Source organism: Lolium rigidum, chromosome 5 (genome assembly GCF_022539505.1).
Source record: "Lolium rigidum isolate FL_2022 chromosome 5, APGP_CSIRO_Lrig_0.1, whole genome shotgun sequence".
Lineage (NCBI taxonomy): Eukaryota > Viridiplantae > Streptophyta > Magnoliopsida > Poales > Poaceae > Lolium > Lolium rigidum.
The window spans coordinates 176,186,231-176,258,319 of NC_061512.1; the positions used below are offsets into that span (position 1 = coordinate 176,186,231).

The following is a 72,089-nucleotide window of genomic DNA, read 5'->3' on the forward strand; positions in this document are numbered from 1 at the left end:
CCGGACTTGCAGGGAATCGCTTCGCGTGACCACAAATCGGCGGCGGGAAGGATTTCCCGATCAACCGAGGGAATCTTGGCGCGAGGAGAGGCTTGAGCCGGCGGCGCGTGAAGCTCACTGTGGCAAAGTTCGCCGGAGATGAGATCTGTCGGGCGGCGCGGCGAGAGGAAGAAGACGACGTGGGTGAGAAGGTGAAAGAATGAGAATTTACCGCGGGCGAGGGTTATATATAGGCCACGCGCGGAGATTCGGGATTCGGATCCAATGGTGGAAACGGAACGGTCGCACCGTTGGATGGATGACACGTGTCTTAGGTCAAGTGCGGTAAAACGACGTGGAGGTAACCTAACCATGCACTCCCGAGATTTCCGGCTAAAGATTTGCATCTGCGAAAATTTAGCGCGGGAAAAAAGGAAGGTGTGCGCGGGAAAAGCGGAGTCTCCGTTGCAATACGTGATCTGAAAACGAAGGATTTCTGAATGAATGAACCCGGAATCAAGTAAAAAGTTTTGAAGCTCTTCAAGATTCTCTTCGTTTCCGAGCTGAATGAAGTCGGAGGAATGATGAATCTCGGAGAACTTCGGGGGCTACTGTTGTGGGTATACTTTATGGGTATATCAACGACATGGCTTGGATCCTGCAAGCCCGGGTGGCCCACCGACGGTGATGGTGGCATGTGGCCCATCGGGCGGCCCGATTGTCGTTGATCGTGAAGGATGAAGTCCAGCCCAGGAACGAGGAGCCGGATCTTAACCGACCTACGAAGGAGGCCGGATCCGTGGAAGCCCATAAAGTATCCGGATCCGAGCACGGCCTAGAAGGAAGGCGGATCCTTGACGTACACGGCAAGATATTGTACCGTAGTTAGGTAACTTGTATTCCGGCTAGGACTCTCCATGTAAACCCTAGATCCGTGCGCCTATATAAGCCGGATTCCGGGAGCCCTAGAGGCACAACCACAACTCATTGTAACAACGCGAAAGCACCCAGATAATTCCAGACAAGCAGCAGTAGGCCCTGTCATCGTGCAGGTGTTCCGAAGCTGGGTAAATCGCGTACCACCATCCCGTGTGCACTCCGCCCTATGGCCCCTACTTCTTCTCCCCCTCGTGAGGATCCCCCCTCCGAGGTACCGTCGATTAGGCAACGACAACTTCTGATAACAAATAAATCCCTTGTCACTGACTGTGCTTGGAGAATGTAGATTATTTTAAAGAGGACGAAGAGCACCAACTTTGTGTAGGTTCAGAAAGCAAACAAATATATATTGTTCTCGAACAACTTTGTAACGAGCCTCCACCGCTGCTTTCTCGGCATGATTTACCAGATTTAAGTAAGCATATATGTGCTCTCCACTCTCTGGATCATCAGACATGACCCTGTGTTCAATACAGAATCATGCTCTGTCATGTCATGTATTAAACTTCCCGTGCCCATTACGGCGAAGCTCAAGCAGTCAAGCTCGATAGCCATGCCGGGACACTGTGCATCGTTTGAGTTCAGACTAGAGTCGACATTTTGCTCACGGATTAGCCAAGGAGGTCCATTTTGAAGAGTGCAAATGTTTTTTTGTTGTATCTTCACATGCCTAAGTAAGCTTTGGCCAATTCATCAAACAAAAGAATAAAATAAGTGCATCAATATCGGGAGAGGGCAATGTTGCTGTATTTTCGATCCGAAGACAATAAAAATGGGAAGCCCCAACCGCGTCCTCAATCCGAAGGCTCAAAAAAAAAATAGAAAACGCCCACCGTGGGGCTCGAACCCACGACCACAAGGTTAAGAGCCTTGCGCTCTACCAACTGAGCTAGACGGGCCAGGATGGTAAATATAAAAACATTTCCTCTTTGTAACCTGCACTACTGTCGTGGTAAAAACTGAAGCATTTTTCCACCGTAGGATCTAAGGAGTTTGGTGTGGTTTTCTCTTGTGGCAACGTCAAGGTAACTTTTTCATGAAGATCAGAAGTGGGGAACCGTTTCATCATGTCAAGAATAGAAGAATATTGTGGCATCGGGCAAAGTACTAATAGTGCTGAAAGCCAATTCATCCTCCAATGCATCACCCGCCACCAAGAATCAGTTGACTACTTGCAAGCATAATCCTATTGGAAGATTTGGGGGAAATTTTGTGTTACAAGCCAAGATAAGACTGAGAGATGGACAAGAACATGTGAGAAATTTCTGGATAGGTCTCATCGCCCTCCTCTGTCTATTGCTTCTTTTATTTGTTGTACATCTTACACTTTAGTCCCTATACAATTGCATATTAGTATTACTACACACACCAACACTCCCCCTCAAGATGGAGCAAATATATCATAAAGCCCCATCTTGCTACAAAAAATAGAAAAGGATTTTTCGAGTCAATCCTTTTGTAAGAACATCGGCAACTTGGCTAGATGAACTGACATATGGCATGCATATTATCCCGTTGTCTAGCTTCTCTTTGATGAAATGGCGATCAATCTCCACATGCTTGGTTCGATCATGTTGTACAGGATTATTTGCAATATCTATAGCCGCCTTGTTATCGCAATACAACATCAATGGTGTACCTTGGAACAACCCAAGTTCCATGAGGAGGATCCTTAACCACAACACCTCACACACACCATGTGCCATCGATCGAAATTCGGCTTCCGCGGTGGATCTCGCCACAACAGTTTGTTTCTTGCTACGCCATGAAACTAAGTTTCCACCAACAAACGTGCAATATCCGGATGTTGATCGCCGATCATCTAGCGAGCCAGCCCAATCAGCATCTGTGTAACACTCAACTTGAATGCTTCCCTGGCGAGTATACAACAAACCTTTCCCAGGACACCCTTTCAAGTAGCGTAAGATACGTGTCACGGCATCCATATGAGATGACCGTGGATCATGCATAAATTGACTGACCATACTAACAGCAAATGCAATATCCGGTCGAGTATGTGAAAGATATATAAGCTTACCGACCATCTTTTGATAGCGTTCCCGATCTACATGTCTTCCCGTGCTAGCCATCAATCGATGATTCCGCTCAATCGGAGTGCTAGAGGGACGACATCCCAACATACCGACTTCACGAAGTAAATCTAGGACATACTTTCTTTGAGAGAGGAACATACCTTTAGGCCCCCGGATACCTCTATCCCAAGGAAATATCTCAAGTGTCCAAGATCTTTCACTTCAAACTCTTGTGCGAGATGTTTTTTCAAATAGGCAATTTCTCCATAATCGTCTCCGGTGATCACAATATCATCCACATACACTATGAGAATGGAAATTTTACGCAAATTGCGCTTGTAAAACAAGGTGTGGTCAGCATTGCTCTGACAATAACCTTTCTTGAGTATAGCTTGCCGAAATCTATCAAACCAAGCTCTAGGTGATTGTTTCAATCCATACAGAGAACGATGCAACCGAAGCACTTTTCCATTGGTTTGGTTGGTCTCAAACCCTGGTGGTATATGCATATATACTTCTTCTCGAAGGTCACCATGGAGAAATGCATTTTTTACGTCCATCCGATAAATGTCCCGATCAAAGTTGACAAGCACAAGATAGAAGTGTTCTTATGGAGTTCATCTTAGCCACGGGAGCAAAAGTCTCCTCATAGTCAATTCCATAAGTTTGGGTGTATCCCTTAGCCACAAGTCGAGCTTTATATCTATCTACTTTTCCTTACGGGGTATGTTTAATTGTGAAAACCCACTTACACCCTACAGGTTGCTTACCCGGTGGTAGATCGACAATCTCCCAAGTTTTGTTCTTCTCCAAGGCTCTCATCTCTTCCAACATTGCTGCCTTCCACTTCGGATCATCTCTAGCTTCTTTCCAGTTAGTAGGTATGGATACAGAATCAAGAGAGACGATGAAATTTTGAAAGGAGTGGCTACAATGCTTGTAAGACAAGAAGTTGGCAATATTGTTTTTATATCCAACATAGTCTTTAAGGCGTGGTGGGATATTGGTGGATCTAGTTGTTTTCCTAAGAGCAATAGGCAAGTCACTTTGAGGATCTGATGTAGATAAGGGATTATCACCTAGACTTGTGGTGCTAGTAGGAGCAACTCGGACTATGAGAGTATTGATTGGTACCTGGGTCCTCATGCATGGGAGACTCTACATCCGATGAAGATGGTGTTGAGTTCACCGTTGCATCTTGCATATCTCCATGATCGAACCATCGTTACCACCAATCCAATTATTTGTTTCCTCCCTTGACTCGGAGTATTATTATCAATTTGTGGTACACCCGAAGTGGGAACAAGGATAGGGCAAACGAGTAGTGCCTCTACTATTACTCTCCCCTCTTGTCGCACTTCGGGTGGAGATAGAGTAATTCCAGTTGTCACCGGTTGGGCTATAGTAAGGTTCATACTCACGAAATGTCACATCCATACTCACAAAGAAACGACGCTCACTTGGACACCAACACCTATAGCCCTTTTGGGAAGGAGAATAACCCATGAACACACATTTGATGGCACGAGGATCTAGTTTCCTAACCGAATTCCTATAATCATGAACAAAGCAAACACACCCGAAGATCTTTGGGGATACCACAAAGGCATTTGATTTCAAGAGACACTCAACTCGGACTCTTGTAATCAAGAACACGAAGAGGCATACGATTTATCAAATATGTCGCGGTTTTAATTGCCTCGCCCCAAAGAAATTTTGGAACATTCATTGTAAACATAAGCGAACGAGCAACCTCAAGCAAATGTCGATTTTTACGTTCTACGACACCATTCCGTTCGGAGTGTTGACGCGGGTAGTTTGATGTTCAATGCCATGGGAGGCAAGGAACTTCCCAAACTCCCGGTTCATATATTCAGTGCCATTGTCGAACGTAAAATTTTGATAGTCGATCCAAATTGGTTTTGAATCGGAGCATACAAGTCTTTGAAAACTACGAACACATCACTTTTATGTTTCAAAAGATAGAGCCAAGTATAACGACTAAAACAATCAATAAAGGTTACAAACCACCTATGTCCGAAACAGATTGAACCTCACGGGGTCCCCAAACATCGAGTGAATTACTTCAAAAGGTTTTTTACTTCTTAATCCCCTACTAGGATACGTGCCCCTTGTATGTTTCGCTAACTCGCATGCATCACATACAAGGGATTCACTAGGGCAAGATTTAAAGAGAGATGGATAAATGCGGGATAGAGTAGCAAAAGATGGGTGGCCAAGCCTCGTGGTGGTGGAGTAACAGTTCTTGAATAGGAGACATGCAAGTTGCAAAGGCGACTTCATCACTTCCTTCGTCGAGATAGTATAGTCCATTATGCATGGTCCCGGTCCCAAGTAGTCTCCCTGTCCCTAGCTCCCGAAAAACACAACGAGTAGGATCAAACCAACCAAAACAAGTGAAGAGATTTTGTAATTGAGCTGACAGACAAAAGATTGACTGGGAAATTAGGTACATGTAAAACTCGGTGACAAGGACAATAAATTAGTGCATCGGATGGATCCACACCCTATAATTGATGATGTGGATCCATCGGCTACACGCACTTTATCTTTACCGGAACATGGTTTGTAAGAGGTAAATAGGTGCGAGTCCCCTGTCATGTGGTTAGTGGCTCTCGTGTCAATAATCCAATATCTAGAGTGGGTTTTAGAAGTGTGGGCCTCGGATTCCATACCTTGAGAAGTGACAAAAAACCGGAATCTGCTTTAGATGAGCCATGGGAGGAAGACGAACATTCGGAGAGTTTGAGCTTGGATTTGAACTCCTCAAGAGGTTGAACATCTACCACCGGTACCTCCCCGAAGGTGAAGTGTGATTTGCTTGCTTCCACTTGCCACCTAGAGCTCCCCTTGTCGGGATCTTCCCTTTTGCCAATTAGGCGGAAAGCCGTGCAGCTTGAAGCACTTTTCTTTAATGTGCCCATTTTTCTTGCAGTAGTCACAAAACCACTTGTTCTTATCAAGCATACACTCCTCTACCGGAGGTATGGAGTGATTGCAACGACATGGCTGCACGAGCATCTTCACTCTTTTGGTTGTCCCCATTTTCACCATTGAGTCGTGTCTCCTCTTCCAACACACTTGAGACAATATCTTCTAGGGAAGGCCATGCTGGATTGGAGAAGATTAACTGGCGGCGAAGATTAAATTTTTCATCCAATCCATCTAAGAAAATTTTGCTCACAATAGGCTCGAACCATTTATGATGAATAGCCAGGTCCTTCTTATCAAGAGGCTCAAACGGGTGATAATAGTGTAAATCCCGATACAATCTCTTCATCTCACCAGCATACTCTGTTACGGATCTTGAGTGCTGCTTCAAATTAACCAACTCGTGCATAATACGATTAGCTTGCATCTTATTTGACTTTCCTGCGAATTGTATCTCCAGCGATGACCACACTTCTGCTACAGATGTCATGGTCTCAACTTGTGCACGGACAGATGGCTCCATACTACCCAACAACCACACAAGTACTCTGTCATTGACCTGTTTATTAGCAGACCCTTCTTCTTTCACATTTTCCTCATCAGCAGCAAGAAGGCCATCATGTCCATGTGAACTTAAAATTAGTCGAGCATGACGAGCCCAACTAATGTAGTTTCCTGGCCCCGACAGTTTAATCGGGTTAGGCTCAAGAGTATGCTTGAAGGCTTCAGGATTTGGTTGTAACTGTTGTTGCTGCTCCAACAGTTTACTAAGCATTTCACACAGCTTGTCAATACTAGAGTCTCCCATTTTGTCTCCAGTACGATTCAAGTCACAACCACCTTACAAGTTTCACCAAAAAATCAAGTTCTAGGCAAACACTTGTGTTGACAGCAAGCAGAGACTGAATCTACTATTGAAAGATTGAAGTATACTGGTACTGCACACCTGTGTCAAATCGCATGGAACAAGCACCAATGGATGATGTACTAGATACACATGTCACTAGCAATCAGTCATACAGGCCTGCCGGCCGAACAACTTGGGCAACGGCAGCTCGACGGAGGTGCAGTAGCAGGAAATAATTACTCAACAGCAGAAGCACGGGCAGCACACACACAGGAATTCAGAGATGACAACGGGCTGGACCTTACACGCGAGCGATTCACTCAGTGCACGGAAGGTACGCTCGAGCTTCCGATTGACATCGACGGCGGCAGCGCTCCTGTGCCCTGGCGCACAGCTGATTGTACGGCCGCAGTCCAGCCAGGCTCCTCCTCCAAACAAGCGGACTCCACCAAATCGCGGCGACGCAGCACCGCAACTAACTCAATCAGAGAGATCACACAAATCGGACGACTGCTTGCTCGGCGGACGACGGAACTGAGAGTCGAGGAAGATGGAGCTCCCCCTGTGTACGATTTGGCTGCAGTGACTCCACCACTCGCAGCTGACAGCGTCACAGCACCGTCCTCAATCAAATCGCGGTAGATCACACAGGATTGACCCGCTCTGATACCATATTGGAAGATTTGGGGGAAATTTTGTGTTACAAGCCAAGATAAGACTGAGAGATGGACAAGAACATGTGAGAAATTTCTGGATAGGTCTCATCGCCCTCCTCTGTCTATTGCTTCTTTTATTTGTTGTACATCTTACACTTTAGTCCCTATACAATTGCATATTAGTATTACTACACACACCAACAAATCCACATAGGGATGCCAATGATCCGTTGACTACTTGCAAGCATAATCCACATAGGGATGCCAATGATCCCACTCAAGGTACATTGAAATGACTGTGGACGATATTGGTACATGGAGGTTTGGTCCCAAAGGCAGGCTTTTGCTGAAATGGTGATAGAAGACGAGTGGTCTTTTGGAACCGGTGAGTGGTTCGGGGTGAGAAAGTTCATGTCCAAGGCTTGCCCAAGTTTCACCCATGGGATCAAGAAAACCTGCACTAGAGATAAGGAGATATCGTTCGCAAGTATGTTGAGCGCACAACAAAGCTAAAAGTGGCAGGCCCTGAGTTGCCCATTTTTGTTGTACCTAGCTAATCACACACACACACAAAAAAAAAACGGAAAGGGGGAACATCACACACGAGGGAATGTTTTCGCCATTCCTGATGTGTGTCCCGTGTTCGATAGGATGCACTTAGTCATTATGTACTAGTGAGAGGATCAGAGGATGATGGTTAGGTAGTTCGGGTTGGGTTCTTTCTTTTCGACACTGGCTTGGTAATTAAGAAGCCTAGTATTTGTGGTTGTAGTAGGCCTATAAATAACGTTAATTAGGACTGTAATTTATCATGCATATCTTATTTCTTTGATAAAAATGTATATTTCTCTTGTACGAATCGTCAAATGGTCATCTAAAAAAATCATCAAATGGTAAAAGAAAATGAATAAGCATATTTCAAGAGAGAGGCAAGTATGCATGTCATACCTTACACCGAACCAACAGCATATGAAGATCTCTATATTTGGAAGGAGTGAACATTAAATCTTTAGAAAATGGTTTTGTCTATTCTCATTCGACCGATAATTAAGTTAGAGCTCATTCAGTTCAGGAGTGTCACATTTGTATCACGATTCATAAGCCCTAAGAGTTGCAAATAGGGTTGCAACTGATTTTGCAGTTGTAAGTGAAGTTGCAACCAAGAATTTTTAGTCGCAATTGCGGTTGCAACTGAGATTTTTCCGTTATGAGCGGATTGAATTTTAAGTTGCAAGTGAGGCTGCAAATTTTTTATCCAGGCATACAAAATATTTTGGTAAAAATTATTAATGTAGTGTAAAATTGTGGAGATGACATCACTATCACTCAATTGGAATGAGAATTAACCACAACCTTAGAAGCATAGTTTTAAACAGCACGCTAATCCATTTAGTGGAAACACGCGAAAAAAGCTATAGCGCCATTAAATCACCGCTATAGTACGCTATTTAAGGGTATTTGACGCGCTAATATCCTTAGCGGCATGATGTAGAAAACGCTATAGCTCGCTATTTAAAACCTTGCTTAGAAGGGAAAAAAATTAAACTCGTTATGGCTACCATATATATGTAGACAAATTTACCCTTGCACAATCGATGGTTAGGATCTAATTATTCCCCTACCCTTGCACAATCGATGGTTAGGATCTAATTATTCCCCTACCCTTGCACAATCGATAGTTAGGATCTAGTTATTCTCCTACCCTTGGGAGGGTAGGCGAGAGCGCCTTAAAAACTCTCCCAATCTTCTAAAAACCTTTAGCAGGTCTGGACACGTACGATGAAAAAATCTCCGGCTGAGCAAACTCGAGCTCTTGCACTTTGCAATCTAGGCTCGAGGCTGTGCCGATCTGCGCATGATCGATCTGCAGGTTCAGCGTCTTGGCGAAGAATTCCGTGAGAGCAACCTCGTAACCCGGCATCTTCGCGTACCCTGGAAAGTAGTTGATGTCGATGAGGTAGTAGCGGCCGCTCTCTCCCCGGATCATGTCGAAGTTGAACAGGTGCAGCCCAAGCGCACGTCTTAGCCCGCGCGCGACCTCCTCGACAAAGCCAGCCGCGGGGGACATCGTCGTCGTATCAGCGTCGCCGGCGTCCTCAGGGGGCGGCAGGCTGGAGACGTTGGCGAAAGGAACGAGGTCGTCGGCCAGGAGGAGGTGCTCGTCGCGCACGTCCGGCAGGCTGCGCCGCCTGACGCAGGTGGCGCCGTCGCCCATCACGTAGACCTTGAACAGCACGCCGCCGTGGTTGACGAACTCCTGGAGCATGACAGGCGGCTGGAGGCCGCGGAGCCCCTCGCGGCGGTACACCAGGGACATGGCGTGGGAGGCCGCGCTGCCGTCGACGGCCAGCGGCTTCGCGATGAGCGGGAAGCGGAGCCTGGCGGCCGCAAGCATCTCCCCCGGGTCCGCCAGAGCGGCGGCGTCGCGGACGGCGACCTGGCACGGGACGCCAACGCCGGCCACGCTGAGGCCGGGGACGACGTCGAGCATGGTCGCGCGGTCGAGGAGGCGGTCGATGGCGGCGGGAGGGTCGAGGACGGGGACGGAGGGGTGCAGCGCGGAGAAGGCCTCGAGCTGCGCGCGCCACGGCCGGTCGTAGAGCTTCTGGACGATGAGGTGGAAGGGCCCCTGGTCGGCGAGCGGGCGCGATGCGTCGATGGCGACGAGGCGCATGCCACGCTCGGCCGCCAGGGCGACGAGGGGCGGCTGGATGACGCTGCCCACCTTGCTGGGCTGCAGAGCGTAGCCGATGGTGTAGGCATGATCAGGCGACTGCTCCGCGGGCGCCATGATCGACAGATTCTTAGCTTAGCTTGCCGTGGCTGAATGTGTGTGTGTGAGTGTGCGGTAGTGCCGCGCGGCCATGTATTTTTATACTAGCTCATCGGCGTGCATGGCAGTGGCAGCACACCACGATTGTTCCTACAGTACTTTTGGTCGTTGAGGAAAGACCGAGACTTGGGCTGCTTCAACCACCACACGGCACTATGTGTGTCTGGTTACTCACGTGTGTGTGTACGCATGAATGCGCGTTTGCGTTGTCCATCCTCGTCTCGTTTAAATGTCAACTTTCTAAATAAGATCAATATGCATCTGATCCCTTGAGATTTTATTCAAGCTGTGGCTATAAGGAAAGTTAAAATTGGCTGTTAGTGGAAGCAAAACAAACTGGTTTTTAGTTTGAAAAAAATGGCATAAAATTCCAAGCATCTACGCCCAAATTTCGAAAATGGACAAGGTTTAATCTTGATTTTTTTTCTAGATATGAGTATATCTATAACTAAAATATATTTAGATATGTTTGTAACTGGACAAAATTAAGATTTTTTTTACGGAGATAGCGCTCTGTGTTGCCCTTCTCTAACTGCGTTGTGATGAAACAAGGCAAGCGGTTCCACTAGCTTCCAAGCTTAATTTCAACAAGGAATGTTCTGGCTCAAACATGGGCGACTCTTTGGACCGACCATGCATTTTCGTTAATTAAGCATCAGCATCAACTTCTCATTCCATGAGCGCCTTTACTTGGATATATTCTTCTTTTAAAGATTCCTTTATACTCATATGTTATATGCGGCGGTGTTAACATATCACCCTATCTTGTCTTTCTGCTTTAATTTATCGTCGATTCGCTTTATTCAGCACGTTCTACGGAAATGAGAGAAGTATCTTTCTGGTTGTAGAAGCAAGATTACCGTTTGATATGTTTGTTGTTTGCGGACGGGGCTTGCCTGTAGCGCAGGCGTGCGACCATCCGTGCTACCCGGCGTCAAAGATCCATCGAGCGGCTATTATTCCCACCCCTTCCCGCTAGCTTTTCTCCAAAAGAAAAAGCAACCGGAAATATAGGAACCGTGCATATCCCTTCCGCTGAGTACAGATTACCTTCCGTCATCCATGCATATCCCTTCCGCTGAGTACAGATTACCTTCCGTCATCCATGCATAACATTAAAAAAACACAAGAGCAGATGACTCATCGCGCGGGAACACAACCAAGAAATACACAGCTGCGCGCCAAAATCTGTATTCTGTATTCTGTGCAAGGCCATCCGAGAAACTACATGAATTCCTATCTACAACAATAGAACCATGCTATGAATCCCTCACTGCTAGGGACTATTTGGACCTCTAGCTTGGCTACAGGACAAGACCATGCCTTTCTCCATCAAACAGAAGCCAAGATAAATGTCTTGTCTCATGTATTTTTGACTTCTAAGTTGGCATACACATTCTTGCCGTGATTAAATCCTGGGTGTCTTGTGATCAAAACAGCTATGCATTTGTAAATTCTAACTGGGCATAAGAATCAACGTTAACGTAAACCAGCTCAAGTAAAAATTTCATTTACATTACAAATGAACTGAAGCAATTCATAGATTGCAAAAGCTGGTTACCTCTGTTTCTCCTTGAGCTTGAACAGACGAGGTAAGCCACGAGGTCTTCCTGAGTCAGGGGCCTGGCCGCCTCGCTGCGGCGGGCCTGACCGCCTCCCGACGCTGCGCCTAGCCGCCGCGGCATCTCCTCCACCTCGCCGCCGTGGGGAGTGAGACCAGCGGTTACCCCGCTAGTCGCCTGCTCCAGCTCCACGCGTTGTCTTCCGTCGAGAACATCCGGGCTACCGCCAGTCTAATTCGCAAGGGATCAACATGCCGACGTGTGAGGAGTAGGGGCGCCGTCGCGCTCATCAAGGTCGAGGCACCACATCCCTTACCCTGAGGCGGCGGAGCGGTCGAGATCCAACTTCTGCCGATCGGAAGCCGGAAGAACGGGAGCACGGCGGCGAAGCGGTTGCGGCTGGAGACCGGAAGCCGGAGGAACGGGAGCACGGCGGCACAGCCAGAGGTCTCCGCCCAACTTCTGTCGCTTTTGTTCTTGTTCCAGCTTGAGCTCACTTCACAGGGGATGGATACGGAAGGGGAAGGGAAAGAGAACGAATTGGTATGCACATACCCTGTATTTTCGGTTGTTCTTTTAGAGAAAATCTAGCGCTAGGGGTACGGAAATAGCAGCCGCTCGATGGTTTTTCAACCACGCGTCGCACGGATGGTCGCATGCTCGCGGCACAGGGAAGCCCCGTCCGTTGTTTGCTCATTGTGGCGGAGCTTGGACCAACTGAAGGGGGGGGGGGGGGCAAATGGACTGAAATGACCGGCCTAAGCCTATTTTTTCCAAATCTGGGGGGCAAATGACCCAATTACATGGTCTTCCTTTGAGAAAAGCCCATGGGCTGGGGGGCGGCGGCCCCCTGACTTGGCTGTAGCTACGCCACTGGTACCCACAATGAAAGTATCATAGCTACTATCATGTATCCCATTTATGCAAAAACTGATGTGGCAGTGTAATTAAAGATGAGAGAGATGATAGTAGTATCATAGGTAGATACCATATCATAGCATGTAATGCTAGAAAATTTACTATCAAATAAATCGTGTACTACTTATATTTGCATTGAGATTCTACAAATCAATTAATATAAGAAGATTACGATACTAGTATATGATACCATGCATTATGGACATAGTAACATATAGTAGTATCATACACATGATACTTCTATATGATACTATGCATTGTGACTAGTGTGAGGCATCTTCACTACACTTCTACCTACATTAGAGCACAACCAGACACTTTATGTGTGTCGATGTATTGTTAAGACCGATGCTACAAGGTAGTTTAGATGAAATGGAGACCAATAACGACATTAGATATTTTAGACGAGATTGGCACATGACACGATGTATAAAGTTCGGCTCCTCACGGTGGAGATAAATACATACTCTTGCTTAATTATATTGATAGATGTATTTACATGTCGCCGGAGGCATAGATGAAGGCTAAGGTAGGGGTGATCCAAATATATTGTCTCCTAGCCAAGTTTTATATATATGACTTAATATAGAATGCTATATATGTACGGAGACTTCAATGGAGAAGTAAGCATTTGTAAGAAATAGTCAAATAATTTTATTTTCATCGGAAACAGAGAAGATACTTGCATTTGTAAGAAACTGAGTGAGAGCATTGAGACACATTTATAATAATACTATATGTGGATGACATATCGTTGATTGGAAAGTATACATATTTATTTTACATAATTAAAGGTTTCACTAAAAAATAATTTTCATTGAAAGGACCTAAACTAAAACCATATTGAGCATCAAGATCTATGAAGATAGATTGAAGCGCATAATAGGGTTAAGTCAAAGTACATAGAAAAAATATTAAATACGTTCAATATGCAAACGTTAAGAAAGTGTTCTTGTAATGTGGAGTTTTAGCAAAACTTGATTGTGTTTCACACTCAATGAGTAAAAATACATGAGTGATTTTAAATCATGAATGTCATGAAATGTACACAATCAGATATCCTATGCTCTGAAGTGCCATGGGAATATACTAGAGTGATTCATATGATGATTAATGGACAACAGTAAGAGTATTTCTAAGTACTTTAGAAGAACTAAGGATATATTATTGTAGGGTTTGATGCATGGGAAACAAAAAAAAATCTATCGCAAAAACTAATAAATCCAAGATCCAATCTATGGAAAAGCCAAGATCTAATCTATGAGATCGGAGCAACGAGATAGATGAGAAACTAATCTTTGTAGATCCAAAGGTTTAACGAGATCAGATCTCGTGGTTGATGTAGACGATCCTTCCAGTGTTGCAATCCGGCAGCACTTCTGTACTCGGTCACACGTACGGTGTCGATGACGTCCTTCCTCTCCCCGTTCCAGCGGGCAGCGGAGGTGGTAGATCCCCTCGAAATCCCGGAAGCACGACGGCGTGGAGGTGGAGGTGGAGGAGAAATTTCCTGCAGGGCTTCGCCAAGCCTGCGTAGGAAGAAGGAGGAGGGAGAGAGGGCGGCTAGGGTTTGAGGAATCATGTGTTGTGCCCCAACCCTCCCCTCCCTCTTATATAGGCGTGGGGGGCTGCCTTGGTCCCTCCTCCAAGCCCTAGGGTCGGCCAAAACAAGGGGGGAAACTTCCCCCCCAAGTTAAGTCCCTATTTTCAAGGGATTTGATTTTATCCACTTGATCGAGCCAAATGGGCCTTGGGGGGCTGATGTGCCTGGCCCATGTGGGCCTATGCGACCCCTCCGGTCCATGTTGGTCGTCCGGGATAGGTGGGCCCCACTATGGTACCCTTCGGAACCTTCTAGAACCTTCGGTACAATACCGAAAAATCCTGAACTTTTCCGGTAACCCTAAAAATAACTTCCCATATATGAATCTTATTCACCGGACTATTCCGGACCTCCTCGTGATGTCTTGGATCCCATCCGAGACTCCGAACAACATTCGGTCTCCATCTCATATTCCATATCTACTATACAACATCGAACCTTAAGTGTGTCACTCTACGGTTCGTGAACTATGGAGACATGATCGAGGCTCCTCTCCGATCAATAACCAATAGCGGTACCTGCAGATCCATAATGGCTCCCACATATTCAACGATAACTTAGTGATCGAATGAACCATTAACATACGATATCGATTCCCTTTGTCGTGTGATACTTTACTTATCCGAGGTTTGATCATCGGTATCTCTATACCTAGTTCAACCTCGTTATCGACAAGTACTCATTCTCGTACTGTGATATGTCACCCCTTGTGACCTAGTCACATGCTTGCAAGCTAATTGGATGACATTCCACCGAGAGGGCCCAGAGTATATCTATCCATCATCAGAATGGACAAATCCCACTCTTGATCCATGCACTTCAACTCATACTTTCAGAACACTTAATCCCATCTTTATAACCACCCATTTACGAAGTAGCGTTTGATGTAATCAAAGCATCCATCCGGTGTAAGTGATTTACAAAATATCATGGTCGAAGGAATTGGTTACTATGTATTGAAATTTTGTAGCAGAACGAACTTAATGACTTGATCTTATGCTATGCTTACTATGGGTGTGTGTCCATCACACCCTTCTCCTAATGACATGATCCTATTATTAATAACATCCAATGTTCATGATGAGGAAACTATGATCATCTATTAATCAACAAGCTAGTTAAATGAGAGCCTTACTAGGGACTCTGGTTGTTTACATAACATACATGCATCAATGTTTCCACTTAATACAATTATAGCATGAAATGTAAACATTATCATGAACACTAAGATATAACAATAAACACTTTTATTATTGCCTCTTGGGCATATCTCCAACAAGTTTTGTATATGGCAGTGAGAAATAAATCATTGTAATATGATACATCGATACTAGTTTGGTCACATGTACAAATAAATTGCAATCTCAGTTAGGCTAAGTGATTATTAAGAGGTAGGATAGTGGGCTAGAAGAATTCTATACTTGTTTTAGATTAGTTCTAAAGCTTAACATTGTGATGGATTCTACAAATTAAGGGTGGTTATATCATTATTATGACAATGACTAAAGAGGGTGTTTGAGTCAAGAATTTTCTTTTCGAACTTGGTATAGTTCTGAGAGTGTCAGAACTACGAATCTATATTGTATGTGATAATATTGGTAACATATTTCAGATCAAGGAATTAAGGTTCCACGAGAAGACCAAACATATATAAATGCCGACTCATTGGAAATGAGTAGTGCATAAAGACACAAATATATTGTAAAGTACATAGGTTCGGAGCAGAACCGTGGAATAAAACTTCTTCCATGAGAAAAAAAACTTTATCAAGGCCATATGTGTTAGATTCTTGCCAAATGTAAATTAGTTTATTTGTCTTCTAGTGCAGATGTGCCCTAGAGGAAAATAAAAAAATATTATCATATCTCTAATGTTCATAATAAGTTTTCTGTCATGCTATAATTGTATTAAGCAAAAATATTAGTACACATGTGGTATGTAAACAAATCAAGTCACTAGTCAACTGATGATCAAACTTAACTGATCATGAGCATTTATGTCAATTGATGATGGTGTCATGTCATTGGATGAATAATGTGATGGAGACACACCCAACATAAGTATTGCAATATGACTCACCCACAAAGCTCAACACTACGATATCTAAGAGAGCATAGTAACCCAATCCTTTGACCGTGAGATCATATCTAATCACTATTACCGGAAGGAGCTTTGACTGCATCAACCATCATATCGTAACAGCGTGAACATAAAGGTGTCTCTCAGGTATCCCGAAGGAACAGGTTGAGGCGTATGCATCAAGATCGGGATTTGTCCATCCGTGTGACGGATAAGTACTCTGGTCCATTCGGTGAGATTACATCACGAAGCTTGCAAGCATGTGACTAAGTCACGAGAATGTAATATCACAGAATGAGTAATTTGCTTGTCGGTAACGAGATCGAACTAGGTCTCAAGATACTAAAAATCAGATCTCGGACAAACCAAGTATCGTGAGACAAAGGGATCATGATTCGACGTATAGGTCCAAGCGATAAAGTTGTTTCGTGCAAAGCGTAAGGATCATCATGGGTTTCCAGATCCTGTTATTGGTCATTAATCGAAGATGTGTCTCGATCATGTATGCGCATTCCCGAACCGTTGGGTGGCACGCTTAAGGGTATTCGACGCTTAGAGATTGATTCAGGGTCATCGGAGAAATATGAGAGAACTCCATAATTATTATGAGGATGTATCGAAAAAGTTCCGGAGTCGGTTCATTGTTCGGACACTTAAATAATATATGTTTTAGTACTCCCTCCGTTCCTAAAAAAGCTTCTCGACTTTGTCTAGATTCGAATGTATATAGACACATTTTAGTTATAGATACATCCGTATCTCAAAAAAGTTGAGAAGCTTTTTTTGGAACGGAGGGAATATTAATTAATTTAAATAAATATAATGGAATTAAAATAGGCCGGCTAACCCCTAAGGGCCACCAATTGGCAGCCCCTAAACCCGAAAAAGGGGGCCAACAACCCATGTGGTGCCGCACCCACCAAACTATAGGTGGGGCAGCCGGCCCAAGGTGGAGGGCACACCTGGTGGAAGTGGCACCTCCCCCCTCCCCATGCCTATATAAGGAGGAGGCAGCTCCTCCCCTCATTCCATCCCCTTGACTTTCGCCTCTCTTCCTCTCTCTCCCTCACATATGGTTCCAAAATATTAGAACATACATACAGGATTTGAGATCTCCACCATACGCACACCTTCATGTTGTTGGATCCTTGGTCCGGATCTTTCTTCTTCCTCTGCTTCACTGGTCTAGTGCCCAGGGGATGTCGTCTACACCAGACGCGTGTAACTGCGGATATGCTGCCGGTTGTAGCACTCCATCGCTTGTATGTCTGCACAACCTTGAGGTTGGTGTCGTCGTACAACTACATCAACAAGGTTCATTTGAACGTAATGCATTTCGGTCTTCAAGGGTATGAGCACCGAATCTCTCTGTTATCTTACATCTGTATAGTACAGATCTTGAATATATCATTCTCGTTTGTAGGAATTATTTTATTTTCTGCTGCAAACCCTACACCAACAACATCTTCTATCGTATGGCATGTCCTATCCCGAGGTGTGACATTTTGCTTTCCTTCCAGAATCGATGGGACTAAACATATACTTTACTTCGAAGGGAGCGACATCATTCAACTCTGCCTCGACTTTTGCTTGATCAATCCGGTCTATACGGTTCCTTTCCTTGTTCCCATGCGGCACCACTCTCGCCCCCCAAATCTTCGCCACATCCCCACGATAATTATCGTTGCTGCCTTCCTTTAAAGCCATGAGTGTGGAGAAAGTTGGAGACTTCTCCATCTTACTTCATCATCTCAACTATTCCTCCTTGTCGCCAGATCCCTTGCCCAAGTTTAGATTCCTCGAGCGAAACGACACCTAGTGGTCAGTGGTGCAGGTCAACGGTCATCGTGGCGGAATTTCAGTGATACAAGAATGATAGAATTTTTGCCGACAGGATCCTGGAGGGCGTCAAGCAGCGAGATACAACTAGATGCGCGTCCCGTTGAGTTTATGATATTCACCTCCTTGCTGGATCGAGGTCTAGGGTTCCCCTCGCTAGAGTGGTTCTAGTAGTTCCCTGCCTTCTTCCACCACCAGCCACACGATGTCGGGCCAAACTCCATTACCTAATTAAGCTGCTTTATTGGATTATGTGAGGACTACCTGGGTTGCAACCCCGTATTCCCTCTTTGGCTCCATTTCTTCCATGGCAAGCTCCTGGCGATAGAGACCGGCGGCGTCGTCCTGGATATTTGCGGCGTTACGTTCCAACTGTTAAGCTTCATGCACTAGCCACTTGAACCAAAAGTCTGAACTGATGGAAAGGGCTATGCAATCCACATATACATTTCACAACACCCCCACTCGCGTGTGACGGGAGAAGAGAAAGTCAACACGTGAAAGAAGAAGAGCATAAACAGGGCATCAGCGGTGGCTAAAGAGGGGGGCAACAGCAATTTTTAGGCTTAATTGCGAAAACCATGTGAAAGCCAGGATTTGAACTCGAGACCTGGGGCTCTGATACCATGTTAAGCTTCATGCACTAGCCACTTGAACCAAAAGTTCGAACTGATGGAAAGGGCTATGCAATCCACATATACATTTCACAACACCAACTACGTCCCGGCTCCGTTTACCCAAAGATTTCCTTTCCAAAGAAAGTCACTCTATGGAGGAATGGCTTCTTCTATATTTTTGGTTGTGTGCATACTTGATGTCTAGACTTTCTTTAGTCATTATGTTGTTGCAAAGGTTGAGTGTAATTGATATTATCTTGGTATTATATATTCTATTTATCGATAATTTTTTTGAAAACTGAAATTGGTTGTGAGTGAAACAAAAAAAACTTGTTCTTACTTGTAAAAATGGTATATAATTATCAGCACTTACCCCCAAACTTCGAAATATATGATGTTTATTTTACCCATGGTACTCACAAATACAAAAATAAAGTAGAACATGGGTATAAAAATAGCTAATGTATCTGCGTGCATGAAAACTGAGGGAATGGATGAAAAACCGCCACATAAGCAATTGGAATCTATCATTTGTTCTGTCATCAGTTAATGGAAAAAAGGATGGATAAAAGAAGGTTTGAACATTTCACATTCCCAAATATTTTAGTTGTCCGGAAGGTTGCTAGCAAGTTGATGCTGGTGTGAAATTAAGAAACATGGTCAGAGATGAATATGGGCAATAAGACGAGCGCCTTAACTTATATATTCTTCTTCTGATGACTCATATGTGCATATATGCAACGTGATGAGTAATACTTAACAAGTTAACATATTATCCGGTTGCTTTAGTCGTTGATTCACTTTATTCTGCAGGTTCTATGGACGTGAGAGAACTATTTTCTGCTAGTGAAATCAATATTAGCATTGGATACACTCGTCGTCTGCTTCTTGCTTATATTTTTGCCCATGCGGTATCTTGACTACATTTTCGCCTATATTCGAGCACAGCCTGAGCTGGCACTTTATCTGTACATTAAACTACTGAAGGCGATCTTGTAGCAGCAGGCGGCAATGAACATGTGCATCGTCACCTGAGGTGAAAGTATGATTTAATTTACTCCATTTGTTCCATAAAAGATGTCTAAGACGTCCTTGTACGTCTCGCCGGGAGGATAATCCAGATGAACTCGTCGGAAGGGGGAGAGAGAAGTCTCAACCACTTGGGTTGTTTACAGGAGAATAGTTCCGAGCTGTTTTCCCCATCCTCGCTTCGCTGCCTTGATTTTACATGGCCCTGCGCCAGCATGTAGATCATCACACCAGGGTCCTTCAATCTCTGAATGTTCTAGACACCATTTATCATCACTCACTCATAGTAGTTTAGTTGTAGGTAGGGCAAGACTACTGATTCTCAGTGGTCAGAGTGTCAGTTAAATGGCATTTTCTGACAAAAGACAATCCTAAACTTCTGGCATGTAAAACCCATACCAGAATTCAACCACAGATTTGCGCTATGAGAAGAATCAAGTTTGTACATGAAGAATCTCTCGGTTTCCTGTTTCTTGAATGTTAGGGCCAGCTTCATCCAAAGTTTTCCTAAGAAGACTTTTCTGAAGTTCGTGGACAAGAACAAGATTTATGGTCTTTGTACGCAAAAGTAGCCAGCCTGCTGTGAAGGTACTCTGTTGCAGAAATGGAATGTTGTGCTCAGGCGAGAGGATTACGTGCCCTTCATTTTATTTTGGACGATGCGCGTTTTTAGTGTATGATCTTCAGTTTTCCGTGCTCATGGCGATGATCTTATATGATTTTCAAAATGCTTTTTCTCTATATGGCTTTCGCTGCTGCCAGTATGTTGTTAACCCTTTTGCAGAAATGGATCAACCGTAAGATAAACATTTCACGCAATTCAAATATGTACAACACAACAGAGAGCACGAGTTTAGCTGATGCTCGAACTAATCGATCGATCAGATAACTTCATGTATATTCAATAACGTTCAGCATACATTTTACAGAGTTTACAAGCCCTCTTTCTTTGAGACATCAAGAACAAATCAAGTTTCAGCATCGAATTCTTGCTAGCCAAGATCAGAACCGAATCTCGCCTTCCTCCAAGTCTTCTTCGAGGCTCTGACGATGCAGCTGCTCCTCCCGATCGCCGTCGTCGTCAGGCTTGAGGAAGAGCCCAAGCTGATGCAACACGTTGTCTGGCATCGCCATGTTGTACTCTTTAATGTCGAGACTCTTGAAGACCGTCCGGTGTACCCTCTCGCTGTCGGGCATCGCCGTCCTCTCCGTCTTCAGCACCTCCTGCCGGGCCTTCTCCCTTGCCCTCGATCTCGCCTCCTTCAGCTGCCTTTCCTGGGATTCCATGGCACGGGCGACCAGCATGGTTATCGGAGGCGTGGCGGCACGCTCTGCTGGAGCTGGGCCGTCGACGCTTTCATCGGAATCGGAGTCTGAATCGCTGCTGCTGCAACTGCTGCTGCTGCTGCCGCCGTCGCTTGCTGAATCTGAATCCGAGTCACCGCTGCTGCTGCTCGAGCTAGGGCTGCCGCTGACGGTTGCGTCGTCGTCGAGATTCTTGGGCATCACCACCGGTGACGCGTCCCCGCAGATGTCCATGTCGTCATCCTCGGCGAGCTGCAGCGGCGCCGGTAGGATCACCATGGGGGAGACGCCACCGCATATGTCAACTTCTTCTTCCTCCTCTTCCACGTCCTCTTCCGTCGTGTCGACGCTCTCCTCTGATTCTGAATCGGTGTCAGAATCACTGCCTGAGTCTGAGTCCGAATCGACACCGCTGCTGCTGCTGCTGCTGCTGCTCGAGGTAGGGCTGCCGCTGATGGTTGCGTCATCGCCGAGATATTTCGGCATCTTCTTCGGTGACGCCTCGCCGCAGATGTCGAAGTGCTCATCCTCGTCTTCAGCGGGCTGCAGCCGCGGCGGCGCGAGTACGATGGCTATGGGGGAGACGCCGGGAAGGACGTCCACGTCTTCCTCCTCTTCGGCCATCATCTTACGCGCGGCCACGGGAGCTGTAGATGCCTTCTTGTTCCTCTTGGCCGGAGGTTCCTCGGATCGTGGCACCGGCACCGGCACTGGCAGGGCGGCCGCCTTCTTTAAAAGGCGACGGACCGCGACGAGTTCCGACTGGAAGCGCTCCCGAACGACCTCCCGCGCGCGCTCCGGGCAGACGTTGAAGACCTCCGTCGCGGCGTCGAGTGGCTTGCGCTTCCGGTTGAGCATGCTGCCGATCTCCATGGCTTTCTCCACGTACGCGGCACAAAAACGAACAAGCCGGGGGATATGGTGTTGGATGGGAAGGAGATGGAGATGGAGCGGAATTTTTGTGCAAGAACAGAAGGAGATGGCGTCGATTTTATGCTTGAGTACCTGCAGGATGCGATGATTCCATGCTGGACTCAAAGTCGAACTCGGAATGTAGTCACCTGATCAGTTCTTCTCCGTCTCTGTAAACGCGCTTGCCTCCGAATTCCATGAGAAAAAGGAAAGAGAAAACGACAACAAATTGGAAATTGCGGTGAGCGGAAGATCGAATGGCTAATCAATGTCGAAGACGGAACGGAGCAAAAAAAATAGCAAATTGCGGTGAGCGTGGATCGAACACGCGACCTTCAGATCTTCAGTCTGACGCTCTCCCAACTGAGCTATCCCCGCCAGTTATAATTTTCTTGAACAGAAAATTTTAGAATTGAATCCACTTTTTGAACAACGTTTGAGCCAATACAATAAGTACACCATTTTAGACAATATTCTTAGGACAACAAAACTTAATTATTTGCAGATTTCACACATAGAATTACTCAAATTTGTTAACTATTTAGCAACTGTAACCAGGTAAAAGAAGATAGGAAAATGCTAGAAGAGATAATGAAAACCAAAATCATGAATACACATGTGCGTTCAGAAGAAAGTAAATTGCAATGGCTCCTAGTCAGTGAAATATGGATATTTTCGTCGCTAACTAAATAACACTTGTTCTTCATTGCACCTTCAAAATCTAACCAATATCTTTGTAGTGTGGTCCATGGTTCAAATAGCCTATTGTCTCTTCACACTAGTATTTTCTACGATTGTTAAGGGAACTAGTCCCCTCTTTGCGCCCCCGGGAAATGGCAATTCAGCAAAATGTTGATAAAGTGGATGTAGATGAAGAAATCATCAAACTAAAATATTTTAATAATGATAGTACGTTTATGTCACGGTGCAGGCAAATCGTTTGACAACATGGTGGAAACAACAGTTAGGCAGAATGTGATGACAAAGAGTAGGAAAAATTGTTTCATGCCATGCTCGAAGTGGCATCACTCAACACAGAGCATAGGGGAGATTAATGGTGGAGGGGCAGCGATCAATATGCAAGATTAGGTAGCTCATTTACACGGGTTTGTTTGGCAAATAATTTCAAAATGGAGCACCATCTAGGATTTTAGTGTAGACAATATGCATAGACAAAAAAAACATAAAAGTAATAGGAATCTTTACCGCATAGTAGCAACACAAAAGAGATACATGACACACAAAGAGTAAGCACTTCCGAAAACAAATAGAGGGAGCCTCCTGGGACATGACATCTAAGTTACACTCAAGTCATCTGGTGGGGGATTGTTTCTCTTCATGCTATCCTCCCTGAGCAGTTCTTTCTCCTCGGTAAAGTTTCACCACGAGAGAAAGTTCTGCTCGTTCGGTAAAGCTCTACCATGAGGGAGTGGTTTGCTTGAAATCAAATTGTCTTATTTCTATCCCGCGCGTCTGACCGGGGCAAACGGTTAGCATCTCCAGTTTTTTTTCCAGCAGGCGCATCATGATGTTGTGTTGCAGTTCCACTTGTGCTGGAATCTCTAGATTCTTTTCCGGCTCTTCTAATTGATTTTCCCCTTCCTCTTCATATGCCTGAATCTGCATATGTGTTTGATGTTGCTCTGTTCCTTCCTCTACCTCTTCCTCTCTGAATTTTCTCTTGATCTTCCTCTACTTTCAGTAGTTGCAGTAGTCATTCTTTGTGTTGGCTATGGCATGCTTTCCCTGGCATTAACAACAAATTGGCTCATGAGCTCTAGCTATCGATACATGAGTTGCTGCCTGGACAAGTAATTTTAGTTAGTCCTTTATGTCATAGTAACTAGTACACATTAATTAATAGCAGTAATAAAATAAGAGGCATGTAGTTACCTCTTGGCCCATCCTGTAAACCATGTGATCATGTCTATGGCTTGGGTCTACTGTTGGGTCAGGGTTTTGAGGGAATAGTTTCTGCATAGAATGACATGTCAAAGGTAACCTAAAAAGCATAGAAAGCATGTAGTGACAAGCAATTAAGTGACAATTCTTTGACACTGAGTGATAATGCAATTAAAAATGAAGTGATTATGCTACCACTATCTCTTTGTAGTATCTGTTAACTTGTGAATTCATTTGTTGTGTAGCTGTCTTTTTTCTTGATAAATATGAGCTACTGCATTGTTGTTTGCAAACAGAAGCCATGGAGTATAGTCATAGGTCCACTGGTTCTAGGACACAAGAACCTGCTCCGTCCCATCCCCTAGTGGCTAGTGTACCACAGAACAAGTGCAAGAGAGAGAGGGAGATGTCAGAGGAGAGGAACAAAGCATTCAGGGCGTAGGAAGCTGTGAGTAGTTTGGAGAAGCTAGGTGAATGTCTTGTGAGAAACACTATCTTGCAGTGCCTTCTCCAAAATGCTCCACCTCACATTATAAGGGCATGCCGACCTAGTATGCCATCCATGGCTGAGCTTCCAAGAAGAGTGGATGCACTACATCCTAGGGAGGCAAGGAATCAGAAAATTTTGTAGGATAACGTTGCATATAAAACAAAAATTTTCCTACCGCGAACACGCAATCCAAGCCAAGATGCAATCTAGAAGACGGTAGCAATGAGGGGATTATCGAGTCTCACCCTTGAAGAGATTCCAAAGCCTACAAGATGAGGCTCTTGTTGCTGCGGTAGACGTTCACTTGCCGCTTGCAAAAGCGCGTAGAAGATCTTGATCACGGCGCCACGAACGGGCAACACCTCCGTACTCGGTCACACGTTCGGTTGTTGATGAAGACGACGTCCACCTCCCCGTTCCAGCGGGCAGCGGAAGTAGTAGCTCCTCTTGAATCCGACAGCACGACGGCGTGGTGTCGGTGGCGGTGGAGAACTCCGGCGGAGCTTCGCTAAGCGTGCGGGAGCTATGGAGGAGAGAGGGCGGCTAGGGTTTGGGAGGGGGTGGCCGGCCACTATAGGGGTGCGGCCAGGCTGTGGTCTTGGGGTGGCCGGCCCCCTCCCCTTGGCCCCTCATTATATAGGTGGAAGCCCCAAGTGTTGGACTACAAGTCTCCGAATAAGACCCGAACCCAAAACCTTCCATGTGATAGGGAAACCTACCCAAGGTGGGAATCCCACTTGGGGTGGGATTCCCCCTTCCATGTGGGGGGGTGGCCGGCCCCCATAGGGGAGTCCACTTGGGACTCCTCCCTCTAGGGTTGGCCGACCATGGAGGTGGAGTCCCTCCGGACTCCGCCTTCCATAGTGGTTTCTTCCGGACTTTTCTAGAACCTTCTAGAACCTTCCATAGAACCTTCGGATCATTTTAAATCTCATAAAATGACTTCCTATATATGAATCTTATTCTCCGGACCATTCGAAACTCCTCGTGATGTCCGGGATCTCATCCGGGACTCCGAACAAATATTCGAACTCCATTCCATATTCAAGTTCTACCATTTCAACATCCAACTTTAAGTGTGTCACCCTACGGTTCGCGAACTATGCGGACATGGTTGAGTACTCACTCCGACCAATAACCAATAGCGGGATCCGGAGATCCATAATGGCTCCCACATATTCAACGATGACTTTAGTGATCGAATGAACCATTCACATACGATACCAATTCCCTTTGTCACGCGATATTTTACTTGTCCGAGGTTTGATCATCGGTATCACTCTATACCTTGTTCAACCTCGTCTCTCGACAAGTACTCTTTACTCGTATCGTGGTATGTGGTCTCTTATGAACTTATTCATATGCTTGCAAGATATTAGATAACATTCCACCGAGAGGGCCCGGAGTATATCTATCCAGTCATCGGGATGGACAAATCCCACTTGTTGATCCATATGCCTCAACTCATACTTTCCGGATACTTAATCCCACCTTTATAACCACCCATTTACGCAGTGGCGTTTGGTGTAATCAAAGAACCTTTCCGGTATAAGTGATTTACATGATCTCATGGTCATAAGGACTAGGTAACTATGTATCGAAAGCTTATAGCAAATAACGTAATGACGTAATCTTATGCTACGCTTAATTGGGTGTGTCCATTACATCATTCATACAATGATATAACCTTGTTATTAATAACATCCAATGTTCATGATTATGAAACTAATCATCCATTAATCAACAAGCTAGTTAAGAGGCATACTAGGGACTCTTTGTTGTTTACATATCACACATGTACTAATGTTTCGGTTAATACAATTATAGCATGACATATAAACATTTATCATAAACATAAAGATATATAATAACCACTTTTATTATTGCCTCTTGGGCATATCTCCTTGTAAGGGTACATTGCCCCTATGTGTGGTTTTGGTAATTAATGACAACCCCTATGGACTAATGTTTTCATTGAGTTTATATGAAGGAATATTCCATAGGTACTACTTGCTCTCCATGTGTTGGATTCAAGTATGGATGCCATGAAGATAAAGGTATACCTTGTGTATTGGCATCAAGATCATCGGTATGAAGATATATATGTGATATGATCAAGAAGAAGAAATGAAGATGGAGTTCTTATGTGGAACTCAATATTAGCCATGCTCTATCTTATGTGAGTATGAGAAGATACAAGGTTGAGTTGGGCAAGTTCAAGATGAGCATCTTGAGCGGATCACATGCTTGAAGCTTGCCGTCCATTTGGTGATAGTGGACATGTGAAGATGTGCATCAATGAAGCTTTCCCATCATTGTGTATGGGGAGCATTTGTGAGTATACACGAAGCGACAATGAACAAGTGATGGGATGCGCAAGGCAAAGGTATGACCTTGATAGGTTTTCCTTTTACCGGTCTCGAGGTGGTTGATGGGAGACCGGATTATAGGATAGATAGCCGCACTATCAAGAGGGGCTTTCGGTTGGGTAACTTGATCACATCGTCTTAGGTAGCTCAATCCTTTGCATACTTTGCATATTCTTATTGCTTCTTGGTATTTCTCGTGTGAGGTTCTTGAGCTTGTTTCTAGCTTTACAACAAGCCCAAGTTCATCGAAAACGGAGTTCACATGCATCTTCTATTGCGTTTTCGAGGTTGGGTGATTTTACCGGTTATTCATGATATAAGGTTCTACCTTTTATATTCATGATAAAATCCCTCTACAGATTCTTGGGTTTTCACTTTCCATAAGATAGCATTCGTTGTTATCTTCCAAACAAAATTGGTTTCATGCGATTCGGAGTTCGGGAGCATTTGTTATTAAAGAAAAGGGTAAAAAGAAAAGGATAAAAAAGAAAAGAAAAGAAAAAAAGAGGCGTGGCAGCCGGCCGGCCGCCCGGTCGACCGGGCCGCGCGCCGGCCCACCCGGTCCCCGACCGGCCCGAGTGACCGGTGCCATCCGGGCCGCGGCCGAGGCCTTTGGCCCATGACCGGCCTAAGGCCCGGTCCCCGACCGGCCGGCCGGCGCGTTCCCCGGTCCGACCGGATTCGGCTCCGGGCCGCATCTCCTCCGCCGGCCCACACGGCCTTGGCTCCCCCGTGCGGCCTGGGCCTTCGCGCCGCCCACGCGCGGCTGGTGCACCCGGTTGCCCCGCCTGGGCCTGGCCTCGCGCGGCCCACCGCTCCCGCCCAGGCGGGCTTTGCTTCTCCACCGGCCCACGCGCCGTGTTTGGCCTCCAGTCCGGTCAGACCGGGCTGCTGACCGGCCTGTCCGGTCACAGCCCCGGTCGGCCGGCTGGGCCGCCGGCTGGGCACGTTTTTGGGCCCTTTTTAATGCGTTTTTCACTTGGTTTTTCCCCCAACGGTTATTTCTCTTCTTGGGCTATAAATAGACCCTTCTTCCACCTTGAGCAACTAGTTCTTCCCATTCTCTCTCCTCCATTGCTACTATTTGAAGAACTTGCTCTCCCCCTTGATTCCTCCAACCATTCTTGCTCATATTTGAGGATTTGGGAGAGGGATCTAGATCTACACTTCCACCAGATCGATTTCTTCTCTAAGTGAGGGAAACTCTTGGGATCTAGATCTTGGAGTCTTTGGTTGACTTTCCCCCTTGTTCTTCCTCTCCAATCTCATCCTAGCATTCGTTGCTTTGGTGGGATTTGAGTGTGAAGGACTTGAACACCTCCGGTGTTCTTGCTTTGCATCATTGCATAGTATTGAGCTCTCCACCACGATTTGTTCGAGTGAGAGACCGTGAGCTTGTTACTCTTGGAGGGTGACCTCCTAGTTGGCTTGGTGATTGGTGCTCCGGTGATCTCTTCAAGAAGATTGTGAAGAGGCCCGGGCTTCTCCTTCGTGGAGCTTGTGAAGTGGTTGTGGAGCTTGCCATCTCCGGAGCGGAGGAAAAGCTAACCATAAGGAAAGGGCCATTATCCTTCGTGGGTGTGGTTCGGAGAATAGGGTGAGCCTTCGTGGCGCGGGGAATCCTTCGTGGGACCTCCACTCCTCCAAACGTGACGTACCTTGTTGCAAAGCAAGGGAACACGGGAATACATCCTCGTCTCCGCGTGCCTTGGTTATTTCTATACCCGAGCTCTCTTTCCTTGTGATAGCCATCGTGCTTGAAGTACATATATCTTGCTATCACTTGTGCTACATATATCTTGTGCCTATCTTGCTTAGCTCTAGTTGCTATTGTTACACTTAGTTGAGCTTAGCATATTTAGGGTTTGTGCTTGTAAACTAAACGATAGTTTAATTCCGCATTCATACAAGACAAATCCGCAAGAGTTTGTAATTGCCTATTCACCCCCCCCTCTAGGCGACATCTCGATCTTTCAATTGGTATCAGAGCAAGGTCTCTCCTTGTTTTAGGCTTCACCGCCTTGAGAGTAAAGATGTCGGCTAGTAATTTAGTGCACAATGACACAATTATCTTTGTTGGCACAAATTATCATTTGTGGCGAAATTGCTTGCTTTGTAAGCTTCGGACCTTGTGTCCACATATAGAGCAATTTCTAGATGTCGGTTTTTCTCCTCCGATGGATTCTCAAAATCTATCTTTAGAGGATGAGAAAAACTTACATCTTGAAGCTCAAGTATCTAATGAGCTTTTATTCTCTTTGAGACCCGATTTTCGTAGGTTCTTGATATATATAAAGCGAAAATCGTCTCATGAGATGTGGATCAAGCTTAAGGAAATGTTTGGTGGATCCACTTCTCAATTGGTCGGTGGTGACTCCGAGGAGCTCTCTTCCCCTTCACATCATGAAGAGCTCCAAGTTGCTTCCACCTCCGGTCATGATGAATTATCATCTTCTTTCACTTCACCAACGTGTAGCAAGACACGAGGTAATGATATGGTGAGTGGTGAGGAAAATTGCAATGTTGATATTGTGCTCAATAGTGATGATTCTTCATCTCTATCCCATTGTAATGCTTCCTCTTTGGACTTAAACACATCTAGCATTGAAAATGACCTACATGCTTGTGTTGATAGTCCTTGCATATCATGTGTAAATTGCTTACATAGATCTCATGAAGATATGCTTACCTTGTCTTGCCCCCATAATCAAAATGCTTATATTTCCTCTAGTTGTTTGTTGACTAACAATGTAGAGGAAACCGAACACTATATGGATCAAGACATGTTTTCAAATGAGGATTCAAGAATATCTTCATCTTCATTCTCCGGTATGCACATGTGCCTTATGGCAAATGGATCAAAGGTATCTCCTACTTTGACTCCTAACACTTCCTCTAATGATGAGAGTGATGATGATGATAATGATGAAGAATATAATACCTTGGTGCTTAATATGGCAATGATATATGCTTCTCTTCATGGTAATAAAGAAGCTCGTGCTAATCTCGAACACTCTATGGATATCTTGAATAAATATAAGGAAACCATAGTGAAGTTGGAGTCCCATGTTGAAAATGAGGAAATGAGATTCACTCTCCTCAAGCATGAGCTAAAAGATGAGAAGCATGCTAATTTTATGCTTACACAAAAAATTGAATCCTATATGCATGAAAATGAGAAAACTATTGTTAATGCTTGTGCTACTAACTCTAATTCTTGTGAAGCATCTACCTTAGAGGAGAATGTTGAGCTAAGGGCTCAACTTGAGTTGCTAACTAGCAATTATAGGGAATTGGAAGAAAGTCATAAAAAGCTCTCAAGCTCTCATGATGATCTTCTAATTTCCTATGATGGGCTAAAGTTAGCTCATGAGGCAAGTATCACTAAGGTAACATCTTGTGAGCCTCATATGGATGTTAGCACAATCTCTACTACAAATGTTATATTGCCATGTGCTAGTCCTTGTAATCCACCTAGTCAAACTAGTGATACACCTTGTGTTGGATTACTCACTTTGCCTTGTTGCTCTAACAATGAAGCTTCTACTTCCTCTAGTACTTGCATTTCTACTAACCATGTAGAGGAAATCAAAGAGCTCGAGGCCCAAGTCCTTTCTTTAAAGAAAGACTTGGAAAAGCGTCATGAAGGGAAATCCGCACTTGACAAGATGCTAAGTGTGCAACAATCCCCCAATGACAAGAGTGGACTTGGATTCAACTCCAATAACAAGAACAAGTCCAAGAGCAAGAGCAACAAGAAGAAGGGCCAAGACAAAGTCAAGGATCCGGCCAAGTTGGTTTGTTTCAAGTGCAAGGTTGAAGGGCATCATGTTAGATCATGCCCATTGAAGAAGAAGAAGAAGCACTTGAGTGAGAAACAACAAGGGAAACGGCCACAAGGTAAAGGTCAAGCTCATGCTCGACCTCAAGTTGAAGATAGGCCACTTCCCAAGAAGAATCAAGATATTGTTCCCCAAGAGAAGAAATCAATAAAGAAGAGAAAGGGGAACACTTGCTACTTATGCCGTGAGAAGGGGCACTTTGCTTCTTCTTGCTTAGGTGGTACCTTATCTAACCCTATAGTTGTTGATAATGATTATTCTCTAGGGAAGGATAAGGATGGCAATGTGTTTGCCAAGTTTGTTGGAACTCAAAGTGGTTTCAAGAAAAGAACCATTTGGGTTGCCAAGCCTATTGTGACTAATCTCTTAGGACCCAACTTGGTTGGGGACCAACAATCTCAAACTTGATCAATAGGTGCATGTGGAGGGCATTGGAGATTTGGCTACTTCATGAAGAATTAAGGGATCTTCATATATTATATTTTGACCAAGCCAAGTCGTATGGATTATCATCTATATCTCATAATCCAATGTTCCTCCTTGCGGTAACTTATACTTCAACTCTTCATGTTTATTGTAAGTTACTTGCCCCTTTGCATGTTTGGTTTTGTACCAAATATGTGTATGTATGTGTTGTGTCTTACTTGCTTATTTGTGTATTCAAGTATGTTTGTTTGACTCACCATATACTTGTGTATTGCTTTGAGCCTAATGCATCTTGATGATATCTTATTTGGCTTTCTTTGAGTGATTAATGGAGCATCCCATTTTGGGGGAGTGATATGCTTTGTGCATCTCTCTTTCTATAAAATGTGTGTATATGGGTAGCACCACTTAGTGTTGATATTGCAAGATTATCTAGTCACTATGTGGTGTGCCATACTCATGAGAAATTCAAATTCTAAATATCCATTAATCATCTCTAGTTGAATTTTAGTTGCCTCTTATTTAGAAGAAATGTCTTATCACATTATGGGGGAGTAATATGTTTTGTACATATCACAAGCCTAGAAAATGTGAACATATGAGGTTATGCCACTTAGAGTTGATGCTCTTAATTATCTTGTTCCTAGGTGGCATGTTTGCTCAAACAAGCTCCATTCCTAATAAAAATATTTTATTACTCACCTTGTGGGCTTTTGTTTGAATATGAAATTCTTGGTGCGGTTTTTCCTCAAATATATATCTCTATATCTTATTTGGGACACCGTTTGCTTCAAGTTATTCTAATCATTGCCGTGCGTGATTGTGTGACTAGTTGAAGCTATCAAGAATCTTCATCCGTGCATAGTGCTCAATTCTATATACTTATCCTATGCCTTTTATTGTGAAGTTGATCCTTTCTAACATTATCAATACTCCACCGGAAATTATTTCAAATATACTCATTGTCTTTGACAATTGATAACCTTGTATGTGGTTGAATTTTTGGATCATCTTCACCTTGGATTGTTTCTTATTGCCTTATTTTACTTCCAACAAATCTTTGTTGCTCCCATGTGTCTTCCTTGTCCCTTTGAAAAATCTTTTGATAAATTCTCTTGATTCACATCAAGTGTTTGTTTTGGAAGGCAAACCTTTTCCTTTCGGTACATTGTGCCATTGTGAAAAGTGTATAGGGTTTGGTTTATTTTGTTTGAACCTTGCTCTTTTGGGGAGTTTTGCTATCTCATTCCTTCTTCTATGCTTTATATGTTGAATGAGATAAGATCTTTGAGCGTGTTTGCTTTATTTCATCATTTATGCTCAATGGTCTCTTCTTAGTTCATTTGTTGAACTTTGTTGAACAAATCTTTTGTGATTTGCTTCTTAGATATAATTTGGACAACAAATTTGTTTTGTGACACCTCTATGCCTTATTTAATTTCTTTGATGTTTTGTCCAAAGTATATCTTTCTTGGATCTTTAAAAGTTTTGGTGCATGCTTATATGTAATTTGTTTATACTTGTAGCATGCTTGCTTTCTTTCGATCCATTATGTAGGATATACTCCATCAAATCCTAATGGCTAAGATGTGCATGAAATTCAAACTTCATCTAAATATGCACATGTTTATATGGAGTGTGTCCTATATATTGTGGTTAGTCTAACCATGTTGGACCCAATAAGTTTGGGGAACAAGATGTACTTGAATGATGTTTTAGGTACATTGGAGATGCAATGGAGGCTTGTCCCATCTATAAGGAAGGTGTTATCATCATATGAGAATTGGAGTCAAGCTAGGATGATCGATGAACTCTTATCTACTACATCAAGCCATTGCTATCTCGGTAACAAGTATTTTATTCATGCATACTCATATATCATCCAACCTCTTGTAGGTTGCATCTTGGCATGAAATTCCTTATTTCGAAAATATTGAGGTTCTTGAAAAATCCTTTTAAAGAAAAAACTTCTTATTGTACACTTGAGTAATTTGAGAAGATGCATATGATAGGTTGTATATATATATCATATTTTATGATTCACCTATCACAAATATGCCCTCTAGCAATTTATTGCATATCAATTCCTCAAAGAGCTCTTGTGTGCAATATTGATGAATTTGTGAAATAAATCCATTTTTGTGATACTTGTTGCCTTTCTCAAAACACTCCAACTAGCTCTACTTCCCTTATTGTTAGTTGTAATGTTTTTGAGGTTTAACTTGGTTGATGTTCATTCATATACCATAAGTGAAAATTGGAGCCATAGGCTATATATGCTTCTTAAGCAAACATCTTTTGGTATATTTTATGACTTCATCTTGGATATCTTGTCTTATCTATATTGTTAACCTCTTGTGTGTGCATGTTTATTTATGGATCACTTTGTCCACTTTAGAAACTCATATACATAAGAGCGTTAATCCATCATCTTGATATCCTTGCTCTTTGCCGACCATCTTTTACCCCTTTTGTTTTTAGTGGGTTGGTAAAGAAAATTTATGAGTGCTTGGTTTATTTATTTTCTTCATGCACTCATATCTCGTAATTGTTGGACTAAAGTTGTTCTTGATAAGCATACTCTCTTTATCTTAGTTGTGTTCTAGATGATATATAGGGAGTGAGGATTCCATGTTTGTGCATATTGTATTCAAATGCAAACATTATAATTTGTGCACGAACCTTGGGGAGCTTTCTTATTTCTAGAAGCACTATATCTCTCTTATCATGATATCTTTGTTTGTCCAATTGGATCTTTTGATTGCTTGCTTTATTTGTTGAAGCTCACTTCACCATGTTATCTTTATGCAATCTTTGATCCTCAATATAGTTTGATTTCCTTCAAGTATTCATCATTGGATATGTGCACTTGATTCCGCTCAAATTATGAGAAGTGCACACTTTGGGGAGGAACTCATATTATATTGGCCTTCTAAATTTTTCACCCATTTTGACAATCGACGCCAATGGGGGAGAAGTTTAGAGGGTTTAAGGGAATGGTTTTATACTTAAGCTTGGTTTGTGCTTAAGTGTTTTGCCTCTCATGCATTCCATATTTATATGTCTTGCATGGTTGTATATATATATAGTGGAAACTATCCCAAAGGTTAATCTTGACAATGTATGCAATGAATTCATGTTCATCACACGTGCATACATTGTGGGGGAGTTTTCTCTATATATATTGGTTCTACTCACATCCACTGTATTTGTTGTAGTTGTGTGAGTAGAGTCGGTTTTGATATGGACTAGTTGCTTTGTGTTACTTGACCATATCAAATACAACCTCTTGTATACAACTTATTCTCGGATAAGTTGCGTACTTGTCACTAATATTCATTATATAAACCCTCTTATTGTGGTTGTCATCAATTACCAAAATGGGGGAGATTGTAAGGGTACATTGCCCCTATGTGTGGTTTTGGTAATTAATGACAACCCCTATGGACTAATGTTTTCATTGAGTTTATATGAAGGAATATTCCATAGGTACTACTTGCTCTCCATGTGTTGGATTCAAGTATGGATGCCATGAAGATAAAGGTATACCTTGTGTATTGGCATCAAGATCATCGGTATGAAGATATATATGTGATATGATCAAGAAGAAGAAATGAAGATGGAGTTCTTATGTGGAACTCAATATTAGCCATGCTCTATCTTATGTGAGTATGAGAAGATACAAGGTTGAGTTGGGCAAGTTCAAGATGAGCATCTTGAGCGGATCACATGCTTGAAGCTTGCCGTCCATTTGGTGATAGTGGACATGTGAAGATGTGCATCAATGAAGCTTTCCCATCATTGTGTATGGGGGAGCATTTGTGAGTATACACGAAGCGACAATGAACAAGTGATGGGATGCGCAAGGCAAAGGTATGACCTTGATAGGTTTTCCTTTTACCGGTCTCGAGGTGGTTGATGGGAGACCGGATTATAGGATAGATAGCCGCACTATCAAGAGGGGCTTCCGGTTGGGTAACTTGATCACATCATCTTAGGTAGCTCAATCCTTTGCATACTTTGCATATTCTTATTGCTTCTTGGTATTTCTCGGTGTGAGGTTCTTGAGCTTGTTTCTAGCTTTACAACAAGCCCAAGTTCATCGAAAACGGAGTTCACATGCATCTTCTATTGCGTTTTCGAGGTTGGGTGATTTTACCGGTTATTCATGATATAAGGTTCTACCTTTTATATTCATGATAAAATCCCCTCCTACAGATTCTTGGGTTTTCACTTTCCATAAGATAGCATTCGTTGTTATCTTCCAAACAAAATTGGTTTCATGCGATTCGGAGTTCGGGAGCATTTGTTATTAAAGAAAAGGGTAAAAGAGAAAAGGATAAAAAGAAAAGAAAAGAAAAAAACAGAGGCGTGGCAGCCGGCCGGCCGCCCGGTCAGCCGGGCCGCGCGCCGGCCCACCCGGTCCCTGACCGGCCTGGTGACCGGTGCCATCCGGGCCGCGGCCAGAGGCCTTTTGGCCCATGACCGGCCAGCCTGGCGCGTTCCCCGGTCCGACCGGATTCGGCTCCGGGCCGCATCTCCTCCGCCGGCCCACACGGCCTTGGCTCCCCCGTGCGGCCTGGGCCTTCGCGCCGCCCACGCGCGGCTGGTGCACCCGGTTGCCCCGCCTGGGCCTCGGCTCGTCGCGCCGGCCCACCGCTCCCGCCCAAGCTGGGCTTTGCTTCTCCACGAGGCCCACGCGCCGTGTTTGGCTCCAGTCCGGTCGGACCGGGCTGCTGACCGGCCTGTCCGGCCTCAGCCCCGGTCGGCCGGCTGGGCCACCGGCTGGGCACGTTTTTGGGCCCTTTTTAATGCGTTTTTCTCCTGGTTTTTCCCCCAACGGTTATTTCTCTTCTTGGACTATAAATAGCCCTTCTTCCACCTTGAGCAACTAGTTCTTCCCATTCTCTCTCCTCCATTGCTACTATTTGAAGAACTTGCTCTCCCCTTTGAATCCTCCAACCATTCTTGCTCATATTTGAGGATTTGGGAGAGGGGATCTAGATCTACACTTCCACCGATCAATTTCTTCTCTAAGTGAGGGAAACTCTTGGGATCTAGATCTTGGAGTCTTTGGTTGACTTTCCCCCTTGTTCTTCCTCTCCAATCTCATCCTAGCATTCGTTGCTTTGGTGGGATTTGAGTGTGAAGGACTTGAACACCTCCGGTGTTCTTGCTTTGCATCATTGCATAGTGTTGAGCTCTCCACCACGATTTGTTCGAGTGAGAGACCGTGAGCTTGTTACTCTTGGAGGGTGACCTCCTAGTTGGCTTGGTGATTGGTGCTCCGGTGATCTCTTCAAGAAGATTGTGAAGAGGCCCGGGCTTCTCCTTCGTGGAGCTTGTGAAGTGGTTGTGGAGCTTGCCATCTCCGGAGCGGAGGAAAAGCTAACCATAAGGAAAGGGCCATTATCCTTCGTGGGTGTGGTTCGGAGAATAGGGTGAGCCTTCGTGGCGCGGGAATCCTTCGTGGGACCTCCACTCCTCCAAACGTGACGTACCTTGTTGCAAAGCAAGGGAACACGGGAATACATCCTCGTCTCCGCGTGCCTCGGTTATTTCTATACCCGAGCTCTCTTTCCTTGTGATAGCCATCGTGCTTGAAGTACATATATCTTGCTATCACTTGTGCTACATATATCTTGTGCCTATCTTGCTTAGCTCTAGTTGCTATTGTTACACTTAGTTGAGCTTAGCATATTTAGGGTTTGTGCTTGTAAACTAAACGATAGTTTAATTCCGCATTCATACAAGACAAATCAGCAAGAGTTTGTAATTGCCTATTCACCCCCCCCCCTCTAGGCGACATCTCGATCTTTCACTCCTTCAGTCTCCCACTTGCACTAGAGTCAATAATCTAGATTACATTGTAATATACCTAACACCCATGGCATTCTGGTGTTGGTCATGCTTTGCCCTAGGGAGAGCTTTAGTCAACGGATCTGCTACATTCGGATCGGTGTGTACTTTGCAAATCTTTACTTCTCCATCTTCGATGTACTCGCGAATCGAGTGGTAACGCAGCTTGATATGCTTCAGCCTCTTCTGTGACCTTGGCTCTTGTGCATTGGCGATGGCACCCATGTTATCACAGTAAATGATTAATGGGTCCAATGCACTAGGAACCACACCGAGCTCTACAATGAACCTCTTCATCCATACCGCTTCGATGAAGCCTCCGAGCCGCTATGTACTCCGATTCCGTTGAAGACTTCGCCACCGTGCACTCGCTCGAGCTTGCCCGACTTATCTGCAGCACCATTCAATATAAACACGTACCCAGACTGTGACTTAGAGTCATCGGGATCAGTGTTCCAACTTGCATCGGTGTAACCGCTTACAACGAGCTCTTGGTCACCTCCATAACAAAGAAACATATCCTTAGTTCTTTTCAAGTACTTCAGGATATTCTTGACCGCTGTCCAGTGTTCCATTCCTGGATCACTTTGATATCTCGCTAGTCAAACTAACAGCATGTGCTATATCCGGTCTAGTACATAGCATGGCATACATGATAGATCCTACTGCCGAGGCATAGGGGATATTACTCATTCTTTCTCTTTCTTCTGCCGTAGCCGGTCCTTGAGTCTTACTCAAAACCTTGCCTGGTAACATAGGTAAGAACCCTTTCTTGCTTTCGTCCATTCTAAACTTCTTTAGAATCTTGTCCAGGTATGTACTCTGTGATAGCCCTATTAGGCGTCTTGATCTATCTCTATAAATCTTGATGCCTAATATATACGATGCTTCACCAAGGTCTTTCATTGAAAAACTATTATTCAAATAACCTTTTACACTCTGCTTAATAGTTCTATATCATTCCCAATCAATAATATGTCATCTACATATAATATCGGGAATGCTACGGAGCTCCCACTCACTTTCTTGTAAATACTGGCCTCTCCATGACACTCGTATAAACCCGAAGTCTTTGATCACCTTATCAAAGCGTCGGTTCCAACTTCTTGATGCTTGCTTCGATCCATAGATTGAACGCTGAAGTTTGCATACTTTGTCGGCATTTTTAGGATCGACAAAACCTTTGGGTTGTACCATATACAACTCTTCCTCAATGTCTCCATTAAGGAACGCCGTTTTGACATCCATCTGCCAAATCTCATAATCGAAGAATGCAGCTATTGCTAACAAAATCGTCACAGATTTTAGCTTCGCTACAGGTGAGAAAGTCTCATCGTAGTCAACTCCTTGAATTTGTCGGAAACCCTTTGCGACAAGTCGAGCTTTATAGACAGTAATATTACCATCAGCATTTGTTTTTCTCTTGAAGATCCATTTACTTTCGACAGCCTTTCGGCTATCAGGTAAGTCTACCAAAGTCCATACTTTGTTATCATACATGGATCCCATTTCGGATTTCATGGCTTCTTGCCATTTGTTGGAATCTGGGCTCATCATCGCTTCTTCATACGTCGCAGGATCCTCATCATTGTTATCCACAATCATGACATTTAGACAAGGATCATACCAATCAGAGTGGCACGTTCCCTTGTCGATCTGCGAGGTTCGTAGTTTCCTCGTTCGAAGTTTCATGATCATTATCATTAGCTTCCTCTGTTGCCGATGTAGGCGATACGAGTACAACTTCCGATACTCGCGCTACTCCGATCAACGAGTATAGATTCATCAATCTCATCGAGTTCTACTTTTCTTCCAAGTCACTTCTTTAGTGAGAAATTATTTCTCAAGAAAGGTTCCGTTCTTAGCAACAAAGATTTTGCCTTCGGATTTGTGATAGAAAGTGTACCCTATAGTTTCCTTAGGGTATCCTATGAAGACGCATTTCTCCGCTTTGGGTTCTAGCTTGTCCGGTTGTAACTTCTTTACATAGGCTTCGCAACCCCAAACTTTCAGGAACGACAGCTTAGGTTTCTTATTAAACCATAATTCATACAGTGTCATTTCTACGGATTTTGATGGTGCTCTAGTTAAAGTGAATGCGGTTGTCTCTAATGCATAACTCCAAAATGATAACGGCAAATCAGTAAGAGACATCATAGAACGAACCATATCTAAGAGAGTTCGATTACGACGTTCGGACACACCGTTTCTTTGTGGTGTTCCTGGCGGTGTCAATTGTGAAAGTATTCCGCATTTCTTTAAATGCATGCCAAACTCATAACTCAGATATTCACCTCCACGATCAGATCGTACAAATTTAATCTTCTTGTTACGTTGATTTTCTACTTCACTTTGAAATTTCTTAAACTTCTCGAAAGTTTCGGATTTATGTTTCATGAAATAGATATACCCATATCTACTCAGATCATCTGTGAAGGTTAGAACATAACGATAACCACCGCGCGATGCTACGCTCATTGGTCCGCACACATCGGTATGTATGATTTCCAATAAGTCGGTAGCTCGCTCCATCATACCGAGAAAATGGAGTCTTAGTCATTTTTCCCATTAGACATGCTTTGCATCTATCAAGTGACTCAAAGTCAAGTGATTCAAGTAATCCATCAGTATGGATTTCTTCATGCGTTTCACTCCAATATCACCAAGACGACAGTGCCACATATAAGTAGAATTATCATTCAATTAATTCGCTTAGCATCAATGTTATGTATATGCGTATCACTACTATCGAGATCTAACAGAAATAAGCCATTCTTTTCAGGTGCTCGACCATAAAAAATATTATTCATAAAAATAGAACAACCATTATTCTCAGACTTGAATGAATAACCGTCTTGCATTAAACAAGATCCTGATATAATGTTCATGCTCAACGCGGGTACAAAATAACAATTATTTAGGCTTAAAACTAATCCCGAAGGTAGATGTAGAGGAAGTGTGCCGACAGCGATCACATCGACTTTGGATCCGTTTCCAACGCGCATCGTCACTTCATCTTTCGGTAGTCTTCGTTTATTCTTTAGTTCCTATTTCGAGTTACAAATATGAGCAACCGAACCAAGTATCAAATACCCGTGTACTAGAACGAGAACCAGTGGGATAAACATCTATAACATGTATATCATATATACCTTCTTTCTTCTTCTTGACAAGGCCGCTCTTCAGATCAGCCAGATACTTGGAGCAATTACGCTTCCAGTGTCCCTTCTCCTTGCAGTAATAGCACTCAAAATCAGGCTTAGGGCCGTTCTTAGGTTTCATAGGAGGCGTGGCAGCTTTCTTGCCACCCTTCTTGAATTTTCCCTTAGACTTGCCCTGTTTCTTGAAACTGGTGGTCTTGTTGACCATCAACACTTGGTGCTCTTTCTTGATCTCAATCTCAGCAGCTTTTAGCATGCCAAAGAGTTCGGGTAACTCCTTGTTCATGTTCCGCATATTGTAGTTCATCACAAAGTTCTTGTAACTTGGTGGCGGTGATTGAAGGACACGATTAATCCCCGTCTATTAGGAATCACTATTCCCAAGTCACCGAGTTTCTTCGCATGCCCGGTTATGGCGAGCATGTGCTCACTAACGGAGCTGCCTTCTTCCATCATACAACTCGAAGAAATGTTTCGATGCTTCATAGCATTCCACGGCCGCATGAGTCTCAAAAATAGCTTTCGAGCTCTTTCATCAACTCATGAGGATCGTGGTGCTCAAAACGTTTTTGAAGATCGGATTCCAGATCGCACGAGATGGCACACTCGAACTTGAGAGTACCGAGTTTTCCGAGTCTCGTAAACAGCTTTTACTTCATCGGTTTCGGCTTCGCATGAGGGTCACCTAGCGGTGCATCAAGCACATATTGCAGATTTCCGCCGGAGAGGAAAATCCTCACATGACGGAACCAGATCGGTGAAGTTGCTACTCGTTGCTCTTAAGTTTTTCTTTCTCTAGGAACTGGTTAAAATTGATTGGGGACGCCATCTCTACAACATATATTTGCAAAAGTTTAGACTAAGTTTATGACAAATTGAGTTCAAATTTTAATTCAACATAATTAAAAATCTAGGTGAACTCCCGCTCAAAACAATATCCCTCGTATTGTCTTAGTGATCACACGAACCAAATCCACCGCACCTAAGTCCGATCATCACGAGACAAGGTGTGATTTCAATGGCGAACACTCAAAGTGTTCATCATATCAACCATATGATTCATGCTCTACCTTTCGGTATCACGTGTTCCGAGACCATGTCTGTACATGCTAGGCTCGTCAAGGCCACCTTAGTATCCGCATGTGCAAAACTGTCTTGCACCCGTTGTATGCACTTGTTGATTCTATCACACCCGATCATCACGAGATGCTTCGAAACGACAAGTCTTGGCAACGGTGCTACTAAGGATGAACACTTTATTATCTTGAGATTTTAGTGAGGGATCATCTTATAATGCTACCGTCGCGATCTAAGCAAAATAAGATGCATAAAAGGATTAACATCACATGCGAGTTCATATGTGATATGATATGGCCCTTTTGTCTTTGCGCCTTTGATCTTCATCTCCAAAGCACGGACATGATCTCCATCATCTTCGGGCATGATCTCCATCATCGTCGGTGTAGCGTCAAGGTCAATGGCGCCGTCTTCATGATTGTCCTCCATGTAGCAACTATTACAACTACTTTGAAATACTACTCAACATGAAATTTAAAGACAACCATAAGGCTCCTGCCGGTTGCCACAATACAATAATGATCATCTCATACATATTCATCATCACATTATGGCCATATCACATCACCAAACCCTGCAAAAACAAGTTAGACGTCTCTAATTTGGTTTGCATATTTTACGTGGTTTAGGGTTTTCGAGAGAGATCTAATCTACCTACGAACATGAACCACAACGTTGATACTAATGTTGTCAATAGAAGAGTAAATTGAATCTTCACTATAGTAGGAGAGACAGATACCCGCAAAGCCTCTTATGCAATACAAGTTGCATGTTGAACGAGGAACAAGTCTCATGAACGCGGTCATGTAAAGTTAGTCCGAGCCGCTTCATCCCACTATGCCACAAAGATGCAAAGTACTCAAACTAAAGACAACAAGAGCATCAACGCCCACAAAACCATTGTGTTCTACTCGTGCAACCATCTATGCATAGACACGGCTCTGATACCACTGTAGGATAACGTTGCATAAAAAACAAAAAATTTCCTACCGCGAACACGCAATCCAAGCCAAGATGCAATCTAGAAGACGGTAGCAACGAGGGGATTATCGAGTCTCACCCTTGAAGAGATTCCAAAGCCTACAAGATGAGGCTCTTGTTGCTGCGGTAGACGTTCACTTGCCGCTTGCAAAAGCGGGTAGAAGATCTTGATCACGGCGCCACGAACGGGCAGCACCTCCGTACTCGGTCACACGTTCGGTTGTTGATGAAGACGACGTCCACCTCCCCGTTCCAGCGGGCAGCGGAAGTAGTAGCTCATCTTGAATCCGAAAGCACGACGGCGTGGTGTCGGTGGCGGTGGAGAACTCCGGCGGAGCTTTGCTAAGCGTGCGGGAGCTATGGAGGAGAGAGGGGGCGGCTAGGGTTTGGGAGGGGGTGGCCGGCCACTATAGGGGTGCGGCCGAGCCTGTGGTCTTGGGGTGGCCGGCCCCCTCCCCTTGGCCCCTCATTATATAGGTGGAAGCCCCAAGTGTTGGACTACAAGTCACCGAATAAGACCCGAACCCAAAACCTTCCATGTGATAGGGAAACCTACCCAAGGTGGGAATCCCACTTGGGGTGGGATTCCCCCCTTCCATGTGGGGGGGTGGCCGGTCCCCATAGGGGGAGTCCACTTGGGACTCCTCCCCCTCTAGGGTTGGCCGGCCATGGAGGTGGAGTCCCTCCCGGACTCCGCCTTCCATAGTGGTTTCTTCCGGACTTTTCTAGAACCTTCTAGAACCTTCCATAGAACCTTCCGGATCATTTTAAATCTCATAAAATGACTTCCTATATATGAATCTTATTCTCCGGACCATTCCGAAACTCCTCGTGATGTCCGGGATCTCATCCGGGACTCCGAACAAATATTCGAACTCCATTCCATATTCAAGTTCTACCATTTCAACATCCAACTTTAAGTGTGTCACCCTACGGTTCGCGAACTATGCGGACATGGTTGAGTACTCACTCCGACCAATAACCAATAGCGGGATCCGGAGATCCATAATGGCTCCCACATATTCAACGATGACTTTAGTGATCGAATGAACCATTCACATACGATACCAATTCCCTTTGTCACGCGATATTTTACTTGTCCGAGGTTTGATCATCGGTATCACTCTATACCTTGTTCAACCCCGTCTCCTGACAAGTACTCTTTACTCGTACCGTGGTATGTGGTCTCTTATGAACTTATTCATATGCTTGCAAGAAATTAGACGACATTCCACCGAGAGGGCCCAGAGTATATCTATCCGTCATCGGATGGACAAATCCCACTGTTGATCCATATGCCTCAACTCATACTTTCCGGATACTTAATCCCACCTTTATAACCACCCATTTACGCAGTGGCGTTTGGTGTAATCAAAGTACCTTTCCGGTATAAGTGATTTACATGATCTCATGGTCATAAGGACTAGGTAACTATGTATCGAAAGCTTATAGCAAATAACTTAATGACGTAATCTTATGCTACGCTTAATTGGGTGTGTCCATTACATCATTCATACAATGATATAACCTTGTTATTAATAACATCCAATGTTCATAATTATGAAACTAATCATCCATTAATCAACAAGCTAGTTAAGAGGCATACTAGGGACTCTTTGTTGTTTACATATCACACATGTACTAATGTTTCGGTTAATACAATTATAGCATGACATATAAACATTTATCATAAATATAAAGATATATAATAACCACTTTTATTATTGCCTCTTGGGCATATCTCCTTCAAATTTGTGAAGGGGAGTACCCTCCCCTAGAACACTTGGAGAGGGCTCTTGAAGGGCAGTACCTTCATGCATTGATACCTCTAGAAATAGAAAATGAACTGACTGCTTCAATTGGGCTATATATGCAAGGTCAAGAGGGCCATGGAGAGATGGTTGGTTAGGGTGATGAACAAATGAAGGAAGCAAGTGTGTGTGTCTCTGCAACTATGTAGTGTGTGTGTGTGTGTCTGCAACTACATAGTGTGTATGTAGTGATACATTCGATCCAGATTATGGATTGTAGTATTGTAACCTTTTTCCCTAGAAGATCGAGGTTTAATCGAATATTGGGAAGCACTGCTAAAGTGGTGTAAAGGAAACATCTACAACACTTGCCAGTTGATTTTATCTTACGTTCACCCGACCTTTCCAGTTTACTTTTTTTTGGTTTTGTGTTCAATGGATTAAAATAGGCCAGCGTCAAGGATTCTCGTGCAACTATGCATACAATAGAAATGAAGAACAAATATGTAGTAAATAAAATAGTGATAAGTGATTTGTGAGCAGCACATCCGTAAATACTATTGCACCTAAAACCACATGTGACAACAATCTCTTGATCCAACCACTGTTCCACAACCGCGAGTAACAACAGTTATTAAGTAAATACATACAGACTAAAGCATTAAGATAGATGATTGTGCCGTTGATCCCAACTCCCAAGCGAACACTAAATATGTACCATTACTTTCCCTTTTTCCCACTGAGGTTTCGCGATAGCACGCCGTTCTCCCCTCATCCCACCACTTCTCTTGGATCGATCCAAGAGGCATGGGTACCTGCAGGTCCTCAAATCGAGGCAAAGAGCGAAGGATACAAGATTGCAAAGCTCATATTCAATTTCGACACAAACTTATAAGATTATATGCATATAAACGGTGCGAGGATTCACTCCAACCCGCAACCCGTGAGGACTACTGATGCATGATATCAAGATCAAAGATAGAAATGAACAATGGTGGTGGATATCCTTTGGTGTGGTGTAGATGGATCTGATGGGTGTCGGCTCTGTTTGGTGACGAATGGCTTCACTTTTCATCTGGCTCCCTTCACGAAACTTATAAGGATTGATCTCAGGAATGCCCCGCCCCCCAGTACAGGCGGACGGTACGGGCAGCAGCTGAAGATGCTCTTATTTTTTTTTTTGGAGCGGATGTAATTTTTAGTTAAAAAAAAAAACGAAGCCAGCTTTCCGACGCTGCTTCCGGGCAGGCCCATGATCCGTCTCACGATGGCGACCACACGGCCCCATGGTGTGGCAGGCAGAGGCGGGGTCCACCCCGTTTCCCGTGGCACTTTCCGGGATTCCTGCTTCTCTCCCCTTTCTCTACCTGCACGCTCTGCTCCGCTCTCCATAATTGCCCTTGGCTGCTGGTGGTTGGACTGGACTTGAGTCGCCTCGCCGCCCCCCTTCGCGCCGGCCCGGCCCCGACCTCGCCGCCGGCGACCCATGGAGCGGCGATCCAGCACCCGCTTCTCGCCCACCGAGGTACACAGCCGTTCACCCCCTCCCCTTTCCCCCCCACTTCCTCCACTCCCTCCTGTACTGGGGGCGCTCTTTGCTGCTTCCTCACACCCTCCCCCGGCCTTACTGGTCCTGTGTGTGCTGTCGGAGACGGAGGTAGCTCTCCCCGATTCGATCAGAAGAAGATGCTTACCGTTTGATGCGATTCAGCCGGCCCCCATTGCGTTTTTGCGGCGGTTTTCGTGTGGAGCTTCCCTTTTGCCCTCGTTCCGGGTTCCATCAGGGGGTCTTCTTATTCTAGTAATTTTTCCTTGCTCTAGTTGCGCAATATTGTCTTCTTCTCCGATATACTGCTGTAACAAATGTGATCTCTGACGAAAAGGTCACTAGGGTTTGGTTTATTAGGGGCGATTTGGAGCAAATATTGGTTCAGGTGGCCAGTCCAGGCAACCGTGGAAATGGAGTTGTTGGAACATTGCATTACATTATTCAGCTTTTGGATAGCAAATGATGAGCCCTTACATTGTGAGAAGCATTGAAATGTGAGACCTAATCTTAGTTTCGGCGATAAAACCGGTAGAGGTGATTCCAATCCAGGGGCTTTATTAGTACGCAATATCTCTCATGTGTGTTGTTAAGCTAATAAGAGCTTGATTTGGATTAGAAATACTATCTGTTACAGCTTGATCTGTATTTTTAATAATCTTTCTTTACATTCGTCTGCTACTGCTTGTATGTACTAATAAGAGCAACAAACATGAAAATTCATGTTTGCTACTGAATAGAAAACCGTTCAACCTGTTCCTAAATAGCTCCCTTTAAAAAGGATTTCAAGTTATTTGACACAAGGCATGGAGAACTTGTAAATGCATTTTTTTTTCATTTCCTGTATTGCTCCTTTTAGAATGGGGGTGGTATTGCGATGGGTCCTGTAAAGAATGTAATGTTACTGTTGCAAGGAGCTACTGTTGTTGTCCAATGTTGCATATTTGTTAACTCAGGCGCTGTGTCCAAGCTCAAGCATGCCGTGTTTGAATATCAACATAGCTTCATTACATGTAGGAGGATAATGGGATTTTTTGGTTTGCTGTGTCACTAACACTACTACCTGGATGTCATCTGTTCATATTCTAATTTCGAGTCTGGTATTGATGACTCATTGTAAACAAAGAGTATAGCCATGCATGTTGGTGTTTTGGGAACTGCTGAATGGCCATTTTTCTTATTGTGTCGTGCCTCTTATCTGTCATTTTTACTTTTTTTTTCAATGCTTGCGATTGCTTATTAAAAGTACTTCTCGGCGCAGATTGCAAGGTTGGAGAAGTTGGTTTCAGGAAGAAAAGAAAAAGTCTTGGATGGTGATCTGTGTGAGAAGCTTGCTGAAGAATTTAAGTGAGTGCTGGATGGCTAGGTTGTGAATTATGATGCAGTCTTAATGATTCTTAACCTATGGAGCATATACATCAATTACAATTTTTCGGAGAAACTAATAGGAGGATTGAAGTGTATTATTTTGTTCTTTCTAAGCATGTCATGACTGTTTCCACAGCCTGCCCCAACTTTCTTGGGAAAAAGGCTTTCATGTTGTTGTAAGCATGACATGACTGTATTTACAAAGGGTGATGCAGAACTCAGCCCTTATATCTCTGAAGCATACTTAAATGTAATAGTTTATAAGTGGCACTTCTGACATATTTTCTCATTTTCTGCTCCCATGTGCAGTCGTTCTGCAGCTCGGACCGGGAGTAGAGCACTACAGGCTACACAGGTGACAGTGTCTTTTTTGCATCGTCCATGTTTTACGAAGTGCTTTCGCATGACATGTCTTTCAACAGGTTCGAGGATGGTTCCTTGATAAGCTCCCAGCATCAACTACAGCCACTAAATCTACTTGCCTGCCTACTACTTCTGAAGAAAAGACTTTAGCCTCAGAAGCACATGTGTTAGTTTCTGAGACAAAGGCTGAGCCTTCTGAAGAGAAGACTTTAGCCTCAGAAGCTCATGTGTTAGTTTCTGAGACAAAGGCTGAGCCTTCTGAAGAAAAAGTTTTAGCCCCTGATACAAGTATTTCAAACAACGAAGATGCACTTTCCCCGGACTTACTCAAAGGTTATTGCAAGTATCAGTCTGTTAGAACTTTATGCTTGGTGCTTGTACGGTTGTACCATTTACTAAAATTTTCTTATGCTCTGGCTTCTTTTCAGAAACTATAGATAAGGTTCCTGAACTTGAAGACCTGCAGTTTGAGGCTAGGTCATCAAAGGATTCTGCATGGTGAGAACTCTCTTACTTGCGACAATTATGTTCCTTTCCCCTCCTTTCTCCTTTTATTTGCAGCAATTTCATTCTTTATTTATCCCCTTACCCCATTCTGTTGTCTTGTGGGTAATTGAGATCATATGAAGCAATCAAGATTTGTTAACTTATGTTGCACCTCAGTTTTCTTAGGAGATTTAGGCATGTGCCATTCAGCATGGCTATACTGTTGAATGTATATTGAATAAATAACACAAGTCAACTGTGAATAGTCTGAACTTGTTTTTAATAATTTTTAGCTAATGAGCATGCAAGTCTATCATAACAAGTTCTATATGCCTATCTTGATAATGCTAGTATAGTATGTTAATCTACCGTAATGGTCCTAGAAAGTATGGGCAACTGTACCTGGATATCTTATATCCTTTGGTTCTGGCTGTCTGATTAGCATAGCTCACTTCCATAATGTTATTAGCATTATTACCATGGAGCAGGAGTCTTAATCTCTGTGCATGTGCCCTGAAAAGATGTGCTCACATGCTTTTGTTGTGTATAAATATCTTCAAGTTTTTATCTTTCTTTTGTTTCTTTGGCAGCAGAACTAAATTTCATATTTGTTTGTGGTATGTAGGTATGACATTGCTGTATTTTTGGCACACAGGAAGACAAGTTCAGGCGAAGTTGTAAGGCTAATAATTAATTCTGTAGCATATAAGAGCATTTTATGTTTTCTCTCCATGACTTGTTTAATGACTGAGTAGGAAATCATCTGTTATTTCGTCTGTAACTTCATCACGATAGGTTTCTCGCCCACGCCATTTCATTGGACGAAGAATGAGTACTACTAAGGATAATGCACTACGTTGCTTGTTATCATTTGGTTGTTATTTATACAATAGTAACTTAAGTTCTGTTGTGTTCTCTATGTAACCAAATATTACTACATTGTTGTTACTCTATGTAACCCAATATTTCTACATTGCTGTTGTAGGAAGTCCGGGTGAGGTTTAATGGATTTGGGGCTGAAGAAGATGAGTGGATAAATGTCAAGAAGGCTATCCGCCAGCAATCCATTCCGCTGGAGTCCTCAGAATGCCGAACCATTGTCAAAGGAGATCTTGTCCTGTGCTTCAAGGTAAGTGGGTAATGATTAACCCAGAGTAGCATGTCACAAGATCCTATACCATTTGGTTTTGTTCTATCCTGCTGGAGCTTCCTACTTATAAGGCATATGCCCTTCCCTCTCAACTTATTTATTTTCTTGTCGCAATCCGTATGTCAGGAGAGCAACGATGATGCATTGCATTTTGATGCACATGTTACTGATATCCAACGGAAGCAACATGATATAAGGGGTTGCAGATGTGTCTTCCATGTCCAGTATATTCATGATCAGAGTCAGGTATTTGAAATCAGCTGGGTCCTTGTTTCTTCTGGAATGTCTTGTATCAAGCCATAAAATCTTCAATCATTTAGTGATGCAGTGTGTTTATTGCTTTTTTTTTTCGTAGTCATAAATTCCAATGCTCAGTATAGACCTAATGTGGCATGATCTTCTGAGACTTGCTGATTATTTACTTTTCCAGGAGATGGTGAACCTGAAGAGACTGTCCCGGCGTCCGAAATACGTCTGATGGCTTGTGCTATCGTTGATCTTGCTCCTGCTATTTGCTCTTGTTGAAGTAACCGGGAGCCTAAAATCTAGTTGAGAGAGAACCTAGACTGGACTCTAGCTGTTTCTTATCAATGTGATGTGTATAGTAACACCACCCGGAAGAATACTTAAGCCCTCTTTGGCACATAGCTGTTGTAACGGCTATGAGTAGGCTCATTGATAGCCAATTTTTGCGCACTTGAGAAAGTTGATGCCAAGCTGGGCTGAGTCCGGTTTTAATCGATGTGTTGGAGGAACTTGCCATGGTAGTCTTCACCGTTCTGAGTCTCTTGCGATTTGCTTCAGCCTAGGAACGTCGTGTTTTTTATCGTCGTTGATTTTGCTCTCTCCTTGCATCGAAATGAAGAAGCAGCTCCAGAATTCTCCATTTCGTCTATCTTAAAGAACGAGTAACTTATAATTTAAAACTACCAGCAAGCCCGTCTAGCTCAGTTGGTAGAGCGCAAGGCTCTTAACCTTGTGGTCGTGGGTTCGAGCCCCACGGTGGGCGATGCATGTCCATATTTTTTTATTACTCTTTCTCGCCCGAAATAGCTGACCCAATCCATTCACAAATTGAAACGTAAACATGTTGAATCACCCACACTTTAAAACGGCCAGAGGGAAGTACTTCACTGTTAAAAAAAATGAGTCCGAGAAGTTCTTCATCAACGTCCACTTCATCAACATTTTGCCTAATCGCCGTGACCCGGGGCAGAGAGAGGGGACTAGTTTCCTTACCAACTGTAAGAAATGACTATTGTGAAGAGACACTAGGCTATTTGAACCATGGACCACACGATAATGGTTAGATTTTGAAGGTGCAAGGAAGTGTGTTATTAAATGCAAAAAGGAACGAGTGCTATTTAGTTAGCAACGAAACTGCCCATATATATTTCACCGGCGGAGAATTGACAATCTCGATGCACAGTGTATTCAGGATTTTTATTTTCATTAGCTCTTCTAGTAGTTTTCTAATCTTATTTATCACTCCTTTTGTTCCGAAATATTTTGGAATGGATGTAATAGTTTAAAAGTTTGTTGCCCTAAGAATATTGTCTAAAATGGTGTACTTATTGTATTGGCTCAAATGTTGTTCAAAAAGCGGATTCAATTCTAAAGTTTTCTGTTCAAGAAAATTACAACTGGCGGGGATAGCTCAGTTGGGAGAGCGTCAGACTGAAGATCTGAAGGTCGCGTGTTCGATCCACGCTCACCGCAATTTGTTATTTTTGCTCCGTTCCGTCTTCGACATTGATTAGCCATTCCATCTTCCGCTCACCCAAATTTGTTGTCGTTTTACTCTTTCCTTTTCCCCATGGAATTCCGAGACAAGCGCGTGTACAGAGACGGAGAAGAACTGATCAGGTGACTACATTCCGAATTCGACTTCGAGTCCAGCATGGAATCATCGCATCCTGCAGGTACTCAAGCATAAAATCGACGCCATCTCCTTCTGTTCTTGCACAAAAATTCCATCTCCATCTCCATCCAACACCATATCCCCCGGCTTGTTCGTTTTTGTGCCGCGTACGTGGAGAAAGCCATGGCGATCGGCAGCATGCTCAGCCGGAAGCGCAAGCCACTCGACGCCGCGACGGAGGTCTTCAACGTCTGCCCGGAGCGCGCGCGGGAGGCCGTTCGACAGCGCTTCCAGTCGGAGCTCGTCGCGGTCCGTCGCCTCCTCGAGAAGGCGGCCGCCCTGCCGGTGCCGGTGCCACGATCGGAGGAACCTCCTGCCAAGAGGAGCAAGGAGGCATCTACAGCTCCCGTGGTCATCGCACGAAAGATGATGGCCGAAGAGGAGGACGACGTTGACATCCCTGGCGGCGCCTCCCCCATGGCCATCGCACTCGCGCCGCCGCGGCTGCAGCCCACCGAAGACAAGGGCGCGCGGGAGCTTGTTCGGCAGCGCTTCCAGTCGGAACTCGTTGCGGTCCGTCGCCTTCTAAAGAAGGCGGCCGCCCTGCCGGTGCCACGATCCGAGGAACCTCCGGCCAAGAGGAACAAGAAGGCATCGACCGCTCCCGTGGTCGCGCCTAAGATGATGATGGCCGAAGAAAAGGAAGAAGACGAGGACGAGGACGAGCACGTGGACATCCGCGGCGACGCGTCACCGGAGAAGATGCCGAAATGTCTCGGCGATGACGCAGCCATCAACGGCAGCCCTAGCTCGAGCAGCAGCAGCGGTGGCGATTCGGACTCAGACTCAAGCAGCGATTCTGACGCTGATTCAGAATCAGAGGAGAGCGTCGACACGACGGAAGAGGAGGAAGAAGAAGTTGACACATGTGGCGGCGTCTCCCCCATGGTGAACGCACCAGCGCCGCTGCAGCTCGCCGAAGACAACGACATGGACATCTGCGGGGACGCGTCACCGGTGGTGTTGCCGAAGAATCTTGGCGATGACGCAATCATCAGCGGCAGCCCTAGCTCGAGCAGCAGCAGCAGCAGCAGCGACTCGGATTCAGACTCAGCAAGCGACGGTAGCAGTAGTTGCAGCAGCAGCGATTCAGATGACTCCGATTCAGATGAAAGCGTGGACGGCCCAGCTCCGGCGGAGTGTGCCGCCACGCCTCCGATAACCCTGCCGCTCGCCCGTGCCAAGGAGTCTCAGGAAAGGCAGCTGAAGGAGGCGAGATCGAGGGCAAGGGAGAAGGCCAGGCAGGAGGTGCTGAAGACGGAGAGGACGGCGATGCCCGACAGTGAGAGGGTACACCGGACGGTCTTCAAGAGTCTCGATATTAAAGAGTACAACATGGCGATGCCAGAAAACGTGTTGCAGCAGCTTGGGCTCTTCCTCAAGCCTGACGACGACGGCGATCAGGAGGAGGAGCTGCATCGTCAGAGCTTCGAAGAAGACTTGGAGGAAGGCGAGATTCGGTTCTAATCTTGGCTAGCAAGAATTCGATACTGAAACTTGATTTGTTCTAGCTTGATGTCTCAAAGAAAGAAACAAGGCGTGTGTAAACTCTGTAAAATGTATGCTAAACATGATTGAATATATGAATTTATTTCTCCATGTTGTGTTGTACATGTTTGAATTGCGTGAAACGTTTAAATTACGGATTGCTCCATTTCTACACAAGGTTAAAAATACTGGCAGCAGCGAAAGCCATGAAGAAAAAGAATTTTTTTAATGAACTAATTATATAAGATCATCGCCATGAGCACAGAAAACTTAAGATCAGACACTAAAAACACGAAGGTAATCCTCTCGTCGGAGCACGAGATTCCAGTTCCACAACAGAGTAGTTGACTTCGCCTTCATAGCTGCCTGGTTACTTGTGTACAGAAACCATAAATCTTGTGCTTGTCCACATCTTCGCAAAACTTAGAGACGTATATTCACAAATGTACATTTATATCCTTCAGATTCACGTGAAGATTGCAGCATGACAATGTACAGTTACTAGCCTGCTTGGTTCTGCGAAAGTCGTCGTCGGAAGAGCTCCAGCCAAACCTCATGTCATACCCACTTCATGCCTCAATCTGCTGATATTTACTAAACAAACATGTTTAATAACCAAGCATATAGGAAACAAGATTCTTTTTCTGAATTTTATATCTTTCTTCCATTTTCTTTTCCAGACAATCTTTCGGGTTTGCATATTCAGGCTGGGCACATAAGATTCCAGGTTACTGGTTATCCTAACTATATAAGGTAAAAGTTACTTCTGGCCTTGATCTTTAATAGAGTAAGAAAATTTCTTGGACGAATGACGGGACAGTTGTTAGTTTTAGGGTGACTTCTTTTGGGCTTCTGCTTATGCATAAGCTAGCTTCTAGAAAATGGTGGGGAAAAACTGTGGTGGCAAGAAGCTACTAGAAACTAGTTCCTCCTATTCTTTTGGGCTTCTATACATTTAGCTTATTTGATGTATTGAGTTGTGAAATATCTGTAGGGCCTCTTTGTTTGGGCTTTTAGCTGCTTTCCACGAAAAAAAGTACTGATAAACGAAACAAACGGGTTGGCTGGACGGTAGGCTTTTCCAAAAACAGGTTCCCTTCCCACACACTAGAAAAACCACAGGTAGATGGTGCTTCCCGAGCTTTTGTTCTGGCCTCCCGAACCGTTCCTTTTATTTGCCCATCTCGTTTCCAGATATTACTACAAAACTGCCACCGCTAAGGCATTGATCCGTACCCTTTTTTTCCTGGCCTGTTCTTTTCCTCCCGTGGCCTGATCTGTTCTCAACCCGCACGAGAGATAGGGTTCCCGTGCGCGCCGCCTCTTACTGCACCCTGCAGCTCCAGCCGCACACCACCACACTGGAGACGCAGACGAGAACTCCCTCCCGCGGACGAGAACTCTTCCCTACCGACGACCCCTCCACTTTACCCTCCTGCTGGTGAGCCTTGTCTCTTCCTCTCGCTTGATCTAAATCACGTAAGCTAGATGATTGTACCAGGTTGTTGTGATGCTAGATGATTTACTAATGGAAAATTTGCCATATCGTCGCTGTCTGTCACGCATAGAAATCTGCGAAGTCGCCCTCCCTCTCCCTTATCTCTATCTTAGAAAGGCGAAAAGGGAGGAGCCTAGTTTCCCTCCGTCCACCGCCGCCGGCAAGGGCGCTGGCTCCCTCTCTCTTCTCTCGTCGCTCCGGCGGCGGGGGGAGAGTGGGGGAGCTCCAGCTCCTTTGGCCTGGCGTGTAGATAGGTGTAGGGTAGGTCTTTTGGGTGGTGGCGCTCGGTCGGTGTCGACGCCGCCGCCGCAAATAAAGTGTTCCGGGCCTCTACCTCGACGGCGCTCTGCGGAGACGACGAGGAGCCGCGGACATGTATCTTCGCCGCTCGGTCTGGATGGCGGAGGTTGGGTTCCCAGGCGAGTTCTTCGAGGCGTTGGCGGAGCTCTTGTCAGGGGATTTTGTTCTTCTGCTTCTACCGCGCCACGGCGTCGTCTCCTCCAGCGCCGCCGGGAAGCTAGAAGAAGGTGTACAGGAGTGAAGTTGACTGCTGCTGACGCTGTCCTTGGTGGCGATCTCGGCAGTCGGGAGAGGATAGTGGTTCGGGAGCGGACTGATGGCCCGTCGGCGGCAGCTCTGCCGATTTTCCCCGCTTTGTTCGGTGTGCTTCGGTGGAGTTGGGCTCCGATCTATAGCATGGGGATGATCCCCGGTCGATGCGCCCCAACGTCAACGGCTCCTCCGTGCGGGGAGCTTCTCTTTCGACTCGCAAAGCCAGCGACGGCGAGGTGCTGGATCGGATCCGATGCGATGTGGAGAAGATGGTGTGCAGGGACTCCCAGGGGCCTTTTTGTTTTTTCGTATTTTTTCAGGGGTCTTTCTGCAGTTGTTCCTGGACGCGTGTACTTTCCCGTGTCTTCTGGTGGTTTCCGTGTGTGTTGTATCACTGATGTTTTAAATTAATGAACGCGGTTACCTCTCAAAAAAAAAAAAAAAAAAAAAAAATCTGCGGGCTGGCCGACAAGTTCAGGTTGTTCTGTCCACGTCTCCTTGACATCTCGTATTTGTCTTTGCTCTAGTAGGTTCGCTGACAAGCCCAGGCACTCGATCCTGCACCCTGCGACGCAGTTTCTCTAGTAGGGTCCATGGATCTGTAGCCTCTAGGTTGTAGCATAGGGTTTAGATAACTAGAAAATTGTATGGGCTTCATCTAAATCACGTAAAACTTGTTCGGATGTGCACATGAAGCAAAAAATCTGGGAGCTGATAATGTTTGCTAACACATGTCTTGCACTGAATAGTTTTTTTCGCACGCTACATTAAATCACAACGAGACAGGGAATCTCTGAATCTGTTTCTTCAGGACGCTACAGGAAATAAAAATCTGTTCCGTCCGCACAGTGTAGGCAGTCGCTTACTTCAAATTTGTGAGTTCCAAAATTTGCATGCAGCAGCCCCATCCAAAGCCATGCACATACTTCCAAGCTAATAGGATGGTGTACATGGCACAGGTTCTATGCATGTCGCTAATGGAAAAGTTGCTAATCTGTTCTATGCATGTCGCTTGATCTGCAATAATTAATCGCATGCACCAGATTGTTGTGAAGCTTTTTTTATTAGAGACGTACTTTATGTTGTGCTTAGAATCCAACATGTGGTGCCCATACGCATGAAAACAAAATTGTTGTATATTCTTCATGCCGCTGATTTGCTAGATAGATTTGTCATATGTATGATGCATGCTGCTACCTATATTGCAATTAACTTCCCCTTTAATTTCGTAGTGTTTTTTCCGTATAGTTTTTTAGTATCTTGCAATGGAGAAGGCTGTTTGGGATGCATACCACACTAGAGTTTTCTGTGACATATGTATGGATGAAGTCAACGCAAACAATAGGGATGGTGGTTGCTTGAGTAGAAAGGGATACAAGAATCTCGGTGAAAAATTTACCGAGAAAACAGGAAAGCAATTTACGAAGAAGCAATTCAAGAACAAATGGGATGCTTTAAAGAAAGATTATACGGGTTGGATGGAGTTGCAAAATGCAACTGGGCTAGGTTGGGATCCGGTGACAAAAACTATGGACGCAGATGATGAGTGGTGGAAGACGCACCTAGTTGTAAGTTATATGTTTATCACTTATCTTGTCTATTTGTGTATTTGTTATAATTTGAACTAATATATGTACTATGTTATTTTTGCAGTATCGGCCTGAACATGCAAAGTTCAGAAATGGGCCACCGGCCAACTTGGAACAACAAGATGTCATGTTCAAGAAGGCTCATGTCACCGGAGAATCAGCGGCCATTCCGGGACAAGAATTAGGAGAGGACAAGGATGGTCCAATATTGTTGGATGATGATGGTGAGGCAAAGAAGAAAACAACCTTAGGGAAACGCAAGGCTTGTGTTGGAGATAAGGAAAAGGAGAGCCCTTTTTTCAAGACGTACAACAATGCCTTGAGCAGCATAGTTTCAAAGGTGGATGTTGGAAGTTCTAGCAGCAAGGATGACTCTGTGCCAACTATGAAGGAATTTTTAGCGATGGTTCGAGAGTGTGGAGTCAGTGAAGGCACTGATCTCATGTTTACAGCGGCCAAGCTTGCCGTGAAAAGGGAGCATAGAGAGTTGCTCGCAGCCTTTGAAACACCCGGAGGACGGTTTGATTATCTCGAGAGGATACATAATGAGTTAAACAAGTAGATGTGTCTTGTAATATGTGCTCTATTTATTTGGTATTTGGAATTCTAGAACTTATGAACCATTTTGTGTACTATTTATTTGGAATATCTTATAGACTATTTTGATCATTCTATAACTTATGCACCATTATGTATTTGTTCTATTTGGGACATCTTGTAGACTATCCATGAGTGTTGTTATTGGTATTTCGTGTATACTACTTTAGTATGTATGAGTTTTTAACTTGTCTAGTTTGAATTTTGTAGATGGATGGAGATGATAATGCACATGATGAAGAAATTGAAAGGATAATGCATCTTCTTGGAGTGGCGCATGATTTGGCTGTGTTGGGCTACTACGGTAATCTCTATTCTGAAAAATATTTGAATAAGGCAGCTAGAAGGATTCCACAACAAACTGGGCTTGAATGGGTGCATGAACAACTTGATGATAGAAAAAGATGCTACAAAATGTTTAGAATGTATCCAGATGTGTTTGAACAACTGCACAACCTACTAGTTGCTAGCTATGGGTTAGAGTCAACAAGAGATATGGAATCAGTTGAATGTTTGGGTATGTTTCTATGGATGGTTGGAGGACCACAATCATTTCACCAAGTTGAGAACCGTTTCAGTCGGTCTCTTGAAACAATTCATAGGAAGTTCAACATGGTACTGAATTGTTTGTACAATTTGGGTAAAGATAACATAAAACCAGTGGATCCAAATTTCACAGATGTGCATCCAAGAATTCAAGATCCTCGCTTTTGGCCTCATTTCAAAGGTGCCATTGGTGCCATAGATGGATCACATATTCCAGTTGAAGTTCCTAAGGAAGAAGAAATTAACCACACCGGAAGACATGGTTACACATCACAAAATCTTCTTGCGATATGTGACTTTGATCTCAGATTCACATTTGTAGTAGCTGGATGGCCTGGTTCGGCACATGATACACGCATACTGAACCACAGCATTGTGAAGTATCCACAACAGTTTCCGACCCCTCCTGATGGTAATATTCTATCTTACTATATACATGAGTTACATATGCATTGTCGTATCGATGTCTCATATATTTATTTTATGTGTGCAGGTACATACTATCTTGTTGATTCTGGTTATCCAAATAGAAAGGGGTTCCTAGCTCCTTACAAAAACAACACGTATTATTTACCGGACTTTCGCCGAGAAGGGCTACCAACAAAGAAGAAAGAAATTTTCAACTATGCGCATGCTCAGATTCGAAATGCTATAGAGCGTAATTTTGGCATCTTGAAAATAAGTGGCGCATGTTGAAAGGTATCCCTTCTTACGGGTTGGTTACACAGAAGAAAATTATCCTAGCTTGCATCGCGCTTCACAATTTCATTAGAGACTCCCACTTACGTGACAAGCAGTTTGATCGTTGCGACTCGGATGAGAATTACATCCCTAAGGTGCAAAGGCAATCAATAACAACGCCAGGTGACAGTGCTCCGGGTGGACAGCATACAAGCAGCATGAACTTGACACGTGATGATATAGCCAACGCATTGTTCAATGCTAGAGCCACCTAGAACTATTTGTGCTAGCTAGGAAAATAATATTGATATGTACTTTGGATAAATCTATAATTGTAACGGATATGCCTTTTGGCTAAAACTACATTCACGTATCCATTTCATGCATCCATATGTTATATATTGCACCTAAATCAGCAACACAGGATATCATTACTGTCAGGGTATTTCACAGATTAACAGCCAGCTAAATTGCCAAAGGCTAAAACTCAGAACAGCAGCTTCTCCTACACAGCAACTTCTCCTGCACAGCAGCACAGCCAGCCACAGCCAGCCCAAACAAAGAGGCCCGTAATAACCCTAGATACATAACAACATCAGTAAATCGATCTCATCATCCACCATATCCAGGGAACAACTAATCACAAAGATCAAATCATTAGCATATCGGACCTTGGAAGGAGAAGCAAACCACAGCCACGGGGCGGGGGAGCAGGGCGAGCGGCGGCGCATGCGGGGGAGCAGCGGCCGGCGTCGACGGTGGGGGAGCAGCGGCCAGCGGCGGCAGGGCGAGCGGCGGCGCCTGCGGGAGAGCAGCAGCCGGCGCCGACGGCGGGGGAGCAGCGGCCAGCGGCGGCAGGGCCAGCGGCGGCGCCTGCAGGGGAGCGGGCAAGCGGCGGCGCCTGCGGGAGAGCAGCAACCGGCGCCGATGACGGGGGAGCAGCGGCCAGCGGCGGCAGGGCGGAACCCTATCGCTCCATGTTGACCAAGGTCACGACTCACGATGCTTGGGGCCTTGTACCGTTTTTTTTTCGTTGGCCATCCGGGAACTTGGGGAGTGGCAGTTTCGTGTAAATTTCACTCGAGAGCGGGGCTATTCTATATACCGGTTCGGCTCTCCGACGGAGAAGCCCGGGAAACTGCTCTGGACCAGTTTCTAGCTATAGACAAGATTGGGGCTTCTCGGTAGGAATAAGCTAGACCATAGCTGGAGACATCTTTTGGGCTTCAGCGGTCCACGACCTCGAAGCCAGCCTAGAAGCTGAAAAGAAGTCAGCCTTAGAGTACTTATGCCTGAAATTGTAGATTAGACGAATGACGGGACAGTTGTTAGTTTCAGAGTACTTATGCCTGAAATTGTAGATGACGCCTGACTAGTTTCACATGGCCCTAGATTCGTTTAGGACATGCATGGTTGCTGATAATTATCAGATCAGTACAGAAGCATCTGCCTTCTATGAATAGCCATGTGTGTAGGGGACAGAGATTTGGTGCACATGGGCACCAGTGATCTCGTTTTTTTTAAAAAATAAAAATCATATTTTTGAGTTTCAAAAAATCTGCAAAAAAATCCACACATAGTCAAAGATGTACCCCACAAACGTGCAAAAAATCAATTTCAAATACTTAATATTTTGAGCTACACAAAAATGACAAAATTGTAGATCTGAGTAGTCATTTTCAAATCTCAAAAACATATCAGATTTTGTCATTTTTCTCTAGCTCAAAATAAAAAGAATTTCGGATTGGGATTTTGCATGATTGTGGGATGTATCAATGACATTCTTCAGAATTATTTTCATGATTTTTGTAACTTGTAAAAATATTTTTAATTTTTTTTTAACATAGCGAGAGCACTGGAGCTCGGGAGCTAAAAGCACTTTTACTGTGTGTAGGGGAGTTTATTTAGTCACTGGATATTAGATGGATTTAAAATGTGATAAATTCCCGTTAATATGGCAATTGTTGTTGACATATATATCATTTCATATTATTCGTTAACTTCACCTCAGTAGTCTCTATTTCCCGACAGACTGCTGGATTCTATCCCAAAACATTTTACTGACAACTAACACTTTCCATTCCGACTAACAGTATGACATAGCTGACAACTAATAATTCGACAACAGTTATTTGTAAAGAAAGAATATATTTTATCAGGAAATATAGAATACAGAGTTGCTAATTTCCAGTCACCTGAGAATTAGTCAAATCTCAGTTACCTTATCATCCATTGAATTCGATGTGCCAAGATTAGTGCAGTCCATTAGCGCCTTCTATTTTATCGTTGTGTGGTACATCACTACAGCAGCGGGACTTCGTTTTTGCTCGTGCGTGCGCTTGAGCTGGCCGCTACCCGCAAGGAGCAAGGCATTCGACGCATGTGGCCTATTTGTTTTCTTTCTCTGTAACTTTTTCCTCATTCGATTTTTTTGTCATTTTTTGGTGCTTCTTTTTATTGTCGTGGGTTTCATGATAATTCTGTGCAGAAACTTATCCATTTTATCACACATCATGTTGTCGGGATTTCCTGTCTCGAGAGGGACACAGATACCTAGGCAACACCCTTAAGGTTATCGAATACAAGAAGCTAAGAGCAACACTCCAAGTTCCGCAGAGCCATGGCGATACTAGAAGAGCGACAAGGACAACAAGACAGAGAGAGACACGGAGTAACCCAGGTTCAGGATCCTCGTGTGGAGGTAACACCCCTACGTCCTGACTTCTCTTGTATTGCACTATGATAGCTCGCCAAACATAAAGAGAGTTTTACCAGATTGCAGCTTGAAGAAGTTGTGGCTAGATCTGGAGAGCTCTAGCTAGGATGGGAGAAAGCGGATATGACCGAGAGAGGTTCGACGGAGCAGCTGCCCCTCCTTTTTGTTGCCTGCCAAAACCCACCGGCGAGCAGCGACGAGCAACACGAAGAGTCGGGAGGCTCCCAGAACTGCTGGTGGGCCCTGGTCCCTCGGGCGACGGCCCGCAAAATCCGGCACACGTCCTGGATATTGCGAGGGCGTGCCACCTGACCTATACCTGGTCAGGAAGGTGATGGATTGCTTCAATTAGTTTCCTGCATGGCAGACACGTAAACATTAAATCTGAGCCTCGATCGGCTCTCAGGTTACCCTGTGAATCGGCTCAAAGAGTCGATTGACCCATGGTTCGCATTGGATCTCTGATAACATGGGGATCCTGCTTTATCAATACCAAATTAAATCGATCTACGGCAGTCTAGGGCTTTCACCGCATAATTAGAACGTCCTACGCGTAGTTGAGCCTGGCAGATACGAAAGATAACAGAAAACTAGTCCTAGAAGAGACCTAAAAACCAACATAGAGTCGATTCCCGGAACAACCCCTCTTGGATCGGCAAACCATACCTTACGCACTACTGGATCGTTCAACCCGTTTGCAAGGCCTAACCATGCGGATATCAAACTAATCCTTGGAGAACAAGGAGCAACCATAACAGATCAGATCTACTCAATAAAGACTAAGCAAGATGCTGCCCTTACACCTAATATAGGTGCAAAGGCAGCTAGATATATAGGGGCAGCATAACTAAGCAAACATATCAGAAAAGTATCGATGTTAGCCCCAAAACATCTATGATAACAGTATTACTCGCCATCAATAAGGCTTCAGTACGAGCAACACAAACAACGAATAAACCGATACTGCCTAGATCGCAAGATGCGATCTAAGCAGCATGACGCTTACCCGGAAGAAACCCTCGAAACAAGGGGTGGCGATGCGCCTAGATTGTGTTTGTTGTGAACGTGATCGTCCTCCTTTCTCAATAACCCTAGGTACATATTTATAGTCCGTAGACTTTCTATCTTTGGAATAAACCTAACTGTGTACGAACCAAACTCTATCTCTTAATTCTAAACTGAAACGTAATCTATCATAATGTACAGATATACGGGCAATCTAGCCCAAACTCTCGTACGAGGCCGATTCAGAAACACTTTATGTGCATATCCTCTAAGCCCATCTCAATCACGGCCCATCTTCTAATTTGGCTAAAATCCAGCGATAACACATGCCCCCTGGTTTTGGCAATAATAATTCCAAAACCACTCTGTTTTCCTTCATCGGGTTACGCGTTGCAGAGCAGAACCGCTACAGTGCCCTTCCATCATGATGCCTTGCCTTCTCAACTTCTCCGTACTGCACGATTTGACAGTTTTGGCACCGCATTCTCGAAAAACACCACAGCATTGAATCATCTTCCACTGTATCCCCTTTATTTAACCTCATCCGAGCAGTTTGCCTCCTCATCCTCTTGTTCTGCATTAGCAATCGAAACTCCCCTCCTCTGTCTCCTGCTCTTCGGGTCTCTCCTCCCAATCCTCCTCCTCCCGTGAGCCGACGCCGGAGTACGACCCGATAGCGGCGTACGAGGCCCTCGCCCCACTGTGGTGGGACGAGGCGGATTGGGATTTCGCCATCAGGTCAGAGGATGACGAATCCTTGACCGACGGGGAGGATAACCTCCAGTTCCTCATTGACGGGGAGTTGGAGGAAGAGAGCGACGACGACGCTTTCTCCTGGGGCGAGGACATCTCCTCCGACGAAGAGGATGAAACGGAGGACGACACCTCCTCCGATGAATACCGCCGGTGAAGCGCTTCCGCGCCGGGTCGGAGGACGACGACGACGACGACGAAGAAGAAGAAGAAGCCCCTGCCGAGGGCTTCAGCAACAGCGACGAAGACATCGCCGGCAGCAACGCCGATGGCAGCGAGGACGGCGACGACGAGGGCAGCGACGGCAGCGACGGCGCCGGCCCCTAGATTAGGGACTACTAGAATAGGGCTAGTAGTAGTACATTAGGTAGCAGATCTCCCTTTTGTGAGCAATCGGCTCTTATTGTAAAAACCCTCTTTTAATCAATGAAGAATGCTTCTATGTCTGATTTTTCCGATTGTCAAAGTAGGTCAACGCACCAAGAGCCGATAGCAACGCATCGGTCTTTTACCATAAAACGTCAGTAAGGCCAGACTCAGTTACCCATTTAGACAGGTCCAAGCGGACATTCCCCAAATTCAAACGGTAACCTGTGACCCTCATCTAAAGGACCAAACTCAGATCTCCAATTGCCCATCGAACAGATTCAACTCGCGGCAACGCGAATCCCGCATCCCCAATCGCGCAGATTCATTTCCGCCAGCGAATCAGATGGCGGAATCGTCCAACGCCAACGCAACGGTCTCTGGCCTGAAGGTAATCTTTAACTGCACGTCGCCATCCGAGCATAGTGTTAGAACTAATAGCAAACATCTGAATTAATGCCTTATTCCACCATCAATTTTAGGTACCAGACATTTTGTTTCCGCATCCTTCTCTTCCAAACTCTCTTTGTCTTGGCCCCCGTACTGTCGAGAGTCCTGCTCATCTGATTTCTTGCGAGGCCCACAGGATCCCCTTCGTGAACCAGAATTTAGATCTAGCTTCTTGGGCCGACCGCTTACGAGCCCGGCCTAACCCTCCCGAAGATTGGGTTTCCCGGTACAAGAGAGTATCCAAAACTTACCAATCCACATGGGAAACCACAGGAATAGACGATGCTCTGTCCTTATCATTGTCTCCCCTTGAGAAGCATGAAAACCTTCTAAAACCATCGGCTACTTCTGGTCTGATGCTCTGAACTACTTCATGTTTGGCCACGGCCCCATGACACCAACTCTGCTAGATGTGGTAATGATCACTGGCCTAGACGTTACATCCCCCAGCCCCTCTGCTTTTATGCTGCCAAGGGTCCCTTTCAAACTCTCTTCCAAAACAGAGTGCACAAACTGGGGCGCTTACCTTCGACACCACATGAAAAATAAAGGCCCTGTAACAGAGAAAGAACACACGGCCTTCCTAAATTTCTGGTTGGAACACTTCATATTCTGTGGCCCTTCACTTGCTCCAACCAAGAATTATCTTCCCTTGGCCTATGAACTTGCCAGAGGCACCCAGCTTGGCATCGGCAAACTGTTCCTTGGAGAGGTCTATCGATATCTCCAACTAATGTCCGTCAAATTATCTTCCCAACAAACAGTCAAAACAGGAGGTCCCTGGTGGTTTATTCAGCTATGGGCTCAGCTGTATTTCCAGAACCATATCCCAAACTTCCCACTTTTGGCCACTTGCACCTTTCCAGATGCTAACGGGAAGCAGATCCGATGCACTAGCTACGGTCAAGCCTTGTATAGCCTTCCAGGTAGTAAACTGATCCCCAAGGAAGCATCAAAGTGGTTCAAGCATTTTCTTCCAAGGCCTCGGACAATCCACTCTTCTTTCCTTACACGGAATCCGAAAATTTTGAAAACCCGAGTCTCCTTCAGGCTAGACAGACTTTGCCGATGACACCAAGCACCCGGCAATTGTATTCCACCATGATCCGTCCCTGCTTCCTTCCAGTTGGCATGAGCACATCAAACAGAATAATCAAACCTGGTTACGAGTCCTATCAGCCGGTCGTAGCAGCCCGGCAGTTTGGTCTCGGGCATTTGCCTCCCCATTTCTTCCTCCACCACTTAACAGAGAGCAGAGCTGACTTGCCCGATCTCCGCACCGGTCAGAGGTGTTACTCTTTCTTTGATGCTCTAGCCATCCCAGTCCCTAACAACCTCTCTTTCACCTCGTCAACCGATGGTTTTGAGACCTGGTGGTCAATGTGGAAAACTCATGCCTTCAGGAGAGCTCTGGGACCGTTGCTGAAACAACTCGATGCTGAATATAATATCCCCGCAGAACAGGTACTACCACTCGCAAATTTTCTTGAAGTGGTTTACAATGATTTTTGTAACCTTGCTCTGCCTCCTTGCAGCAACAAGATGGTCCAGAACCTAAACATGACGACGGCTCCCCTTTGAATTCTTCCCACCGGCTCCTGTGGTCCTCTTCTGCAAAAGCTCGCCGCCCTTGAAAAAGGTCATGATGCAGAGCCAGCCGATTTCACCAAAATCGGCTTCCAAGAGCAAAGTATCTTCTGGGCCAGCTGCCCCCCGAGCCCCAACCAAGGCGAGAACGACGGTGAGGAAGGTAGCCCTTCTCCAGATCAAGAGAGTTTGCACGTACGTTGATCCATGCCTTGACTGTTTTCATCTATCCTTATGGGCTTCTGCAAACATGCTTATGCTTACTAACCTCTTTTTTTATATATATAGGCCTCCACCGAAAACAACTCCAGCGAGGAAACACAATCCACTCGAGGGGATTCGAGCTCGGACAACTCTGGGAAAATCACCACGCAGAGCCAGCCAGATTTGCCACCATCGGCTTCCAGGAAAAGGCCAGTTCCTGAACCTGTTGCCCCCCAAGCTCCAATCAAAGCGGGGCAAGGCGTGAGCACCAAGAGGACTCGAAAGGAACCGCAAGCCCCTTCATCAAACCAAGAGGCTTCAAATGTAATTACCCTCCATACTCTCCCTGGCTCATCTTTCATGCTAATCCCTTGCTCGCTCACATCGGCTAACCACCTCCTTTGCGGACCGATGACACTTCTAGTGGGGAGTCGAGGAAGTACAGATGCCCTCCGCAAACCTGGATCCAAGTAATCCCTAAAGGTGCCGTTGACAAAGTCGCCAATTTGGCCAAGCCCCCAACAAAACACAAGAGCCGATTACCTCATCATCGGCTGTCCCCTCGGTCTCGGGAGAGGTATACTCCTTTCGTTTGGCTTACCCTTCCCTTTTGCCGCATACCGACGCTGATTCTCGTTTGTCGTGGTTGTGACCTCTCGGGCTTGCTAACGTTCGACCCCGAATTCATCGAGCCAGCCTCCTTCTACGACGATGCGATGAACCACGACCCAGCCGCTGTCCTACGTCAATTCCAAGCATCTCAAAGCCTTGCTTTCCTCCCCGATCGAGACGTTGGTCGAAGACTCCGAGGAAGTGAAGAGCGTTCTTGAAGAAATCAAGCACCATCTCCCAGTAACGTTGCGGTGAAACTTTGGCCGGTTGTGACTCGTCTCGTCTACGGGTCAAGGGTGAAGTTAGCTCGTCAGAGAATCGATCTACGCCACGCCCAAATTCCATTGAAAGCCGACATTGCAGACAAATGTCAGCGGCTCAATGAGAAAAAGGCGGCCTTAGATGCCAAAACTGACACCTCTGTCAGCACCGCCGAACTTGAGACCTTGCGAAAGGAATTGGAGGACCTTGAAGAGAGGGTCCGGGCAACCAAACAGCTTATTTACGATAAGGAAGCTCTTATTGCCCGCTCCCAAGAGGAAGCAGAAGGCCTCAAAGCTCAACCGAAAACCGATCCGACGTAAATACGTGCCCTGAACAAACGGCTAGTGACAGGCGAGGACGAAGATGACGAGGCCGAGATCGCCGAGGTGGATCGTGTCCGTGCTGACGCCCTCCGTGCCTTCGAGGCATTCCTTCAGTAGAGCCTATCCATGTAACCTGATACCTGCTCGTAATAGTTTGTACCTCTAGAGTCGATGGCTACGCATCGGCCTTTTAGTCTAAAGTCGATGTATGTGCATCGGCTGTGCTTTGCGTCCTGTTGCTTTGTATATTTTTTTTACTGGCCGATTTCATGCATCGGCCTCCATATTTCACTGTCCATCTGTAGGATAACGTTGCCTAGAAAACAAAAATTTTCCTACCGCGAACACGCAATCCATGCCAAGATGCAATCTAGAAGACGGTAGCAACGAGGGGGTATCGAGTCTCACCCTTGAAGTGATTCCAAAGCCTACAAGATGAGGCTCTTGTTGCTGCGGTAGACGTTCACTTGCCGCTTGCAAAAGCGCGTAGAAGATCTTGATCACGATCGCTTCCGGCGCCACGAACGGGCAGCACCTCCGTACTCGGTCACACGTTCGGTTGTTGATGAAGACGACGTCCACCTCCCCGTTCCAGCGGGCAGCGGAAGTAGTAGCTCCTCTTGAATCCGAAAGCACGACGGCATGGTGTCGGTGGTGGTGGAGAAATCCGGCGGAGCTTCGCTTAAGCGTGCGGGATGTGGTGGAGGAGAGAGACCGCTAGGGTTTGGGGAGAGAGGGGGGTTGGGCGCCGGCCCTCTATGGGGTGCGGCCAAGGCTGAGGCTTGAAGTGGTCAGCCCCCTCTCCTATGCCCCTCATTATATAGGTGGAAGCACCAAGAGTTCTAGTCCAAGTCTTCGAATAAGACCCCAACACTAAAACCTCCCATATGTGGGAAACCTACTCAAGGAGGGAGTCCTACCCAAGGTGGGACTCCCACCTTTCCTTGAGGTGGGTTGGCCGGCCACCCTAGGGGAGTCCACCTTGGACTCCTCCCCTTTAGGGTTGGCTGGTCATGCAAGGTGGAGTCCCTCCGGGACTCTACTTTCCATGGTGATTTCTTCCGGACTTTTATAGAACCTTCTAGAACCTCGCCATAAATGCACCGGATCATTTCCAAACTTGGAATATGACTTCCTATATATGAATCTTATTCTCCGGACCATTCCGGAACTCCTCGTGATGTCCGGGATCTCATCCGGGACTCCGAACAAATATTCGAACTCCATTCCATATTCAAGTTCTACCATTTCAACATCCAACTTTAAGTGTGTCACCCTACGGTTCGTGAACTATGCGACATGGTTGAGTACTCACTCCGACCAATAACCAATAGCGGGATCCGGAGATCCATAATGGCTCCCACATATTCAACGATGACTTTAGTGATCGAATGAACCATTCACATACAATACCAATTCCCTTTGTCACGCGATATTTTACTTGTCCGAGGTTTGATCTTCGGTATCACTCTATACCTTGTTCAACCTCGTCTCCTGACAAGTACTCTTTACTCGTACCGTGGTATGTGGTCTCTTATGAACTCATTCATATGCTTGCAAGACATTAGACGACATTCCACCGAGAGGGCCCCGAGTATATCTATCCATCATCGGGATGGACAAATCCCACCGTTGATCCATATGCCTCAACTCATACTTTCCGGATACTTAATCCCACCTTTATAACCACCCATTTACGCAGTGGGTGTTTGATGTAATCAAAGTACCTTTCCGGTATAAGTGATTTACATGATCTCATGGTCATAAGGACTAGGTAACTATGTATCGAAAGCTTATAGCAAATAACTTAATGACGAGATCTTATGCTACGCTTAATTGGGTGTGTCCATTACATCATTCATATAATGATATAACCTTGTTATTAATAACATCCAATGTTCATGATTATGAAACTAATCATCCATTAATCAACAAGCTAGTTAAGAGGCATACTAGGGACTTCTTTGTTTGTCTACATATCACACATGTACTAATGTTTCGGTTAATACAATTATAGCATGATATATAAACATTTATCATAAACATAAAGATATAAATAATAACAACTTTATTATTGCCTCTAGGGCATATCTCCTTCAGTCTCCCACTTGCACTAGAGTCAATAATCTAGTTTACATTTGTAAAGATATAACACCTTAGCCTTCCGGTGCTTTATCATGTTTTGCTCACGGGAAAATTTTAGTCAACGGATCTGACACGCTCAGAAACGTATGTATTTTGTAATTCATTTGCGTCTCAACGCATCACTCATTTCCAAATGAGTCGGCATTAAATATGTTTGGTCTTCTGGTGGAACCTTAATTCTGCGGTCTGAAATATGTCACTAATATTGTCACATACAATATAGCTTCAAAGTTCTGACTCGTCTGAACTACACCAAGTTCTCAAAGAACCTCTTGACTTCACATCCTTTGTCATTGTCAAAACAATGACATACTCGCCTTCTTTTGTAGAATCCGTCACAATATTTAGAACTCTTCTAAATCTAGCATAGACAACTTCTAGCTCATTGTGCTACCTTTTAAACAACACTTAGTCTAATTTGAGATTTGAAATTTTATTTTCATATGTGACAAAACTAATATCGGTGCAACACCTTACAACGATTTGTTTTATCATTTCTCCATACAAAACTATATATATATCCTTGGTTCTTCTCAAGTACTCAAGAATATTCTTACTATTTTTCAATGATCATCACATGAATCATTCTGGTACATGCTCATATCATTTTTAAGAGCACATGACATCTGATTGTGTACATATTATATGTGATCTATAATCACTCATGTGTTTTTACTCATTGAGTGTCACATACACTCAAGTCTTGTTAAACCTTCATATGACAAGAACATTTTCTTAATATTTCTATATTGAACTACTTCAATATCCATTCTATGTACTTTGACTTTAAACATATTATGTGTTTTAATCTATCTTTATAGATCTTGACACAAAATTTGTTTCTGTCTATATCCTTTCATTGAAATTAATTTCTCAATGAAACCTTTTAATCAAGTATATAATTACATCATTTATAACTAACTATATGTCACCTACATAAAGTATTATAAATATGTCTCAGCGCTCCCACTTAATTTCTTGCAAATGCAAGTCTCTTCATCGTCTCTGATGAAATCAAAAACTCCTTGACTATTTCATCCAGTGAAGATTCAAACTCCGCTATACTTACTTCATCAAATTGAAGTTTGTATACCTATCTAGTATTCCACGGACCAGCAAAACTCTTGGTTGTATCTTGTATACACCTTTAATACACACTTCGATAAGTAATGTATTTTGCCATCCTACTAACATATCTCATAAAAGAAATATGTAGTGATTACTAGAATAATCCATATAGACTATAAGCATTGCTACGGAAGATCTAATCTTATCGTAGTCAACTCTTTGAACTTTGTCGTAAACAACTTTTCGACAAGTTGAACTTCTTCAAGGATATTTCATCCAAGTCCATCAATTTTATAGATCCATTTACTTTCAAAAAGTATTCATCTATCTTGGATTTCATGGCGTATAGCCATTTTAACGGAGTCAGGGCCCATCATAACTTCTTTGTTTGTAGTTGGTTTATCATTGTTCAAAATCAATCCTTTATCCACAAATCATTTATTTGATCACAAAGTAAACCATACCTACAAGGTTCAATATGTACTTCGATCTCCATGGCTAAAACACTTTGTAGTCACGGGAGCCATGATCGTCGTGGCCGCTTCCGAAACCAATTCCGATGTTGCGCTACTCTGATCATTATGCTCAGGTTCATAAGCCTTATCAAATTATATTGTCCTCCCACTCAAATACTTCACTAGAAACAATTTCTCGGAAATAAGAAATATTGACAAACACTTTTGTCTTTGTCTCGTGGGAAGAATTCCCAATTAAATCTCTGGGATAACCAACAAAGACATTCATCCGATTTTGGTTGTAAACTCTCGGACCAAATATTAAAGAAAAGACAATTAGGGTTTATACTCATACCATAACTTGTATGGTGTCATTTCAACGGATCATGATGATGCTCTATTCAGTGTAAAAGCGGTAGTCACTAAAGCATAATCCACAAAAATATAATGGCGTCATAATATATTATCTCATCATTAATCCAACAAGGTTTGGATACATCTCTCGGATACTATATCATTATTATGATGCTCCAAGAAATGTGAGTTGTAGAACAATTTCATGACTCTCTTAGATGTTCGCTAAAACTCGTAATTCAAATATTTTCACCATGATCCAATCATAGATATTTGACTTTTCTATTACGATGATTTCCACTTCATGCTGAAATTTATTTGAATCCATTCAAATGTTTCAAACTTCTTCCTTATTGAATATATCCACATATATACTCAATTCATTGTTTAAAGTTTTCATGAAGTAGAAGAATCTCCCGCACACAACTATGCCCAGTGAACCACATACATCATCATGTATTTTTCCACTAAGTTTGTTGCCCGTTCAACTCTTGGCCTATGAACGGTATTTTAATCATTCTCTTTAGAAAAGATTTGCAAGCGCCAAATGATTCAAAAATCAAATGACTCCAAAAATCCATTTGCATGGAGTTCCTTCATGCGTTACTTTCTAACATGACCTAAATGGCGGTTCCACAAATAAGTGGAATTCAAATCATTTGCCTTATGGCATTTTAGCGTCAGTGTTATGTATGTGTGTTTCACCATTAAGATTTATAATAACTTATCCATCGTACATGGAGTAATGTCATAATTTGAACAACTCATTGTTTTCATTTGACCAGAGCAAAATAACAATTATTAAGTTCTTTATTATAAATTCTAAGGGCTAGATAGAATGCCAACGATGAACATAATAACACTTTATTTTTGTTCCAGACGTGCATTCCTATCATATTCCTTGTCAGTCACTTAGGCCATTGTATTCTTGTATTGCGTTGTTTTGTATGACACTTCATACCAACCAATATGGTACAAATACCCAAGAATTTCATAGTGTGACTTAACTAGGAATACAACCATAACATGTATATCATTTATATACACCCGAGCTAGACTTTCTAGTCTTTTCTTTTCTTTCTCGCCAAAATATCTTTTGCAGCTTTCTCTTTAGCTTTCCTCATTATTCGTAAAAACACTTCAACATCATTAACTTCTAGGTTTGTTGGTCGAATACCAATAACCTTGAGGTTCTTACTTTGATCATCATATGACAAGTGTTCCAGATTTCACTATTAGTAACTTTGTAATATGATGAACAATTTCACTCATAATTTTATCCATCATATCATGACGACTTTCCAAGACCATATCTGTACATGCTAGGCTCGTAAAGTTTTAACCTTGGTATTTGCATGTGCAAATCTAGCTTGCACCCGTTGTATGCACACGTAGAATCTATCACACCCGATCATCACGTGATGCTTCGAAACGACGAGTCTTAGCAACGGTGCATATTAAGGATGGTCACTTCATGGATATGTGAATATCGTTAGTGCCCCAATAGTTGGAGGATTGGGACGCCTTGCGTCTTCAACCTTCATACATTCCCATAAAACTTATGAGTTTATGTAGTCTCACCAAATTATATTCTATCATCTTGCAATAAGGTCTTAGATATCACATATATCTCATACCTTGATTATTTCTGAAAACTAAATTTTCAGCTCCTTACTTTTCAAACAGATTTGAACTTCAAGTTTCACGGAGACAAGATAACTTTAGGTACTAATTGAAACCATAGCTCTTTGAATCAACAATGTGAGGTTTACTAAAAGTTTGCAATAGGACTTAATCAATTCTTGATTCTTTAACAATACGGTTCCAATCCGTAAAGTTTCCTATCAGATTTTAACAGTATTTCTATCTCAATTACAAGACTAGCGCATAGTAGTAAACGGATGCCAATACTACAAAATTAATTTAAAATACTACTCAGACTATGTTTATAATAATTAGTTCATGTTTTAATCTAATTACTAATGAACTCCCACTTAATACAACATCCCTCATAGTTGTTAAGTGGTACACGATCCAAATC

At 44.2% G+C, this 72,089-nt stretch overlaps 2 protein-coding genes and 4 non-coding genes across 6 annotated transcripts; 3 read left to right on the plus strand and 3 right to left on the minus strand.

The window, feature by feature from the left end:
• Positions 1 to 1,744: 1,744 nt before the first annotated feature.
• Positions 1,745 to 1,817, minus strand: TRNAK-CUU. Its single transcript has one exon. It is a non-coding gene; the product is annotated as a tRNA-Lys (tRNA).
• A 7,336-nt stretch (positions 1,818 to 9,153) lies between these two features.
• Positions 9,154 to 10,209, minus strand: LOC124656745 (inositol-tetrakisphosphate 1-kinase 4-like). The gene has a single exon (XM_047195435.1). It carries the CDS (start codon positions 10,195 to 10,197, stop codon positions 9,154 to 9,156), a length of 1,044 nt encoding a protein of 347 aa, XP_047051391.1. The 5' UTR covers positions 10,198 to 10,209.
• Positions 10,210 to 22,408: 12,199 nt separating this feature from the next.
• On the minus strand, positions 22,409 to 22,481 carry TRNAF-GAA. The gene has a single exon. It is a non-coding gene; the product is annotated as a tRNA-Phe (tRNA).
• A 22,932-nt stretch (positions 22,482 to 45,413) lies between these two features.
• On the plus strand, positions 45,414 to 49,626 carry LOC124653166 (protein SAWADEE HOMEODOMAIN HOMOLOG 1-like). Its single transcript, XM_047192232.1, has 9 exons — positions 45,414 to 45,486; positions 46,769 to 46,854; positions 47,185 to 47,230; positions 47,298 to 47,571; positions 47,667 to 47,736; positions 48,350 to 48,401; positions 48,710 to 48,853; positions 49,001 to 49,120; positions 49,305 to 49,626. Exons 1-9 carry the CDS (start codon positions 45,448 to 45,450, stop codon positions 49,350 to 49,352), a joined length of 879 nt encoding a protein of 292 aa, XP_047048188.1. The 5' UTR covers positions 45,414 to 45,447; the 3' UTR covers positions 49,353 to 49,626.
• Positions 49,627 to 49,810: 184 nt separating this feature from the next.
• TRNAK-CUU lies at positions 49,811 to 49,883 on the plus strand. Its single transcript has one exon. It is a non-coding gene; the product is annotated as a tRNA-Lys (tRNA).
• A 637-nt stretch (positions 49,884 to 50,520) lies between these two features.
• On the plus strand, positions 50,521 to 50,593 carry TRNAF-GAA. Its single transcript has one exon. It is a non-coding gene; the product is annotated as a tRNA-Phe (tRNA).
• The last annotated feature ends 21,496 nt before the right edge of the window (positions 50,594 to 72,089 follow it).

Coding starts and splice junctions, on each gene's coding strand:
- LOC124656745 (XM_047195435.1), bottom strand. CDS start 10,197: ATGGCGCCCGCGGAGCAGTCGCCTGATCATGCCTACACCATCGGCTAC.
- LOC124653166 (XM_047192232.1), top strand. CDS start 45,448: ATGGAGCGGCGATCCAGCACCCGCTTCTCGCCCACCGAG. Junction 47,231..47,297: donor GAGCACTACAGGCTACACAG/GTGACAGTGTCT, acceptor GTCTTTCAACAG/GTTCGAGGATGGTTCCTTGA. Junction 47,572..47,666: donor TTCCCCGGACTTACTCAAAG/GTTATTGCAAGT, acceptor GCTTCTTTTCAG/AAACTATAGATAAGGTTCCT.